Source organism: Dioscorea cayenensis, chromosome 3 (assembly GCF_009730915.1).
Source record: "Dioscorea cayenensis subsp. rotundata cultivar TDr96_F1 chromosome 3, TDr96_F1_v2_PseudoChromosome.rev07_lg8_w22 25.fasta, whole genome shotgun sequence".
In the NCBI taxonomy this organism is placed as follows: domain Eukaryota; kingdom Viridiplantae; phylum Streptophyta; class Magnoliopsida; order Dioscoreales; family Dioscoreaceae; genus Dioscorea; species Dioscorea cayenensis.
In genome coordinates this window covers 13,469,410-13,541,498 of record NC_052473.1, presented here as the reverse complement: position 1 = coordinate 13,541,498, position 72,089 = coordinate 13,469,410, and the positions used below count along the sequence as shown (strand labels likewise).

Sequence of the window (72,089 nt, the reverse complement as noted above, 5' to 3'; positions counted from 1 at the left end):
GACCATTGGTAGGCCCTCCTACAAGAGGCCTATACGTGAGAAGCCCAATCATGGGAGTGACCAAGTACAAGTATTCCACACATAGGTGCACCAAGAGCGTTATGCACGTCTCTCTCATCATCATTTTGGCAAATTAAGAGAGTTTGATTGAGAGGTTCTCCATGAGGTTGTCCTAGAGGAGGTCAGACAGATGCTCAGTACTGGGGCTTGGAGGTAGCTTTTCGTGATCATCGACAACACCTACGAGCAGTTGGCCCTCGAGGTGTTGGCAACATTCGAATTGTCCCTCGGTATTGTAGCTTTTCATCGAGCGGATACGATTAAGTTCCAGGTGCTTAGCATGCTACACCGGATGAGTCTGACCAACTTCTTTATTAGGCTGGAACTTTATGATGCGGAGTTCACTCGAACTCCTACATACCATTCTCATTTGATTTCCTGGCCGACCAGCGAGTCGTAGGAGGATGCTTGGAGGAGACTCAGTATGGGTCCTGCCTATGACCCATGGCAGTCTAAGGTTACATCTCTCCGTTCGCCAACTCTCAGATACTTGCATTTCCTCCTTATCCACACAGTCACAAGCTGAGGGAACAGTATATGTATCATTAGCTGATGAGATTTTGACTTTGTCCTATCTATGCTCAACGGCTTTCAGATGCACTTGGGGTACGAGGTAGCCGTCTCTATTCCCCATCAGGGATAGGCCCTCAGATCAGATCCTTCTTCGTTAGTCTGTACATAACTAGACTGATCTAAGCGATGGGCATTCTCGATGGGACCTACCATATGAGAGTTGTTGGCTATGTTACCCCTATTTTCTTAGAGACTATGAGCTCGATAGGGATGCTGGAGTGTGTGTACACTGCTAGGGGGATCAGTATTGGGTACAAAAACTTACTGATACCGCTGCTGCTGCTACCCCTGCCTCACTTCCTGCTGCTACTACCCCTGCATCCCCTCGTGCTACTACTACTTGTCAGAGATCCCCACCATCACCACGTGCCTCATCTAGCCACACTAACTAGGTTACTTGTTCTGCTTCATCATTCTGGTGGCTTCAAAGGAGTGTTACCAAGATCACAGAGCACTTGGGGATTCGTCTATCTCCTGGGCCATCTTTCCCTATCAGATAACCACATTAGGGGGTGATGGACACTACTGCTAGGGCCAAGGACTTTTCTTCCTCTTCCTTCAACACCGATGGTTCTTCTTCTTCTGAGTGCATTCCATTCTGATCGTCGCATAGCTACCTTTCTTTTCGTTTTTTTAGTATTTGGACTTGTATTTCTTTTCATCTTTTGTTGGACTTGTGTGAGTTTAGTTAGTAAGGGGAGTTTCCTACTAAATTGACATTTTGGTTTGTTTACTTTTATGCACTTTCTTTCTGCATTTTCAGTTCTTATTTTCTTTTATTGATGTTTAGAATGTGGAGCTTCACTTATGTGCCTCTTGTCTCACCTCAAGATTGTTTATGGTTGAATAACTGTTGGGATGCACGTTGAGAGTGGCAACATCACTCTTCGTGTTCAGGAAAGTTGTATGAACCCCCTCTTTATTTTGGTTCTCAATCTTTCAATTTTATTGCATATACTTGTACATTGAGTACAATGCACTATTCAAGTGTGGGGGAGGGTTCTTGTTTTACTTTTTTGGACGATTGCAAGACATAGGACAATCTAGGATTGTGTTGATAGAAACTCTTAAGTCTAGGGGAGATTGTGTTTGTTCAGGTCCTTATTATGAGCCAAATTGTTGACTCACTCTTGTTGTGAAAACCTAGATCAATTCACATACCTAGTTGTGTAGCAACTAGTTTTAGGGTTGAAGTTTTTATAGAGACTTGCATGTTTATTTTCAAAGACCTCTATAATAATAATAATATAGGAAAAAATGGAAATTCAAATTTCTCATGGAATGCTCTACTGGTTGCTTGTATATATTGTGTAAAAAGATGGTAGAAAGTGCTACTATCCAGTCAGTTTAGTAAGAAATGAAGTCTCTGTTCACTTTTTTAACACAGTGGCACACGGGGCACTTGACTTAGGGTTCGAACACACTCATAAGGTTTTTGTAATAAGAGTAAGATTTTAATTTGTGCATTCATGATCTTAACCTTAACTGTCTTTGATTCTTCTAGACTTTAGAGTTTTCTATATTAACAAGATCAAAGGTCATGCACTAATCCTTTTCTTTATATTGAATTGGTTGTGATTTATCGAGGACAAGAAATGATTCAAGTGTGGTGGTATTTGATGAGTGCATTTCATATCATATTTTTACATACCTCCAATGCACTCTTTTGCTCGTCTTTTAGCACTTTTTGTTTGTGAATGATGCTATTGTGGGTATGTTTGTATTTGGTGCAGGTTTTTAGGGTTCATAACATATGTGGAGTGAAATCAGAGACAAAATCAACTAAAGAAGAGAATTTCTCTAAGTGTCCAATGCAAGCAGAGCACGGGCATGCCATTTCCCCATGGTTTTCTCTGAATGGGACTCCTCTGCTTTTCAAAAGGAGCACGGGCGTACGGAAGTGCTTGTTCCTCATAATTATCTCTGGGTGGGAGTTGCTTGTGGTTATAAGTGATGCATGGTCTGCGTGCTCCTTTCAAGAGCATGCTCAAGCTGAGCGTTGGGGGGGAGGGAGCATAACCATACACTCCCCGTGATTATTTCTAAATGTCACTTAGTCCTTTTAACTTAGAAGCCCCAGGATTAGCATGGTCTTAGCATGACCATGCTTAGACTGTGTTGAGCTCGAAAAGTTCTTTTTATCTCTTAAATCTAGGGTTTTGAGCTATCTTTTTTTCAGGAGTCTTCTTCTCCAGTGAAGGAGCCTTCAAGAGGAATATGATCAGCCATCATCGCATGAGTTAAGAGGATCAAGGTTGAGCTAGAGATACCAGAGAAGTGGAGTTTGCCCATCCCATGGAGTTCTTGATGTACAAGTGAAGAGATCTTTGTAAAAGGGGAATGCCATGATTTCTCGCTTTTTTGCATTTATTTTTTACTCTCAATTATATGAATTCATGAGGGGCTAACCGTTCCATGGTGCCCAGCGATTATAAACTATGTTTCTTCTTGTACTTTAACTACATGTTTCTAATGCTTATGGAGTTCTAGAGTGTTCTTGTGTTTTTAATGTTTTGAATAACTTGGCTTGCTTGATTTGCATAGTTGCTTGTGTGAAACTCGGCCTGTGTGGATTATCGTAGTTGTGATTGCCTTTGGCAGTTTCAAAACATGGCGTGTATGAAGCCCATAGTTACCTTGCAGACAAAGATTAGTGGTCAAAATGATGAAAACCGAGCAGGCTAAGATGAGGAGAAAGAAATGAGTGGAGAAGCAAAAACCAGCTTTTGAATTCAAAAATCATTAGACGCTAAAGCCCAAGACGGCCGCAAATTCCCATAAACCTTACGATGGGACCAAATGCTAGAAGCTTTATGGTTGATCTACTGGTGGATAGAGGTACTTAGTCAAAGACAAGAAAATAAAAAAGAAAAGAGAAAGAAGAGTAGGAATGGCGTAGAAGGCCGGCAACGACTGGCCTTTAAATCGACGACCCGAGAAGATGAATCACCGGACCAATGTCTAAACACTCTCAAAGCACGGGCATGTTGAGTGACTCACCTCTTCCCAAGCTTTGATGAAGGGAGAAACATTGTAAAACCATGACCGTGCTAAGAGATTGTGCTATTCTAAAAGAATCTCAGAAAAATCAAAAAGAAAAGGAGCATGGGTGCTCTTTGCCTGTGCTACCAAGCCGTGCTTTTCTCGGGTTTTAAAGGCCAAGCAGAGGATAAAGAGTACGCCCGTATACTTCTAGGTGTGTTTTAGAAACTCAAAATTCAGAGAAATGTACGGCTTAAATGCTGACGTGTTCAGCCTGGAAACACCCCAGGACTCTGCTTCTTCTTCTAGTTTTATTAACTCAAAATGCAAAGGGAATTTGATAAAGAGAAATACAATCTGGCCAAAGAGACTGAGGCAAAAATCAACCAGAGAGGTACCCTTTCTGAAATAAATGAAACAAAACTAAACAAAGAAAATTTAACCATGAAAATCTAAATACAAAGCAAGATCTTGGGTTGCCTCCCAAGGAGCTCCTTTTTAATGTCACTAGCATGATGTACCAGCCTTGCTTATCAGGAAGGTTTATAGAATCAAGACCTCTCTTTGCCACCTAACAAATAGTTGTACAAGCAAGGGATTAAAGAATTAATCAAATGGATCTCACCAAAATTCCTAGAAGAGGATCGAGATGAGTTTGGTGGTGAGATAGGTCACTTCTTCTTCTTGGTGGTAACTTATTTCCACCATCTCTTCACATGAGAGGGTTTCTTCATTGATGGTTAATGCATTGGAGGTAAGTTGGTAGCAATAAGCTCTTGATAGTACACATCTTTCTCCTGTCCATCTATTCCATGATCATCAAGAGGTTCATTTTATAACAGCTCTTATAAATCATCTTTCCTCCACGTATCCTGCACAAAATCAGTGACAAGGTCATCTACAACATCCACAAAGTAACAAGCATCATCAAAATCCATTGAGTGTCGCATAGAATCCTTAACCTTGAAAACATGTTCTTCTTCCCCTACTCGTAAAACCATTCGACAATCTTTCACATCGATCAAGGCTTGAGATGTGGCCAGGAATGGTCTTCCAAGTATAAGAGGAACCTCAACCATGTCATCTAGGTGAAGGATGACAAAATCCACAAGAAAAATAAATTTGTCCACTTCACCAACACATCTTTGATAATACCCTTTGGCTAATAGATCTATCAGTAAGTTGAAGTGTCATTTTGGTGGATTTTGGTTTTCCCAATCCAAGCTTTTGAAATATTTTGTAGGGTATGAGGTTAATACTCAGCCCAACATTAGCAAGGGCTTTTTCATCCACAAAAACTCTGATTGTGCAAGCAATAAGCAATCCCTGGGGATCTTTCTATTTCTTTGGCAGCTTGTTGGAAATGATCGCCGAGCATTCTTTGCTAAGTATCACATTAGACACTTCTTTCAATTTTATTTTGTCCATGAGAAATTCTTTCAAAAATTTCGCATATCTTGGCATCTGAGCAAGAGCTTCAATGAAAGGGACATTTATGTGTAAAGTCTTGAACATATCAAGGAATTTTCCATATTGCTTCTCTTGTTGATCACTTTTGACCTTAGTGAGGTAAGGAAGTTTGGGTTGGTACTTGGTTAGATCCATCTTTTGCATACCTACTGCCCTTTCTTAATTCACGGCCTTAGTATTCAGATGGTCTAATCTTTCCTGTTCAGTTCTTTGTTGAGGATTAACATCTTTATGCCCGGTTTCTTTTACAGCATGCATTGAGAGTTCTTTTCCAATTCTTAGGGTAACAGACTTTAGTGATTCCTTAGGATTCACCTCAGTGTTGCTAGGAAGAGAACCTAGAAGTCTCTCAGCCAGTGTTTTTGCTATTTGTGCTACTTGGTTTTCCAAATTCTTCACTGACGCGTTGGTGTTCCTTAATATTTCTTCATGCCCTGAAAGTCAAACGTTATTATCCTTGATATATTGGGTAAGGAATACTGTGATAGATGGTGTCTTCATTTTAGATACGGGCATAAGCTGAAATTTAGACTGGGATAGTTGCTAATATTGCTATGGGGTTTGACCCTGTCTTATTGATTCCATGAGAAATTAGGGTGGTTCCTCCACCCTGGATTTTAGGTATTACAGTAGGGGTTGTCTGGTATCTACTATTTTGCCTCACGAAATCCACTTGCTCTAATGGTCAGCATCATAATTAGTAGGAGAATGACTTGGATGAGCATGTGGGGCCTAGCTATCAAGACTCATCATAGGTGCTTGTGACGGAGTCTGCCATGCATCCAATCTCTTAGTGATTGCTTTAACTTATACTACTAAAGTAGTGATGGCATTAACTTCATAGATACTAACTGCCTTGATCAGTTGTTTTGCTCAAAACTACATTGATATACATTGGTTGCCATCTCATTAATCAAATTGTATGATGCACTAGGTTGTTTATGACACAATGAACCCTCTACTACTGCATCTAATATCTGCATGGTTGCTATGTTCAGTCCATTATAGAAGACCTCGATTTGCATCCACTCCACTATACCATGTTATGGTAATTTCCTCAACATTTCCTTCTACCATTCCCAGGTGTCATACAAGAATTCAAACTTTATCTACCTGAAAAAGGAGATATCACTCCTTAATTTGGTAATATTTGCAGGTGGGAAGTATCTTGTCAAGAATTTCTCAGCTAATTGCTTCCAAGTAGTTGAGGGAAGGAACTTAGCCACTGTTTGGCCCTTCCTCACACATAGAACAGAAAGAGTCTTAGACGAACGGTGTCCTCAGACTCATTGCTCACCTTGAAACTATCACAAATCTATAAGAAATTCTTCAAATGTTCATATGGGTCTTCATCTTGGAACCCATCAAACTGGCACATTTATTGTACCATCTGTATGAAATTTGGATTCAATTCAAAGTTTTTCTCCATGTTAGGAGGGTGAACTATACTCGAACCGACTCTCTTCAAGTTTGGTTAGGCATAATCAGATATCCTTTGTTGTTGATTCCTGGCCATTTCTTTTTCCACTTCAACTCTGATCTTAACATACCTGGTATCTCTTAAGTTGACCTGCCTCAATCACCTTTGAAAACTTCATTCAATTTTAGGGTCAGGGCTTGCCAATGGAGATGAAGAGCTCCCTTGAGTCATACAAGTGTTCCTTCAATAAAATAAACAAAATGGGATCAACTAAAAAAAATAAAAATAAAATAAAAAGAAGAAAAGTAAGACAAAAAAGGAAAAAGAAAAGGAGGGAGAAAATTACAAGTATGAACAATATAAACAATGACTAGATCACTAGACTCCAAATTTTCCTAAAAGTTGCCAATCCCCGGCAACGGCACCAAAAATTGATGACTACTCTTTGCAAGTGCACTGATCATAACAAGTAATAAAGTGGTACCACATGAGGGGTAGGGTTGTCAAACCACAAGGACTGGGACTTGTAGTACTAGTTTTTCCTCAAATATCTAGTCGATCAATAAATGGACTTGTATTAACTCACTAGGTGAATTGGAAAAAGAAGGATGAACGTTAGGCGAAGATAGATAAGAATCATTGACAATGAGAAGTAATGCCTTGGACTAATTTCCAAGTGTATTAGTGTACTGACTTGCTTACAAAGATTATTAGGTACATTTCAAGGTTTTAATGTGTCCTCAAAATAAATGTTGTATCTATGGCTTTCCTAAATGTTAAGTTTTGTAATTGTGACTACGGGTCTCTTACACATCATGTTTTTCACTCACACAAGATGAATACAACTACAGCAATCAACAGACGTCAAGTTTCACAACTACAACTACACAAATCAAGCACATCAAGTTATACAACACAAGATTTACCATAAGAACACAATGAAACTCCATAATCATTTGAAACAAGTAGTCAAACAACAATAAGGAACAAGGTTCATAGCTCGGGACACAGTAGAATGGTTAGCCCCTCATGAGTTCATACAACTAAAAGCGAAGAAGAGGGACAATAACAAATGAAATCATGACTCCTTTTTTCTTACAAATTCTCCTCAATTGGACTCAAATAACTCTGTAGATTGGTTAGCTCCACTCCTCAAAGGTATCTGACACACTTCTTGCATGCATGTACCGCAAGTGCATGAATGTCAAAGTAATAAAGTACCCAATGTGTCTGACAGTCAAATCCACAGGGAACAGAAGTATTAGTAGTAACTACTTCTCAATTATCTACTCGAAATCAAGATTATGGTGAAATGAACTCAATTACAAGAATACGAATGTCTCAAGCAAGCAAGGAAAGGTAGAAATAAGGGAAGACTCAATCAATAAAGATGAGGTACCCGTGCAATGCACCCCCTAGGATCTAACATGAAGCGCAATATTTACCATGTGTTTCTAAACCGAGTTAAATGAGTTGAGAAAATCCAAGAATAATCGGTCCCTGCCTCCAGGCCACCGATACTAGTCCCCTACGAGGTCCTGGTGGATAAATCGCTCAATCTCAACACCTCACACCACATATGACCGCAATAGACTCTAGGGATTCCTAAGAGTACACCCGATTCCTAAGGATAGACCTAACACTACTTCTAGGTGAAAGATCACTAACCCCTACAATGTCTCGGTGGAGAAATCTCTTAATCTCATGCCTCACACCAAATATAGTTGCATAAAGCTTAGGGAATACGGAGATAGAGTGTACTAATCATAAGGGAAAGGGGACACTCCACTATCTCATGACTCACCCTCTCAACCCTCTTCAATCTTGGAGTTCTAGCCCTAATGGAGACCTGTCTCTCAATAAAACAAACAAATCATGCAAACAAATCAATCATAAGAATTAATATGGCATGTGAGCAATGTGAAAACAAGATTGACAATTAAACTTGGGTTTAATAAAAGATAAGATCGTAGGGTTCACATGCCTAAATATCTAATAGGGTTTAGCCCTCCATAGGGCAAATTACAAAATAATTAATGCAATGTAAATCAAAGAAAACCATGGAATAAAACCCCCTTGAATTCGTCATGATGGCCTTGATGGGTCACTCAACGTCTTTAAGGATCCCTCTCCATAGCTAGGTCACCAAAGGCTTTCTTAATGGTATGACAAAGAAGAGATCTATCAAAGTTGGTGAAGAATGCCCCCAAATTCGCCAAAGACCTCCGTTCAAAACCCTAGCTACTTTCCCTTTCAAATGATATCAAAAACTCTTCAAAGAATAGGATAAAAGGGCTATTTATAGTCAAAAACCATGTCTGTCACGTGCCTCCGACGCGACCGTGTGCGGTGGAAAACAGTATTTTGCTACATTGTTTTGCTACAGTGCTTTACAACAGCACTTTTCATAACAAAGCTCCAACAATCTTCTTGAGGCCACATGGATGGGTACATGTCTGTGTGGTTGGTTATGAGGCTTCTCATCATCTAACCATCATTAGGAAGGTCCTTGAATTCTTCACACAAGTCGGTAAATGGAAGGGTAACTGCCTTTGTGCCCTTCCAACTCATAATTTGGTTAAAATTCTCCTGGAAGTTGGCACACACCCCTGTGTACATGAGCTCCTCTTGTGTCTTGATCCTTATGTTGCACAAAAACTCCCCAAAAGGCACCTTCTTAACCTATCTTTGCTTCCTTTCCTTCTTTTAAGGCCTTCACAACCTATTTGCGCAAAGGAACACCAAATACACTTTATGAGATATAAACCATGGTAAAAATGATGCTCAACACATGTAAAACATATAGAGAAATATGTTTACTCAAGCACTTATCAGTACCTCCAATGCTATCTTAGTCTCCCAAGAAGGTATGGTGAAGTCTGTTGTTGACCTCCGACGAATATCCTAAAGTGGCCCTGGAAATCCCTATTAAGCTCACTCTAAGAAAGCCTAGATCTGGGAAATAAAAAGACCTTTTCAGGCTCAACAAGGCCTAAGCATGGGCATGCTTAAGCCTTGCTTCTCTTGGGGCTTTGGTGGAAATTGGCTAAGTGTCCAAGTAAAGAAGTTCATGGGAGGAAAGCATAGTTGGGCTCTGCCCGTTCTCAGCTAAACACACTTGAGAAAGGAACATTAAACCTGTGCTTTGCCTAGTTGTAGAAAACCCTAGAAATGCTGAGAAATGCATGGGGAGAGCATGGTCGTGCTCTGCCCGTGCTCAGCCCAAGTACGATCTTGAAAAGGATATTGTGACTTAGGCTGAAAGGACAGAACTTCCAAATCCATAGAAAAACATGAGGAAAGAACACACCCGTGCTTTACCCGTGCTTGCCTTGGAGCACACTCGTCTGAAGATTGCAATAAACACAGCAAAGGAGCACGACTATGCTCAAGCCATGCTTAGCTTGAACACTTAGAAAAATATTGTTCTTCTCCCGATTTTCATCCAATTCCACTCCAATTACTTTTAAGTCATAGAATTATGTATAATAAACAAACTATACCCAGAATATCATCAAATATAACAAAAGAATGCTTACGGACAAGATAAACTATAAATTGGAGGTAAATAAAACATGATGTGAAATACACTCATCAGACTTGCTCACCAACAAGAGAAAGTTAGAAGAGGTTGATACGGTGGCTTTTAACGGAAATTGTTCTGCCATTATAGACAGAAAGATACCAATCAAGTTGAGAGATCTTGGAAGTTTGTGATCCCATGCTTGTTAGGTGATGCCGTGGAAAAGATGCATTAGCCGATTCTAGGGCTAGTATCAACATCATGCCATTGTATTTACATGAAGCTCGGTTTAGGGAAGTTGAGGCTGATAAGAATAACCTTATAGTTGGCTGACAGATCAGTGAGAAAAACCATGGGAATTGTGGAAGATGTGGTTGTGACTATTGAAAAGCCTGCCTTTCCCTTGGACTTTGTGATTCTTGGCATAGAAAAGGATCTAGAGACCCCACTTATTATTCGAAGGCCCTTTCTAAACACATTCGGGCTCTCATCAATTGGAGAGATGGAAAGAAAATTAAAAATAAAAATTCATAGAAAAAAAAATAAAATAATGAAAGTGCTAAATTAACAAAATTAAACAATGCTAAAGATTTAATTTTTTTTAAATAACAATAAAAATAAATCAATTAACACTAAATACAAAATTAAAAATTTAGAATAACAAGCAAAAACAATTAGAATAATATTAAATACAAAGTAAAAATTTAAACAATGCTAGAGAGTAGAGTCTAAACCTAGGGAAATATTGTCAAAATTAAAATAACAAACAAATTAATTAAAAGTCATTAAATGCAAAACTTTTAAAAAATCAAACAATGACAAAGAATTAAAGTGTAAATGCAAAATTAAAATAGAGAAAAAAAATTATTGACTATACTTAATCATAAAACGACTAATAGAGTCAAATGAAAAAAAAATTAAATTTAACAAATACAACAATTATTAGCATAAATTTAAAAATTAATTAATATAAATTTAGTGCTCATAAGAAACTTTGAGATGCAAGAGAGCTTGTTTGTTTTCACTTATAAATATAAGTTCTTAGAAACAACTTAAGGGCTGGAGAAAATTGAGAAAATTGACAGAAATTAACTAGTGTATATGTAGTAGGGGATGAATAGGGGTATATATAGGCTTATGAAAAGTGAAAAGTATGCGGCATTGATGATCTGTCTTGTCTGGTAGTTCAGTCATTATATAGAATTTGCAGTCTCGTACACTTGAACACATGATAAGGGCATTGTCTAAGAAGATCCTTGAACCTCTCATGTGCCTTGAACAATGTCTCCGACTCTTCCTGCTTGAATGCTGAGATCTCCAGTTTGATCTTTGCTGCTTTACTCGGTGGAAAGTATCGCCCAAGAAATTTCTCCACCAAATCATTCCATGTCTTGATCAACCCTAGTGCTAGAGAAGTGAGCCACCGATATGCCAACCAATTCAAACTTAATGGAAAAAGTCACAATCTGATCACTCCATGCTAATCTTGAATGTTGAATAGATTACAGAAATTTCAAGAGATGGCCATTTGGGTCTTCATCTGCTAGGCCATCGAACCTACAAGAGTTATAAATCATCATCACATGGTGCTAGCTTTGATTTTGAAGTTTTTTGCTACTACTACCGAGGCTTAGGCACTAAACTCCTCTCCTCTAACTGTGGCCTCTTTTACTCAGAAAATATCCTTCTTTGTTTAGAGATCACAACAGACTCATTATTGTCAATATCAAGCTTTTTCTCAACTGCTGAATTCTCTCTGACCCTTCTCAACAACATTTTCTCAACTTTGCTATCTCCTTCTATTAGATCAATCCGGTTAGCTCTGGTCATGGACAATTACTTGCAAAAGGGAATAGTGAGAATGAATTAATAAAGTAACAAAATAATAGAATGAAGTAATACAACAAAAGAACAAATGGATAAAACACTAAGCTACAAGTTTTCATAGAATCTCTTGACTAGGCATGCCTAGGGAATGGTGCCAAAAACTTGACGCAGGCTTTATGTGTGTTTATACCGCAAGTGCACTGGTGGTCAAGTAATACCTCGTGGGTGAGCACGAGGGTCATATTCCTCAAGGGACAGTGAGAGACTCCTATTAGTTTCTTTTCACTTAATCAATAGCCTAACATCTATGTTAGTTCTTAAATCTATTCCTACAAACTAGTTACTAAGATACAATTGAGGATCCTGAAGTGCAATTGGAAGGAGTTGGTTAATCATATGATGATTCCCTCAATAATAACTTGTGAAATAACGTTAAGAGGTGACAATTTGATCTAGTATTGGACAGGGGGAGTTCAAGGGATTAGTAGTCCCAATCTCGTATCAACCAGGTCTAAAACACTGGGAATTTAAGATGGATCTCTTCCACCCTAGCCTTCTATGTCCACCTTAAGTTCAGGAGCTCCACTAGAAGGGCTAATCAAACCCTAAAATTGAAACCTAGTTATGCCTAATCTCTTAGCACATACATAGATCTAACAAGGCATGGGTGTTCTAAAGCGTGGGATTATTTTCCTCAAAACATTAACAAAATAACATCAAACTATCATGCAATGAATCCAAGACAACTAGAAAGAACATATTAATTCCAATAAAGAATTCACAAGCAAAAGCCAAGGTACATTGACATGCTATTTCCCTTGAATTGGTGTACTCTAATGGTATAAAAATACCAATCAATGAATATTGACAATCCCAAGGAAAAGAATAGCAAAAGAATTTCTAAGCTAACTCCCTCGAATAGGTCACGGATGGTTGAGGTTGAGAAGATCCCAAGATCATCAAGAGAAAGCCGAATCTCTTCGCACGCTCTCCATTATCAATGCATGATGAATCCTTCTATGGAAAATCACTAGAATCTGCTCAATTGATGATGAAATTGATTTCCAACCACTCAGGTCTCCCAAGGTCTGGTGGTCTCTCCCAAATTTGGCAAAAGAATCCCCTTGAATTGTTAAAACTAAGGGTTTTATAACCTTAGTCTGCCACAGACTCACCATGCTTGTTGTGAAGGCTGTGGTAAGTAAATTTTGTTGCTTGGGTCGTAAGTCATGCCCTAGCATGGTTTGGCTTACGGTTGTGTGAATTAACCATGAGCATTATGATCCATAATGGCTATTGTACGTGAAGGTTGTTGTGACTTCTGTGCTGTCTTCTATGTCTCCACACTAGCACGGCTTAGTCATTGTTGTGATGGAAGTGAACAACGGCTGTGGCTATATGCCACCAAGACTGTGGTGAGCCTTGATGGTGCTCTTGCTTAGCAAGTTGGTCTATTCTGCTTCAAAATGATTCTAGATTCACTTTTTTAGTACTAAAATGAAATAAAATCCCATGATGAACAAAAGAATGAAATTTTGTACTAGTTTGGTTCTAAACATGTAAAATCTCCTGCAAAATGTAGTATAAATGATATGTAAAATATGCATTTTTAAGCACTTATCAAATACACATGTCATGTTGAATAAAAAATCATTTTTTTAATGTAAATGGGATCAATTTAGAATAAATATAATTGACAACGCCCCTTGAGTGGGGTATCGTATCCACAGGGAGTAGGGAATAAAAATACTAAGATTGCTACTTAACCAAGTGAAGATGAACAATGATTATATTGATGAAATGTAATGTAAACAAAAATAAAAGAAACAAGAACGAGAGGCACAAATAAGTGAGAGTGAAGGTAATCGATAGAAGTGGGGTACTCGGACAATGCTCCCCTTGGACTAATGTTTCAAGTGCAAGACCAACTATTATGTCTCCTAATTGATGCTTAATGAGTCATGGACATCCTTGAATACACGGTCCCAAACCTAAGATCAACCGTGACTAACTCTACACTATGCCCCGGCGAAGAAGTCAAACATTCTCAACACCTCACACTGTGTAAAGTTGCAAGACGCTCTAGGGATTCCATCTGATAAACCCTATTTCTATGTGTAGATCTAACCCTTTGGTCCAGGAGAAAGATCCTTAGTCTCAATTAAGCCCCAGGTGCTAAAGTCACTTTAACACTTCACTCTGTTTCTCGCTCAACTAAGCCTCAGCGGAGTTTACCCCTTAGCTCTTCACTCTACTATGACCGCAAAAAACTCTTGGAATGTGGAGGTAGGATAAATCACATCGGAATGGAAAGGGGACGCTCCGCTACCTCTCGACCCTCTCCAACATTGCTTTGTCTAACCCTCATGGTGTGTCACTCATCCACAAAGGTTACCAAGATAGTCTCTCAACCCTAGTTTCACTCTAAGGGAGAAATCATTCAACAAGCATTCAAGATTAGAACTCACTTAGAGACATCAATTAAGGAAAGCATAATAAAAGGTCATTGAAGCAAATACATCGTAGGGTTTATAAAATCCAGCTACCCACTAGGGGGTTTAGCTCTCCATGGATCAAGATACAATCAATAATGAAATCAAAAGTAAAAACAAGTAATCTATAGGAAAACCACCTCGGTATTCATGTTGATGGTCTTGTGGAGTAGCCTCTTCTTCTCCAAAGGTCTCCTTGTCAGGCCTAGGGCACACTTCGCTGGATCGATGCCGATGAAAGCTCCCCCAATAACCTTCTTCCAAGAGAAGCGCGGTGTCGAATCCGTAGGACCACTATAAAGACTTGCCAAAAGCCTGTCTAAACCCTAGCTGACGGCCTCCCAAAAGATGAAGAAAGGTTGGAGAAAAGGATGAAAGATGGCCCTCAAAATCGGGCTGAATCGTGGTTTAAATAGGGCTAGAATCGGGCATCCACACGGGCCTATAGATTTTTCACACGCCCCTGTGGAATTTTCACACGAGCATGTGGAATTTCCACACGCCCTTATGGATTCTTTGGAATCCTGATTTTCGGCCGGCTGTGAACAGTAACTGCTATAGTGCATTGCTAAAGTACCCCCGCTAAAACACTCCCGATTCCACACTTTTTATCAAGGCAACATAAACGGGCACACGTTTATGCCGTAGATCGCGATGCTTCTTTAATAAAAAGCCTCATTGGTAAAGATCTTGCTATCAATACACAAGTCGGGATATGCAAATGCGGCTGTCTTCATGCCCCTCCAACTCATTGTAATTGGTTGAATACATGGAGGTTGGCACATATTCACGTATCTTCGAACCTAACTTGTGTCTTCGCATTTGCTCCTTCCAAGATTCCACCAAATAGTGCATTCACGATATACTTGGGCTTCTTTTCTTAATACTTAGCTTCACAAACCTACATGCACGAAAGAATCACAAATAAGCATGTATTAGAGCTAAAACCTGATAAAAGTAATGCTCATCGTAAGAAAAGAATACTTCGTATTACTAATACACAAGCACTTATCAATAATACGTAAGGGTTAGTTTGGTTTTCATATTGAATTGTTGGACATGAATTCACTTACGTGATTGTAAAACAAAAATAAATTAATTAAAAAAGGCATAAACAAAAAGAATCAAATTTTGATTTGCTAGGAAGCTAAGGACTGAGCTTTCCCTTCCCTATATCAGCCTTGGGGTGGTGGTGGCAAGGTTGAGAGGATTTCCTTTTATGCTGCGATGTGTGAAAACGGTTCCAAGTGAGTATGTTGATGTTGTTGTGAGTTTGAAGAAATGGTATTCTTCATCCATTCTAGCGATTATAGGGATCATGAAATCCTAGATATATTAAGTAATAGGGTGTATAATGTGTGGATTATTGTATGATTACTCAAAGAGTTGTAAGGATGATGAGTTCTAGAGTTTTGTCATTGAAATAGTTAAAATTCCTCTTCAATTTCAAAGGTCCTTAGAGGAAAAATTTGGAGGAGAGTAAAATAATAAAGTTGTAGAGTTTGATATCATATTTGATTTTTTTACTTTATTAGTATTCCGAGATATTGATTTTTTTTTTTTGTTATAACTATTTGTACTCTCCAAATAAACTATGCAACAATCTTGTCATTGGGAGTCAAACAACACTGATCTTGTCGACATGCACTTTTATAAAAATGAGGATATAGTTTTGCACTGTTCCATCGTTGAAATAATAACCACCTCTAATAATCTGGCTTGGGTCACCAAGGATAAATAAATGACCTATGAATTACTGTTTCGGTCTTCATAACTTATAAGTTTTAGATTTCATTCTTTGTTGATTTACTCCAGCATTAAGAATGGTACTTTTAATAATGATGTGCCGTGGCTTTAAATATATATTTATGAATCTAAATTTTCGGAAACTTGTATGATCTTAATTATTTTTAGTGGCTTACTTGCTAGACTGTCAAGTTCATAAACTTGTGCTCATATTTGTTTTTCCCAGATCGAGAGTAAGGTAGGCTCGCAAATAACTTAACGGTGAGCATTGAATACCTAGAGTTTTTTTTAAGTAAATCAAGTTGTTATTATTATTTTTGTTATAGGCCCATGATTGTAGGTCTTGAACTTTGTGTGAACTTTACTCTAAACTTGGTCAGCCTTTATATTTTGAAATTTTGTGGTTCTCTAGAGTTTTGTTGTTTCTTTGAGATTGGTTCTAAGAACTTGCATGCATAATGGGTTCTCGCCAAAGGATGTGGGTGACACCTGGCCAGCCTCGTGGGCCCATATCATAGCCCAATTGAACACGAATAGGTAGATCATTATAAACATTTCTGATTATGATTATCATATGTGTATAAACCCTTTGTTCTTGTATCCCAACCAAGTGAGAGCCATAGTAACTGTCAAACTCACTGAACTCGATCTTATGCAAATAACCATAGTAGAGTTAGATTACTAAACTATCATTCATATCCCACACGATTAGTTTGACTGCCTTGGCCAAGGTCTTCTAATCTCACATACTTATAATTGCATAGGATATTAACTTGTTTACTTCCACAAGAACAAATTCCTTCTTGGTGATCACTCACAATTGCTACTTGTCTGGTATAGCCTCACTTTGAGGTCGGCCCTACCAAAAGGCAAACTTAGTCTAACGACTCCAGTAATAGGCTAGACGTCACAAGCACATTGTGATCTTGATACCTTAGGTCTAAGGTCCACTCATATGATCATAACCAACAATCCCAATCATTGACTGTCAAAGAGTAAAACCCATGTGATTGGATTGTTGTGAGTCATGTTCGAATACACCAATCCCAGTGATGTATTTATGACATATGCTCTCACTATTACATAGTGTTCAACCAATATTTTTTGTCAAAGTATATGTCATACAAATCCTTACAAACCTTTAACGTCCAATTAAATATTCTTCGATTTATGAAATATTTAAATATATAAGTACCAAACCCTTTAGTGCCTTCCTTTTTACCCCACAAAGTGTAGAAGGTTTAACTAAATACACATAGACTATGATGCTCAAAACTAATTAAAAATGTCATCACAAGATTTATATGAACATAAAATAAATGGCTATTAATAATAATAATAATAATGTATAATATAAATGAAATGCCCTAATACAAGTATCCTAGATGGTATTCTAGGGCATAGTCCTAATAGTTATATCCTAGTTTATAAAAATTAGGGGGGCAAACAATAATTTTCTCAAATACTTTTTAAAAATATAATTTCTTTTATACCACATAATCAAACTTGTAAAATATCAACATGACAAATAATAAATATTTTTCTTAAAATTAATTTTTTAGACCATTGGTGTTTATGACATACTGTATACTAATAATTGCATAGGATATTAACTAACAAGATCGCCTTACGTATATCCCGCAAGTGCACGGGTTTGTCGAAGTAATAATCCCGGATGAGCGGGTATTGAATCCACAGGGAATAGGGAATAAAAATACTTAATTCGCTTCTTAGCTATATGAAAGATCAATGATGATAAGTGTGACAATGATTCAATTCTCAACAATAAAAACAACAAGTAAAAGAGCAAAAGTAAAGAAGGGGGTAAAGCAATCGATAAAGATGGGATACCCGAATAATGCTCCGCCTAGGATAATTGTTTCAAGTGCAATAACCCTCTATTATGCTTCCTAATCAATGCAATGGTGAGTCGTGGAAATCCTTAATTACATAGTCCCAAATCTAAGGTCAACTATGCCTAACTCTATACATGTCCCGGAGGAGAAATTAGATAACCTCTCAACCTCGCACTCACATAGAGTTGCCATGAGCTCTAGGGATTCCAGGTGATAAATCTCTTCCTAATTATAGACCTAACCCTTTGGTCCAGGTGGAAGGTCCCTAACCACGATTAAGCCCTAGATACTAAGATCACCTCAACGCTTCACTCCGTTGCACGCGCAACTAAGCCCTAGCGGAAGTTCATCCCTTAGACCATTCACTCTATTATGGCCGCTCGAGGAACGGAGGCAGAATCTATCACGTTGGAGGGGAAAGGGGACGCTCCTGTACCTCTCGACTCACCTTCTCAACCCTCTCCAACCTAGCTTTGTCTAACGCTCATGGTGTGTCACTCACTCACAAGGTTACCAACGAGAACTCTCAACCCTAGTGTCACTCTAGGGGAAATGTTCATATAATCAAGCATTCAAGGTTGGAACTCACAATAAACATCAATTAATTGAAAGCATAATAAAGAGATTCAATGAAACGATTACATCCTAGGGTTCACAAATACCCAAGTACCCACTAGGGGTTTAGCTCACCATGGAGCTAAGTACAATCAAAGAAATAGAATGTAAAATCAATGAATCCATAAAGAAACCTCCTCGATAGTCGTGTCGATGGTCTTGTGGAAAGTCCTCTACTCGTCTTCCAAGGATTCCCTCGTCCGGTATAGGATACGCCTCGACGGAAGCTCCCCTACCAACTTTCTTCCTAAGGAATGACGATGTCGGAGCCGTAGAACCTCTCCAAAACCTTGGCCAATACCCCTCAAAACCCTAGCCAAAGCCCTCTCTCAAGTTGGGGAAAAGATGGAGAAAAGAATACTAAAATCGGGGCTGATTCGGCTTTAAATAAGGCTGGAATCGGGCGACTACACGGGCATGGATGCTTCACGCGCCCGTACGGAATTTTCACACGGGCGTGGATAATTTCCATACGCCCGTGCGGATTCTTTGAACTTCTGTTTTCTCGGCCGGCTGTGAACATTGCTGCTACAGTACTTGCTTCCGTGTTTCTATAGTGCTCTTCTATAGTATCCGGCCTGAATAGCTTCCCGAATCCATACTTTCATCGGAGTAACGCAAACGGGCACACGTTCACATCGTGGATCACTTGCTTCTTTAATGATAGGCAAGTTGGTGGAGCTCTTGTTCTATGTGCATTAGTCAGAATGCTCGAGTGTGACTGCCTTTGTGCCCCTCCAAATGGATGTGCCAACTAGAATATGAGGAGGTTGGCACACACTCTAGCATCTCACACCCGACCTATGTCTTCGCATTTGAACCTTAGCAAGATTTCATCCAAAAATCAGTGCATTGTGCTCCACATTGGCTTCTTTCCTTCATACTCGACCTCACAACCCTACCTGCACGAAAGTAACATAAAAACACACATATTAGTGTAAAAACCCAAGAAAAGTCATGCTCAACATAAGGAATGAATGCTTCGCATTCATATCGCACAAGCACTTATCATTAACTCATTTACTTCCGCGAGAACAAATTTCTTCTTGGTGATCACTCACAATTACTACTACCTTGATATAGCCACACTTTGAGGTCGGTCCTACCAAAAGGTAAACAATAATAAATTGATATTTTTAAAAAATCAAAAATAAAAAACCAAAAGGAGAGAGAGAGAGAGAGAGAGAGTAGAAGAGGAGGGTTTCATAGAAGGAGGAGGGGTTTTGAAAATGTATTAATGTGTTGTTTTTTATTTTTATTTTTAAAAGTATGAGATTGTTGCCATAATTTTTGAAAACAAAAACAAGGCATTAAACATGTTTTTACAAATATTGTTTTTAAAACAAAAAAGCAGAAATTGACAAATGCCAAACGATCCCTTAATTTATGCTTTTGGTTTTTTCATGACACAATTAATATCTTCATAAATTGTTTGTAATGACTTACTATAAATTCATCTAAATCTGTAACTAACTTATTTAAATTATTTGCATCACCAACATATAGAATTGATGATTACATTTACACCATTGAAAAATTAACTTAAAATGCTAAAATAAAAGTTGAGAACAAGGAACTGTTTCCATGAAATCATGGTTTTCAGTAAGATTTTTCAACACCAATGGTGAGACACATATCTCTATAGCAATACTTCCATTTTGTGGTCCAAGGTAAACTATTACTATTCTGCCAAATCACATGGAGTGCTGCCACCAAAATTGCTTAATGATGGAGTTTTAGGCCATTTTTGAAGATAGTCTTGAACTTTATTGGCAATCATAGATGCTATAGAGTGGTTAAGCATTGACGCTGCCCATCATATTCCACCAACTCTCCTGCAGTCAATTTTGTCGAATCTGTTAGTTCTGTAGGTATGAGATAATTTTCACTCAAACTCACAAGTGAGGAAATCACACACAAACAATCAAGCAAGAGAAAAGAGACACACAAATTAGTTACCTACTTCAGCACAACCTTGCCAACGTCTCAGGGCAGATCCGGAAAAAATAATCCACTAAAAGAGGAAAAAGAATGAAGAGTACAACACACTTTCTCACTCACACAAAGACAAAGAAAACCCTCTCAAGATTACCCGATCCCCACTCTCATCAACCCACACACTAGGGTCTCTCATTCGTATCTCATCCTAAATCTTCCATCAAGGTATCTTATGTGGGCATCCCTATGCCCCAACAAAACTTCCGCTTTTAGATTCTCCGCGACTTCTGAACTTGGACACCTTCCAAAGTTAGATGTTACAACACCAGTTGCAATAGAACTTGCAACACTGTACACCTTGCTAAACCTGACTGAGGTCTAGCCCAGTTGCAACAAAACTTACGATACCTTCAATTTTCCCGATTCCTTCAGTTCATTTTGTAGCAGTTCACTCATCCTGAGCTCCTTTTAGTTACAACTGCTTCCTTTTTCATGTCATTTCAGTGAGTCCCTCTCCTGAGTGTCACACCCACCAAGGCGCCAAATCATCTCACCAAAGATGGCCTCGAAAGATCTTCCGATCTTCTTTCCAAATTTGGTCTAAGTTTTGTCTTCACATAATCCACAAACTTGATTTTTATTCATTCAAGTTTGTGTCTCCAATCTATTATTACTAAGCTTGATCTCCTCTTATCTAAGTTAGCCTTTAATATCTTCCAAGCATGATCTTCAATCATCCAAGCTTGGGTCTCTAATCTTCAATCAAATCTCACCAAATATGTCTTGTATCCTTGAATAGCTTAGCCCATAATTAGCCTTCATACCAACTTATGCTTTATGCAATCTTCATGATGATCTTTTCAAATCAAAAGATTATTTCTTTCTTTAGAAATAGATCTCTCATGAAAATAGTTTACCAAAGATATAATTTATCATCCTGGATCTTACCAAAGACAGATAAAATCATAGCTAAGATTAACTTGCTCTTCAAGAGAGATCCTTTTATCTTGATGCTCACGATAAAAATAGATTTTCTTTATATGGATTATTGAGAGAATTTCTCCAAACATATGATCCTACCAAGATCTAGGCTTGATATCTTCATGCGCCACCTCACTAAGAGTCTTTTCCATGTCACCATCCTTATCACTTTGATTGGCAAGATGACTAATTTGCCATATCACCATTGCTTGTGCCACGTCAGCTCTTTTCTTGTCATATAATGCCAATTTAAGCTTCTAGATCTAACAATCTCCCCCTTTGGTATTATTTGACACAATTTTCTCTTTTGGGCTTCTGCCAGAACGACACTGGTTACAACACACTATTACAACCTGTATTAGAACTTGGACATTACTCAACTGACTTTTATAATACTGATTTTACAGAAAATCATCTAGTTATTGCATTACAAGAAGACATGATATAATTAATAGCAACAAACAAAGATAGAACCAAAAACCATAAGGTAGTTAATGTAGCACTGGCAATAGTTCTTCCCCTTTTGGGTAAATGACGGTAAGAGATAGCACCATCATTTGTATTCAGAACCCAAAGTAGAACCAAAAGAACCCTCCCTCAAAGATAGACCTCCTCCATATCTTTGCAAATAACTCAAGAACACATCATAAGACACATAGTCATCTGTTGAGCCTTTCTAGCAGGGATTAAATTTGACAAAGACCTAGGGTACCCCTTAAGTGTTCATATCTTGAAACATCAAGAGGTTTTATGAAAATAACAGCCAGTTGTTCCTTAGTTGTAACATGATCTATGATGATAGTCTTGCTTTCAACCAAGTCTCATATGAAATGATGCTGACTATCAAAATGTTTGGTACAAAAATGTTGGACTGAATTCTTGGAGAAGCCAATCATACTTTTATTGTCACAGAATATAGTCATCTGCCCTTGCGATAGGCCACAGTCTTCAATTATTTTACTTCATCCAGATCAAATGAGTTCAATAACTTCCTACTACTATATACTCGGCTTCTGCAATAGAATATGAGATGGAACTTTGTTTCTTATTGTAGCAGGTGACAAGGTTGCCTAGATAAAAACATCCACCATAAGTGATCTTTCGATCATCAATATTGCTTGCTCAATCAACATCATTGTAACCTGCTAAATGTATATTTGAATCACCAGAATACCAAATCCTAAATTCTGCAGTCCCGCTGACGTACCAAATGATGCCTTTGATGACTGTTAAGTGAGATTCCTTTGGTGATGCTTGATATCTTGCACAAACTCTAACACTAAAGAAAATATCTGGTTTGCTACCTGTGAGATAAAGCAAGCTACCAATCATGCTTATATAAAGGCTTGGATCTACATCTTTCCCATGCTCATCTTTGGCCAACTTCTCATTAACACTCATTGGTGTCCTGACATGTGTTGCATTCTCCAATCCAAACCTTTACACTAGATTTCTTGCATACTTGCTTTGAGAGATGGAAATACCAATCTTACTTTGTTTAATCTAGAACCCCAAGAAGTAATTGAGTTCACCCACTATGCTCATTTCAAACACTTGCTGCATAAGTAACACGAACTCATCAACTTGTTTTTGAGATGTGGAACCAAATACAATATCATCAACATATATTTGTGCAACCATGATGTCTGATTTTATTTTTTTGATAAACAATTTCTTGTCTATCCCCCCCCCTCTCCCTCGCCCTTCTTTTTGGTAACCTTTTTCAAGTAGAAATTTTGTGAGTCTTTCATACCAAGCCCAAGGAGCTTGTTTGAATCCATATATAACTTTCTGCAACTTGAACACATGATCTAAAAATTGAGAATCTTCAAAGCCTTTTGGTTGTTCTACATAAACTTCTTCATTTAGAATCCCATTAAGAAATGCACTTTTGACATCCATTTGATATAGCTTGAAACCCATGCTGCATGCAATAGCCAATAATAGTTTGATGGATTCGAGATGGGAAACTAGAGCAAATGTTTCATCAAAATCAATTCCTTCTATTTAAATGAAACTTTGGGTAAATAATCTTGCTTTGTTCCTAATAACATTGCTTTTATCATCAGTTTTATTCTTGAAGATCCACTTATCCCAATAACATTCATACCTTCTAGTCTTGGAACTAAAGCCCATACATTATATCATGCAAACTAATTTAATTCTTCCCACATAGCAACAATCTAATGTTCATCATTCAAGGCTTCTTTCACATTCTTTGGCTTAATAAGAGAGGTGTAACACATGTATCCTGCTAATTCCGGATAGTCTATCTTTTTACTATTTCTGGTGCGTCTTCCTTCATTAATGCTACCAATCACATCTTGTATTGGATGATTCTTCCTTAGTATTGAAGATGGTTCATAAGTGTAGTCCTACTGATTGTTTTCAATAGATTTTTAAATAATGTCTTCTGTTCTATCTTGTGTTGCAACAACAGTGGCGTCTAGCCGTCTGACTTGTCTTGTGTAGTTTTAGGTGTTCCAGTAGGTGTTATAACATGTTGTTTTTCATAATCATCATCATCATCATCATCATCATCATCATCATCATCATCATCATCATCATCATCAACTGAAGCATTGCTTTGGCTATCATTTGATTCTCTTACAAGACTTTGAGGCTCCATATTTATTGTTTGATCATAAAGGTCATCAATGATGATGTTGGTGGTCTACATTATCTTCCTAGTTCTTGTATTGAACACCCGATAAGCATGACTATTTGTGGAATAACCCAAGAATACACCTTCATCACTCTTCTTGTCAAACATTCCAAGCTACTCTCTGTCATTTGGAATGTAAAATTTGCTTCCAAAAACATGAAAGTAATGGAGATTTGGCTTTCTTCCTTTCCATATTTTATATGGTGTCATTGTGGTAGAAGGACAAAGATATTCTCTATTGATGATATAGCATGCTGTATTTACTGCTTCTGCCTAGAATTTTGTAGTGAAGTTCTTTGAATTTATTATGACCCTAGCCATTTCTTGAAGAGTACGATTCTTGTGTGCAACTTCTCCATTCTGCTAAGGAGTTTTTGGTGCTGAAAATTCTTGATGAATCCCATGTTCTTTATTGAATTCAGTAAACTGAGTGTTTTCAAATTCCCTTCCAAGATTACTTCTGATTCTTACAATTTTGCCAATCTTATAGTCCTTCTCATTTTGGAGTTGCATGGATAGCTTTTTGAAAGCTCCAAATGTTTCTAATTTTTCCTTGAGAAACTCCACCGAGGTAAATCTGGAATAATCATTAACACATACAAATATATATCTGTGTCCTGTCCAGCTTTCTACTTATGTTGGGCCAGTAAGATTCATGTACAATAGTTCCAGAACTTGTGAGGTAACTATGTACTGCTATACTTTGTGAGATGCTTGCTTTTGCTTTCTAATTTGATAGGAAGCACACACATCATCTTTTTTTTTTAAGTCAGCTCTGGTAATCCTTTTATAGCACTAATTTATGCAATTTTCATCAAATTCTTATAATTCACATGCCCAAGTTCCTGATGCCAAGTTTCTGTCATGTTGCATGATGTGTTGTAACATATTTGCAATTTTTGAAGTAGATAATAATAGTCTAAAGATCTTGCTCTAGTTAAAACACATTTAACAGTATTGTTATAGACCATACACTTGTCCTTGGTGAATTTTACTATTATATTCTGATCACACAGCTAACTTATTCTCATCAAATTCACTTTTAGACCATCCATATGTAGAACATTCTTCAATTTTGGTAAGCCTGGTAGCATTAAGGTTCCCTTTCCTATTACCTCACTCTTTTGTCCATCACCAAATGTGACTTCCCCAACTGAGCAATTTTTGTAGTCCTTTAGAAAACTTTTATTGCCAGTCATGTGTCTAGAGCAACCATTATCAAAATACCAATCTTCCTTTGAGGGTTTCATTGCAGATGTATATGCTACTCCACATTTTAAGTTTGTCTTCTTGATCCACATCTTCTCATTCCTTTGAGGATTCTTTCAAAGTATCTTGATATCCCCACTTGTCTTCCTTTATTCATGTCTCTTTTTAGTCTCAAACATTTTGGTTGAATATGACCATTGATTCTGCAATAGTGACAGATAGGAGCATGTCACATAATTCTTATAATTTCTATAGGTGTTGCAACTGATGTTGTAATATGGTCTGCTGTGTGACTAGGATATTGATTATTTTTGAAGACAATATGATTGACAGTTACTTTTTAATCAAGTTTGTCATTATTCTGCTTGGTGAAGGGTTCTGACTTGTTCTTTTTAGTGTTGGCACACTCATACTAAAAAGACCAGCTTTCCGCACTCCCAACATTACATTCTTTTAGATTTCATCTGAAAAATCTTTTGATCATTGTTGTGGTTTCTTATGCTCAAGATTTGTTGCAGCAGTTTGTTGAGATTTTTTACAGCATCATCTTGGTTTCAACTGAATCACCTTGTGGCAACTTGTTTTGCTTTCTGGCCTCTACTTTCAGTGCTCTATCTTCATTTTTCCTTTTTGGTTTCATGTTCATCTCGTAGGCTTGAAGTGAACCCATCAACTCATCGACTCTCGTGGTTGTAATGTCTCATGTTTCTTCTATAGCTGCCACTTTTGCTTCAAATCTCCTAGGTAAGGTTCTCAGAGTCTTCCGGACAAGTTTCTCATTGGAGTATCTATTACCTAGTTGGAAAGTTTGATTTGCTATGTCCAATAATTTTATGTTGAATATGGCAATAGTCTCATCTTTATCCATCTTAAGGTTCTCAAACCTGATAGTTAACATTTGAAGTTTTGAGATTCTGACAAGATTTGTACCTTCATGTGAAAGATATCTAAAGCTTCCTTTGCCGATTCACAAGTTGCAACATATTTGAAGTGATTTTATTCAACTCCTCCAAAGATAGCATTGAAAATCTTCTCGTTTGCATTAGCTTTGCTTATGTTATTTACACTCCATCTGCTCTTCTTCTTCATGATTTTAGTCTTTTCGTCATCTACCTCAATCAAAGAAGACCAACCTTCTTCCACCATGGTCCATTCATTCTCATCAAGGGACGTGGTGAAAGCCTTCATACGCGCCTTACAATAAGGATAATTGGAACCATTGAGTAGCTATGATACTACTTGTTAGTTATAGAGGGGTAGGTATGTGATAATTTTTGCTTAAACTCACAAGTAATGAAATCAAGCACAAAAAATCATGCAAGAGAAAATAGACACACAAATTAGTTATCCAGTTAAGGATAACCTTCATACGTCTGGGGCCAAGCCCGGAGAAAACAGTCCACTAAAAGAGGAAAAAAATGAAGAGTACAACACACTCTCTCACTCACACAAAGGCTTAGAATAGCTTCTCAAAATCACCCGATGCACACTCTTATCAACCCACATACTAGGGTCTCTTACTCGAGGCTTATCATTAATCTTCAAGCAGGGTATCTTATATGGATATCCCTATGTCACAACAAAATTTCCTATTTTTGATTTTTTGCGGCTTCCTAACTTGGACACCTTCCAATGTTAGATGTTGCAACTCCAGTTGTGATAGAACTTGTAACACGGGCCACCTTACTAAACTTGACTGAGTTCTAGCCTAGTTGCAACCGAACTTGCGACACCTTCAACTTTCCTGGTTCCTTTAGTTCACTTCATAGCAGTTGACTCATCCTGAGCTCCTCCTACCTGCAATTGTTTTCTTCCTCACATCATTTCAGCAAGTTCCTCTCCCTAGGGTTGTAGCCACCAAGGTGCCAAACCATCTCACCAAAGATGGCCTCCAAAGATCATCTAATCTTCTTTCCAAACTTGGTCCAAAATTTGTCTTCATACAATCCTCAAACTTGATCTTTATTCATACAAGATTGGGTCTCTAATCTATTGTTACTTAACTTGATCTCCTCTTATCCAAGTTTAGCCTTCAATATTTTCCATGTGATCTTTATTCATCTAAGCTTAAGTCTCTAATCTTCAATCAAATCTCACAAAATATGTCTTGTATCCTTGAATAACTTCGTCCATAATTAGCCTTTATACCAACTTATGCTTTATGCAATCTTCATGATGATCTTTGCATATTATTCCTCTATTTAGAAATAGACCTCCCATGAATATAATTTAAAAAAGATATAATTCATCATCCTGGATCTTACCAAAGATAGATAAAATCATACCTAAGATAAACTTGCTCTTCAAGAGAGATCCTTTTATCTTAATGCTCATGCTAAAAATAGATTTTATCCATATGGATTATTGAGAGAATTTCTCCAAACATATGCTCCTACCAAGATCTTCTAGCCTTCATATCTTTGTGTGCTACCTCATATCAAAAGTCTTTTCCATGTCACCATCCTTCTCACCTTGATTGCCGAGATAACTCATTTGCCATATCACCATTGCTTGTGGCACGTCAGCTCTTTGCTTGTCATATAATACCAATTTATGCTTCTAGACCTAACAAGATCCACTCCAAATACTGCATTTCCCAAATATGTTGTAGGCAGAGGATTATTCTATCTTGATTAGTAGCCAACAGCTATAAAATACCTTGTGACCTGATGTGGTTCAAGGGTTCTACCTACTATGACACTCCACCATATATGTGCTAACATGGCTTGTAGTGATGATATATTGTTGGTATTTATCCCTGTGTTATCTTTTGCCTTGAGCTTTACAACGGTTTTAGCAGAAAAATGGAAGATGCCTTCCTCTAGTAAGGGAAGACTAAAACTATTTCTAATTTCAATGATATCCTCGACATCCTCCAAAGGTAAGTGAATTGGTTCAAGTGAATTGATGGTGTGAGATGTCCAAAGAAGTAGCGATTAAGAACTGGTGGATCAAGGATATTAAGAATACCTATTGTTGAAATCTGAGACTAGTAGTTCATGAAGTGCCAAAATAAGAACCCATCTCCAACAACATGGTTGAGGGAACATCCAATGGAGATGGCATCCGCTAGTTCTGTGACTTGAACTTCTAGTAGCGGTTGAGAATCACCCTCATGATTTTTCAATCTATTAAGAGGAAAAAAGAACTGGACTAAAGCAGGTACCATAAATGAGTCAATGATCTTCGAGGTGGTGACCTTCGTGGTAATAACAACATGGATGAATTCAGCTCTTTCATTGATGCAAGTTAAGGAAATAGTGACAAATGGTAGTATGGCCTCGTGATGTCTAACGATATTGAGATGGCTAGCTAAAGGATAGAAATGCTTTAGAGCTATGGACAAAAAAGTCTTGAGGTGGTTGATGAAAGACATAATCCCATCATTTGTAGTGTTAGGAGGTTTGGAGCAAAGAATGCATTTTTGGATGTAATCTTGAGGGATTAACCTTAGATCCCATGGTGTGAGAGCGAATACCTCATGTTGATTCTTTTGCCTCTCTTTGGTTTGTGAAGGCTTGACCACACATCTAGAGAGATTGTGCACTTTGGCCATTTTCTTTGCTTATTCTCTTGTTGTTTCTAAGGCAAAAGAATGCTTCATAGTGATCATAGGGTTTGTTACGGCATCATGATGAAAATAAGACCATGAATATATTAACAGATAGTAGGCTCAGCAAATTTTCATAATAACAGACGATAGTGTGTACTTCACCTTCACTGAGTTTTTATATATACCGCCCAATTGAATAAGTTTTTTTTACATAATTGTGGGACTTATTAAATCTTTATTAAAATGCAAATGGCACTAAAATTATTGAACCAAATTTTTAAGAAATATAGGTGTTAGTGGACCTTAATGCACTTGTTCAATTTTTAATCCAAAAAGATGAAGCAAGGGTGCTAACAATGTCATTGTCTCAAAAATTGAATGAAGATTCATGGGCTTGGAGGTTAGATAACAAAGGAAAATTCTTAGTTAAAACAGAACACAAGTTTCTCAATCCAGAAATAGAGGATAGATTGGGCAACAACTCTTGGAGCAAGCTATGGTGAATCAACGCCCCCTTCAAGTTAAAGCACCTACTCTAGCATTCACTAAGAAATTACCTGCCTACAAAAGTAAATCTTCTTAGCAAATGTGTAGAAGTTAATCTACATTACCCAGTGTGTAATGAGCATGAAGAGACTTCAGAACATGCTTTGTTAACATGTCTATTTACACAATAGACCTTGGCTTCATGTGGGATGAGCAATTTTGGAAATACACAAGGATCCCTCAAAAAATGACTGGGGAACAAGCTTGTTGTGTGTTCAGTAGAAGAGATACAAAAGTTAATGTTCACAATATGGTCTATATGGAAATGAAAGAATGAGGTTGTATAGAAGAATGCGAAGCCTTCGTTATCACAAACATTGCATATTTGCACCATGGTGGAATCTAACTGGTTGATAGCTAGCTCTACCAAGATGAAAAAAGATGCAAACACATCAAGATCCCAAGGCTCCGCAATTGAGTGGTCTTCTCCACCAATGGGTCTACTAAAACTAAATTGTGATGCAGCTTGCTTTGCCTACAAAGGGTGCACTAGCATAGCTTGGGTGGCCAGAGATTGTACAGGTAGACTCATTGGTGATTGGTCTCAATTAATATCAGGAAACTAGCTCTTAGATTGGCAGAAGCTCTATGTATACGGAAAGCATTGATTTGGGTTGTAAATAGAAATATTAATGATGTCCAAACTTAATTAGATGCCTTAATAGTGATCCAAGCGATCAACTCCCGAAGCTTGGACAACTCAGCACTTGGCTCTATTATAGGAGACTGAACAACTATACTCAACCAAAGGCCAGGGATGACCCTCTCCCACATCTACCAAACAGCGAATCACCTTGCTACTACTTAGCTCAAGAGTCCATTACTAGGCCAGGACTCTATGAATGGGGTTGTGCCCTTCCACAAGCTATTTCTATCTTGTTAGCCCAAAACTATTGTATCCAATTTTAGTAATGAATTTTCCCTTCAAAAGAAAAATAATTAATTATATATATAATTGTGAGAAAGCCACAAAAACATCAACCATTAATTACTTCATGTTCGCAAATTCATGGTTAGTACATATATATATATATAGATATTATATCCATTGTTACTAAGATATATATATTACATAAAATTATATTATATTATATATCTCTATAAATCATTAATATTTATTTGTAATTAAATTTTAAAATAATAATAAACAATGATGATAGGGTTGATTTTAGTCTCAAAAGAAGATTACTACATAACTTTAAACACTAACTTTATATATATATATATAGAGATATATATAGTTTGCATTGCTTGCAACTCAAGTTAGTTGATTGAAGTGGTCAAGAGTCGACCGAATCAAAACATTGATCCAAGGATAGTTAAGGTGTACGTTAACAAATCACTGGTCAATAGTTGATCAAGCCATGATAGAAACTTGATCTAGAAAATACTTAATGCACTTTGACAAAGCTCTACAAGGTACACAAGACAGGAGCATATGAGATGTTGGACTAGTCAAGCTTAGTCATACTTCAATTTGCTTTATTGATATGCATACATTTTGTAAGGCATGCACCAGACTTCTTTGAGACTAAGCTAGCCCAAGACTTGGCTTATTGCAATTATTTTGGGTTTTATTAAAAGCGAAAGGCTTGCGTTATGACTTACCATGGATTATTTTTAGGAAAAAAATAAGATCAAAATATCAAATTGGTCCTTATATTTTGTGATTTCTGTCCTTTTAGTCCCTTTATTATAAAATCCGCCTTTTTAGTCCCAATATTTGCACATTTTTGACCTTTTGGTCCCTCTGTCTGATGGACGTTGGTTCGGCTATTTGCAAGCGCTGATGTGGCAACATTAACCTTAAATTATTCATTAAAAGACCCTGAAATGTAAAAAAAACATTAATAAAGAATAGAATGAGGATTTGGATGCCTTTGAAGGTTAAATGTTACCACTATCAACCCTTCTATCTTTGCCCAAATCTCTCAAAATCCCCTATATCTGAGCCCACTGGCCTAACAATCTCCCCTGCCGATCTCCACCCTCGTGACACATTGGCTCAATGATCTCCACCCTCACGACACATTGGCTCGATGATTTCCCCGATGATCTCCACCCTCATGACCCAATGCCCCTAGGATCTCCCTCGATGATCTCCACAATCGTGCCTCCAGCGATAGTAAAACCATCTGGGTCTCCACCTTGCGTTGTCTTCATCTTCTCTGGCTCAGTACCTTTGTTCTATGTTTCCTTTATGTGTATGGTCTGTCATTTAGGCCTAATCTACCTAATTTATTCTGTTACTTTGGATGGATGTGGACGTGTGATACATATATGTATATAGTTATGAATGTGGTATGGTAAGACCCTCATCCTTTTTTAGAGAGTTCTTCTTATGAATTCATGCTTGATGTAGTGTCATGTTGTAGTTTTTTGTACATGTGAAAATCATATGCAGGGTCGCCTTGTACATGTGTAAGCAAAGTATAATTATAATCTTGCAATCCAGAAGTTGTGAGGACCATAATAGATCATGTGGTGAAACTTAGGAATCTTTGCAAAGCATCTACACCTTTCAAGTTCTAGTTCAATTGTATTCATTAATGATGAAAAGACAAAATTGGTCCCTTTAATGTTGTTACTGTCTCCATTCTTCCCTTAGATTGCTTCTTGTTTGTTACATCATGCAAGTATAAATTTACACTCTTAGTTGAAAGATAATTATTCCCTTCAGCAATTTAGGGTATTACTGGGCAAGTATGATATTTTCCCTAAGTTAGTATTTTCTTGAATTGACAGTAACTTGTTCCTTTCTATTATGTGTACTTTATTACTTTCCTGACTTAGGTTTGCTTAAGTTGACAATATGAATATGCTTATAAGTTTATATGTTATGTATGTATGTCGCATACTTAAAAATATTGAAAGACAATAATTTATTCCATTTCTTGAATTGTTGTTCTTAACTATAGTTTTTGTTGTTCTTTTGCATGGAAGTTTGATTGTTTTGCATTTTTTTCTATTGCAAATAGTATAGCCGCTTGAGATGCCTATCTTATTAACTATAATTATGGAGGAAAATTGGTTAGAGATGGAGGTTTTAGATATGACAATAGAACAATGTGGGAATTTGTTGTGGACCCAAATAAGCTTTGTTATTGGGACTTAATAGGAGGTCTTAAGGAGCTAGGTTATGATATTAAAAAGGCAGTGAATTTATTATTCATAGATAGGGAGGTTGAATTGAAGGAGATTTTTGATGATGAGGGGATGATGGCCTTAGTTAAACAATTGAGGAGTACTTGCAAAGTCGACATCTATGTGGAGTTTATAGATGTTGACCATGAAAAACAATGCCAAATGTCCTATGATGAGAATATGCTGGAAGATGAGCAGATTATTAACTGTAGTTCATATGTTGATGAAGAAAGGGAAAATGATAGGCATCAAGTCACAAAACATATTAAATTGAGGGAAACAATAACTGAGAATGCTGGTCATGTGATAATGAGGATGAAGGAAGGACCTTTGAAGGCTGAAAATTTTCTAAGATTGAAGATACAACACAGACAATTGATAGTGGAAACATTAGTGGCTATGAATCTGATTACATTGATTACTCGGATCCAAGAAGTTATGTGGACACTAGCGAGGGTTCTAAAGTAGATGATGCATTAGGCACAAGTCTAGTAACAGCCTTTTTGACCCTCGTAAGCAGGCAATCAAAAATGTTAGAATTGATCTTAGGTTTAAAGAACTGAAGATGTTCAAGAATCAACTTGTTGACTTCTCAACAAAAAAGGGATTTCAGTTCAAGTATGTAAAAAAGGATGTAAAGAGGGTAAGAGCCAGATGTATTGCAAAAGGTTGTGTTAGGATAATTCTGCAAAGGGTTGTGTTCATGGTGTAGTACAAAAAAATGTATGTTGTTAAACATTATGTCTCTGAACATTCATGCATTCTTGGAACCAGTAAGAACAGAAGGGTTATAGCTTTCATAGTTGCTAGGAGATTTGGAGATATTATATCTTCTATGCCTTTTATTAAGCCCAGACATTTAAAGACAATGGTGAGGAAGGAGCTAGGAGTGTTCATTACTGACAAGGTTTGCAGGAATGATAAGGGGTTGGCAATTAGGAGGATTGAACAATAGTTTGTTGAAGATTTTGGGGTGTTGAATAATTATGTAAAAGAGCTAAAAGAAACAAATCCTTGTAGCAATGTGGTGGTTGTATCTAAGAAGAAAAACTGCAATGGATTACCCATATTTTAGAGGATAATCATATGCCTGAATGCTGTTAAAGAAGATTTTTTAGTTGGTTAAAGGATGCTTATAAGTGTTGATGGATGCTTCTTAAAAGGAATAATGAAAGGACACTTGTTGGTTGCAGTTGGGAGAGATGGGAACAATCACATATTCCCCATTGTATGGGTAATTGTGGATAAGGAGACCACTGAGACATGGACATGGTTTTTTCAACACTTGAGTACAGATCTTTGCATAGGAGAAGGACTTGGATGGCCACTTGTTAGTGACATGCAAAAGGTATGCAAATTCAATAAAATCCATGTAATTGCTTACCTATATCAAATTTGTTTGTTTAACTTTATTATTATGTTGTAGGGATTGATCCATGCAGTTACATCACTTATGCCATTTATCGAGCATAGAGTGTGTGCAAGACACATCTATACATGATGGGGTAAGTAGCACCCAGGTAAAAAATTGCATATTTAGTTCTTGACAATTGCTAGATGCACTTCCCAGCCAGAGACGCAGAAGTAGTTGGAGAGAATGAAAGCTATGAAAGAAGGAAAAATAACATTTCAGGATTTAGTAAAGAAGTGACCTGTAAATGGGTGGTGCCAAGCATTTTTCAATAATCTTGTCAAGTATGATACTATTGACAACAACATGTGCAAGACTTTCAATGGAAATATGGCTGAAGTCAGGAGCATGCCTGTGATTGCCATGCTGGATAAAATCAGGAGATATGTCATGAACAGATTACTTACAAAAAGAGAACAAGTTGCCAAGTTGAAATCAGATTGTAGACCTAACATAATTGCAAAGATAGAGAAAAAAAGGAGAAAATGTGGAAAATGGGAGGTTGAATGGAATGGTACTTGCAAGGCATGAGGTGTCATGGTATGATCCATAGCAACATGTCAAAAAAGCTATGATGCCAAGTTGAGGTAAGAGTTATACTTGTCACAAATGGGATAAATCAGGTATCCCTTGTCAGTATGCCCTATCTACAATAGCATACCATGGGGAAGATCTTCTTAATTGTCTCTGACTAGTTCAAGAGAGAAGCTTATATAAAGTCATATCAATTCAATATTAATCTAGTTAGAAGTAGAATGCTCTTACCAAGTAGTGATAAAGGACCATGACTACTCCTTGCAAGTGCCTACTGCAAGTGCACGGGTTGTTGAAGTAATAAATTACCCTGGTGAGTGGGTAGTGGTATCCACAAGGAATAGTGATCAGAAACACGAGAATTTCTATTTAACTATAGTGAAAATGATCCAAAGTGGTGTGAATAATATCGATGCAAATAGAAATAAAAAAAATAAGAAGGAGATGCAATAAGATGATAGGAGAGGCAATTAATAGAAAGTGGGGCACCCGGACATTGCTCACCCTAGGACTATTGCTTCAAGTGCATGATTGATCATTATATATCCTAATTGATATTTAATGAGTCGTGGAAACCCTTAAACACATGGTCCCAAACCTAAGGTCAACCGTGACAAACCCTATACTATGCCCCGGCGGAAAGGAATACTCTCAATGCCTCACACTATGCAAGGTTGCATAAAGCTCTAGGGACTGCAAGTGATAAACCCTATTCCCTAATCTTGATCTAACCCTTTGGTCATAATTAAGCCCTAGAACTAATGATTACTTCAATGCTTCACTCTGTTGCTTGTGCAACTAAGCCCCAGTGGAGTTCCTCTCTTAGCACTTCAGTCTATTGTGACCACAAAGAACTCTTGGAACACGGAAGTAGGATAAATCACACCGGAAGGGAAAAAGGACGTTCCGCTACCTCTCGACTCATCCTCTCGACCCTCTCCAATCTATTTTTGTCTAACCATCATGGTGTGTCACTCATCTACAAGGATTACCACGATGGATTCTCAACCCTAGTGTCACTCTAAGGGAAAATTACTTCAACAAGCATTCAAGATTGGAACTCACTTAGAACATCAATTAAATAAAACATAATGAAAGATTAATGAAATAAAATCATCCTAGGGTTTACAAGTCCAAGCACCCACTAGGGGTTTAGCTCTCCATGGAGCAAGTTACAATCAATAATGAAATCGAAAGTAAAAACATGCAATCCATAAGTAAATCCCCTTTGTAGTCTGTATTGATGCTCTTATGGAGTAGCCACGTTTTCTCCAAAGATTCTCTTGTCAAGCCTAGGGCACACCTTACCAAATCGATGCCGTGAAAGCTCCCCCAATAACTATCTTCTGAAGGAACACGGTGTTGAAGGCCATAGAACTACTCCAAAAACCATGCCAAAGTCTCTCCAAACTCTAGCCGCGAGTGTCTCCAAAGTTGGGGAGAAGATGGGAAAAAGATTGGAAAAAGATTCCTCAAAATGCCTCAAGATGCGACTTAAATAGGGCCGGAATCAGGCCCACACGGTAAGATGGAATTTCCACACACCCGTGTGAATCTCCAGGAATCAAATTTTTAGCGCGCTGTGAATAGTAATAGCTATAGTGATTTACTACATTACTTTACTACAGTAACTGCTGTAGTACTTTACAAAAATACTCTCGAATCCATACTTTTCATTGAGGCCACATGAATGGGCACACATGCATGCGGTAGATCGCGTTGCGTCTCCCATAAAATGACATTCGACAAAAATCTTGCTAGTGTTGCACAAGTTGGAACACATGAGCGTGACTGCTTTTGTTCCCCTCAAATTTTCATGTTCACTCGAGCACGACGGAGGTTGGCAAACACTCACCTGTCTTTGAGCACAACCTGTGTCTTCACGTTTATTCACTCTAAGATTTCATCAACAAATTGCATCCACGATCTACTTTTGGTTTCTTTCTTTCATAATTGTCTCCACAACCCTACATGCGCAAAAGAACACAAATACACATGTATAAGCGATAAAATATGAGAAAAGTAATACTCAATGTAAAAAAAGAATACTTCGTATTACTAATACACAAGCACTATCAATCTCCCCCACACTTAAGCTTTTGCTTATTCTCAAGCAAAAATAAAACATTGATGCAAAGAAAAAGGAAATATTGAAAGTGCTTAGCCTTAGGTTCACCAAAAGCATGCAAAGGAAGCATTCTGCAAGTAAGGAAAAATTTTAACACCGAATACGAAAAATCAATGCTCTAGCTAAAAACTTGAATAAAAAAGGACAACAACCCGATATCATGTAAGTGTGTGTAAACTCACCCAAGTCAACCCAACGTATACTTCTTAAAGTTCTAAGTACAAGGGACTTATTTATGTACAAAAGGAATAAAAAAGACGGTAGTAGCTTCACACATCCTCTAAGGTAGCCCTCTCCTAAGCGGTAGCTAAGGTGGCTTTCACACTATCGTGGTGATAGCTCTTTCTACTGGGGTAGTAGCTTTCACTCATCCCATGAGATAGCTGTTTCTCTCATTAGGGCATAACTAGTATCCGACTTATGAGAGTAGCTTCATACTTCATAGGTGGTAGCCCTTTCCACCCATAATGCACAAACAAAACCAACATAACTATTTTTTGTTCTTTTCATTCAAAAATTTTTATTTTTTAGACATCAAAGGAATTAAAACAAGAAACGACTAACAAGTCCTTTAAATGTCGAACTTGAGTTTCCACAAGGTTTAATGAGTGAGTGGTGCAACAAGTGTCAATCGGGCAAAAATTCCTATAAATTCAACTAAAAACTAGAGCATGAGAACATTCAATTTTAAAAATTCCCCTAAACTTAAGAATACAACCATTGCAACTAAGGTGAACTGCCATCGGCTACATGAGCATATATAATGAAAGCATAAGTATAGAACATGTGTAATGTGAACTCCCCCACCCCCGCCCCTCCCCCTCCACTTAATATGTACATTACCCTCAATGTACACATGCAAGCACAATAAAATATAAAGCAATCAAAAGAAACATATGTGGAGATGGACAATTGAAACAATACTCCCCTGAACTCCTAATGGTACATTTGATGGAGCTATATTCATTGAGAGTTGAGTTCCAATGGGTTGTGGAGCACACACGGCCATGTGAATATCACATTGACCGTGTCCATGACTAATCCTCAATTTCCATACTCAGAAGACCATCTGCACGTATACACAATGGGATTCAGTGAAGCTCAATCAAAAACAAAATAAACTCGAGTCTATAAAGATAAAGCAATGAAATACAACTCGAAAGACTAAAAATAAAAGGTAAACTCAGAAGGAAGATTTTTTCTGAGTAATACAAGTCCAAAATGAAATGTAAAATAAAATACTAAAGACATAAAAACAAATAAAATAAAGGCGCATCAAGCGTCGATGTCATCTGCTGGCTCTACTACTGCTATTGCCGGTGCTGCTGGATTTGGTGATGGTGCTGGTGGTGCTGGGGATGCCAGTGGAGTCCTCGGTCTCATCACAAAAGGTGAGGATGCATCATCACCTCTATGTGGTTTGCAGCTTGAGTCGCACGAACCTCAGCAATCTCGGCCCGTAGCACCCCTACAGCACTCTCGAGTCTATCAAAGCAATCATAGGCTCAAGATGGAGAAAACATACGCACTGGAGGTGGCTCCTATGCTGTAGGTGGTGCCTCGGTCTCCTTCTGCTCAGGCTGGGACTAGAGCGCAGGCTGTGAACCTTCGGTTGCATCTCCCTCGGCTCTGACTGGCTCTGGTGGGGGTATGTTCATCACATACACCCCGTCTCTATACCTCATGATCATACCCATTAGTCGCATAGTCTCCAAGCTGAGAGGTGTTAGGACAATCATCTTCTGGGCCCCCCTAATCACGTCCAGCAGAACCATTCCAGTGATGAGCCTAGTGATGTGCAGGCATGAGAAGATCACCCCCACTCTCGCATATTGTCCCTGATGTCTCAGATACTCTGTCAGGATATGTCCCAAGTGGAGTGGCACACTCTGAACCATCGAATAAAGATACAGCAGCTCCTGCCGATTAAGTACACTAGTGTTATCACTACGGCCGTTCACCGACCTACTCAAAACAGTGTGAAGATAATGATATGTAGGTCGAGAAAGACACATGGCCTTGGACACCCCAGGCTCATACTGTCCCGGCCATATAAAGTTCTATATGCACGCGGAGGAGTCAGACTTCCTAGATAATCGGTTGGTAACTGCTCATACTCCTCAGTTCCAATGTAGGCCTCGTCATATAAACCCAGTCAAACTAAAAACTGCGTGATGTTCATGATGTGGTATTGACAGAATGCACAGAACTGGATAGTGTCTATAGTGTCGAAGCTGCTGTATGATTAGTCGAACTCAAATGATGATAAGACCTCAAGCGTCAACATGCGGATAACAAGATCTCTGATTGACAATAAGCGCCTCCAGCTACCCACAGACAACAACTCCTCGACCTCATCTGCCATGTCATCGGTTAACTAAACCTCCTTGAGCGCACTCAAGTCTGGAAATCGTGTCTGACCGAACTTAAGCTTTGACAGTCTCTCAAACCGAGCATGGTGCTCAGGAATCGCAAACTCCATATGCTCTTGCTCAGGGAAGTCCTCTCTAGGACGTTTGCTTGCCCCTTTCTTTGTTCTGGGAGTCATATCTATAATAATTGAAAAGAAAATTGATCAACTAAACTCAAGATTCAATACTGCATAAATCCACACGGCTGTGTGGAAATTCTACACGCCCGTGTGGATCCACGAGGCGTGAAAGCCGCACGGCCACTATGCCAAAATCATAAAAATACATGAAAATATCACTTTAAAACCACTCTAATGCATGCACCAACCATTTAAAAATGGAAACAAAGCAACATTCACCAATTTAACTGAATTAAATCAAGACTGGCAAAAGAATAAGAGAATGAGGGCTTATATACAAAATAGAGATGAAAAGCTTCGAATGCGACCGGAAAACAACCCTAGAACTCTATAAATAGACGGCGAGGGATCGGGGAAGCAAGGAGAGGCATCGTTTGAGTGTTTGGGAATTAAAGAACGAAGGGGCAGGAGTGGGTTATAAAGAGAAGTCGCGGCCTTTGAAGTTCTGTACATCCACACGGGCGTGTGGAAATGACCCACGCCTGTGTGACTCCTACAGGACCGCTCACAGTGGTAGACACACACCCCTGTGTGCTCTCGGGATAGCCTCTAACTGTCTCTGAATGCATCCACTCGGGCATGTGGAAATTTTCCACGCCCGTGTGCCCGACCCATAGGGGCACCCACACGCCCCTGTGGCTTCTCTGTCCACCTGAAAAATTTGGCTAAGTGATCGACACACCCCTATAGAAATTCCACATTGGCATGTGGATACTCACAGGGGTACTCACAGGGGCACTCACACGCCCTTGTGTCTTCTCGGGATGGAGGAGAACTCTTTGAAGAGATTCACATGGGCATGTGGAAATTACCCACCTCCATATGTAGTTCACAAGGCCAGCCACATGGGCATTCACATCCCCCTACAGAGAAACACACACCCGTGTGGAAATTTTCCACGGGCGTATGACCGCCACAAGGTCATTCACAGGTACAGACACACGCCCTTATGTCCTCTTAGGATGAGCTCTGAATGAAAACACACGGCCGTGTGTCTTCTCTGGATGACTTTGGAAAAATCACACTCTGCAGAAAATTTTTGCACACTTACATACACTTAGAGCATGCCTAAACTATAAAAAACTAACCAGAGAAACATGGAAAACATGCTCAAATGACCAAGAAACTTTGCCAACCACATTAAAACACACAAAAACACCAATAATCCAATCTTTAACCTTGAAGGGTAAGGGATTCTTGGCTTGTAATGTTAGGGTGCCACCTTTTTCTCTTTGTTGGCTCTCTTCTCAATCTCCACGAACTCGGGTGCTTCTACATTGGTCTTCTCACTCGTGAGCTTACCCTTTACTTCAAGACCACTTCTCAAAGTGATTGCCTTCACATGTTCTCTTGGGTTTGTCTCCGTGTTGCTAGACAAACTCCCTTGAGGTCTCTCTGATAATGACTTCACAATTTGCCCCACTTGATTCTCTAAGTTGTGTAATGATGTAGTGTGGTTGTGAAGTATGGCTTCAACCGATTGAAATCTTATATCCGATGATGAAATAAACTTGGTCAAAGCTTTTTCTCAGTTGATCATCCGGTTTTCCAACCCTCAAACTCTATTCTCCATGCTCGGGGCTTGTTGTTGTTGGAAAACAAGTGTTGACATCGTCTTTTGTTGCCTTTGATTACTCCAAGAAAGGTTCTGGCAGCTCCTCCAACCCGGATTGTAGGTGTTGCTATATAAATTCCATTGGCCTCTCATTGCATTCCCTACAAAATCCACTTGTTCTACTGAGGATGTACCACCAATAGAAATCGGGTAATCTGATGGAGCAGGTCTTCCCCACACCCAGTGGAACTCGTCACGGCTGCCACTCTAGGAGAAGTTGGAGTGTCTAACTTCTTGCTCAATGACTCAACTTGGGCCACCAATGAGGTAACTGCATCAATCTCATGAAGTTCGTGCATTTTTTCTTTCTGTCCCTTGTGTTCCACTGATAATAGTTCATAGCCATTCCTACGATGAGATGTTGGGCTTTTGCAGGGGTTTCGCTCCCTAAGATACCTCCTGCTACAGCATCAACTAGCTGCTTTCTGCTTGTGTTCAACCCACTATAGAAAGTTTGAATAATCATCCACTTGGGGAACCTATGTTGAGGATATTTCCGCAGGAGCTCCTTGAACTTATCCCATGTCTAAAAAAGAGACTCTAATTCCATTTGCATAAAAGAGGATATTTCATTCCTAAGCTTTGCTAATTTTCCAGGAGGGAAATATCGGGCAAGAAAAGCTTCTACCATCTCCTCCTATGTAGTGATTGATGCCCTAGGTAATGATGTAGCCATTCCTTTGCTCTCCCTTTCAAGGAAAATGGGAAGACCCTCAACTTGATAGCATCATCCGTAACACCATTAATCTTGAGCATGTCGCACACTTCCAAGAAATTCTTTATGTAATTGTTTGGATCCTCATCGGCCAAATTATTAAATTATGCCGACTGCTGTAACAACTAGATGAAGCCTGGCTTGAGCTCAAAATTTTGAGCTGTAATCAGTGGTCGAACAATACTAGATTGCGTGGCAAGAACTGCGGGTTTGGCATAATCTGAGAGTGTCCTCTGCTGCTTATTCTGTTCTGCCATATTATCAAACCCTTCAACTTTTATTTCAGCTTGATTAGACTGTTCTTGCACAGGTTCTTTTCCCTTTCTATGAATTCTTCGTCCAATGTCCGGGTCTCCTTCAACAAGTGTCGAAGGGTTTCCTCGGGTCATAACCTAGAGCTGCAACAGCTGCAACCATAAAAAGGAAAACAAATCAGAATGATGCAAGAATAAGTAAGTGTGAAATAGAACAATTGATGAATAGCTAAATTCAAAGTGTAAAGTGTTTCCAAAACAACTATTCCCTAGCAACAGCGCCAAAAAAAATAGCACACCCCTTGCGAGTGTGTACCGCAACTGCACGGGTTATCGAAGTATTAAAGTACTCTAGTGAGTGGGTAGTCGTATCCACAGGGAATAGTGATCAGAAACACAAGAATTGCAATTTAAATATGGTGAAGATGTTCCAAAGTGCTGTGAATAAAATCAATGCAAATAAAAATAAAAAAAAATAAGAAGGAGACGCAATAAGATGATAGGAGAGGCAATCAATATAAAGTGGGGCACCCAGACATTGCTCACACTAGGACTATTGCTTCAAGTGCAAGACCAATCATTATATCTCCTAATTGATGTTTAATGAGTTATGAAAGGAATACTCTTGATGCCTCACACTGTGCAAGGTTGCATAAAGCTCTAGGGACTCCAAGTTATAAATTCTATTCCCTAATCTAGATCTAAAACTATGGTCCAGGCGAAAGACGCCTAGTCACAATTAAGCCCAAGAACTAAGGATTACTTCAATGCTTCACTATGTTGCTTGCGCATCTAAGCCCTAGCGGAGTTCCTCTCTTAGCACTTCACTCTATTGTGACCACAAAGAACTCTTGGAACATGGAGGTAGGATAAATCACACCGGAAGGGGAAGGGAACGTTCGGCTACCTCTCGACTCACCCACTCAACCCTCTCGAATCTAGTTTTGTCTAACCATCATGGTGTGTCACTCATCCACAAGGATTACCACCATGGATTCTCAACCCTAGTGTCACTCTAAGGGAAAATCACTTCTACAAGCATTCAAGATTGGAACTCACTTAGAACATTAATTAAAGAAAACATAATGAAAGATCAATGAAACAAAATCATCTCAAGGTTTACAAGTCCAAGCACTAGGGGTTTAGCTCTCCATGGAGCAAGTTACAATCAATAATGAAACCGAAAGTAAAAACATGCAATCCATAAGTAAAACATACTTGTAGTACATATCGATGGTCTAATAGAGTAGCCTCGTCTTCTCCAAAGGTTCCCTCATTAAGCCTAGGGCACACCTCGCCAAATCGATGCTGATGAAAGCTCCCCCAATAGCTATCTTCCAAAGGAACACAGTGTTGAAGGCTGTAGAACTACTCTTAAAACCTAGCAAATGCCTTTCCAAACCCTAGCCATGAGCGCCTCCAAAGTTGGGGAGGATATGGGAAAAAGATTAGAAAATGAATCCTCAAAACGTCTCAAGTCACGACTTAAATAGGGCTAGAATTGGGCATCCACACGGGCGTGTGGAATTTCCGCATGCCAGTGTGAATCTCTAGGAATCGAATTTTCAGCGCGCTGTGAATAGCAACTGCTACAGTACTTTCCTACAGTTAAGTGCTACAATACTTCACCAAAATGCTCCCGAATCCACACTTTTCATCGAGGCCACATGAATGGGCACTCATCCATGTCGTAGATTGTATTGTATCTTCAATAAAATCACATTCGACGAAGATCTTGTTAGTGTTGCACAAGTTGGAACACATGATCATGTCTGCCTTTGTACCCCTCCAATTTGCATGTTCACTCAAGCACGATGGAGGTTGGCACACACTCACATGTCTTTGAGCAGAACTTATGTCTTCACGTTTGTTCAATCCAAGATTTCATCAACAAATTGCATCCATGATCTACTTTTGGTTTCTTTCTTTTATACTTGTCTCCATAGCCCTACATGCGCAAAAGAACACAAATACACATGTATAAGTAATAAAATTTGAGAATAGTAATGCTCAATGTAAGAAAAGAATACTTTGTATTACTAATACACTAGCACTTATCAGACCACTATTACCATCTATACCTAAGAGGATGCCTGGTAGACCACAAAAGAAGAGGAGGAGAGAACTTATGGAAATAAAAGGCAAGACTACAAAATTGTCTAGGAAAGGCAGAGTCTTTAATTGTGGAGTTTGTCATACTGAAGTGCACAACATGAGAGTCTGTTCAAAAACCAATTATGTTGTGAGTTCTTGTTAAATTAGTATCAATTATTTAATCCTTACTTCATGTTATCTTCTTTATTTCATTCGATTTGTGCACGCCACATCTACTGCCATTATTGCAAATGGTCAGACAGTACAGTAAGGGAAGAATAAAAAAGACCAAAGGAAAGGAAAAGATAGCTGCTACTTCACAAGGAAAGAGGAAATCTGATGCTAGCTATTTCAGTGTTTTGAGAGTAAGTGTTACTTGTTAATTTTTTTCTTCTTTTCATTTTAGTGAAGAACTGAAATTATTTTTCCTATTGTTTAGGAATTTGCACTTGTCCTATAATTTATGCTAAATGTCCTGTTACTTTACACTTGGATTACTATTACATTTGTATTTGAATACCAATTATGTTTTAGAATTCATGATTTATGCTAAATGTCCTGTATTTGAATGCCAAAAGAGTTCATTAGGCTGGATGATTGAAATGTTCTACGTGATTGACGTGATTGAAATTGCGTAGGTGTTGTTCTTATACTAAATTTAACTATGTCTATGGGTTACAATGAAATCAAATATAAAACTCTCTTAATGTTGTAGGGTACTGGAGAATTAATTGTTCGAAGAGAAGCTCCACATGGTCCAAGCTTCATTACTACTGCAGAATTGGCTGTAAAATTTCTTCTAATTTTGTACTAAAATTAATTTGTAATGAGTACTATGTCTACATTTATGTATATATATATACTTTCTTATGATGTCAAACTAGAAGGAATTCAAGGATTACAGCAACTAACAAAACTAGAGAAAACTTGATGAGCTCCACAATATAAGAAGTTGACTTACCAACACAACAGAGCATGACAAGTGATGGGCTTACAGAAGACCATCAGCCTTGAAAGTAGGAACTAGGCAGACTATAGGATGTTTTTCTTTTTTTGGAGAATGTATATGTTTATCTGAGATAGAACTATCTAATACTTGATGACTTCAAATGTTTGGTTCATTAACTGTGATATTGGAAGATATTCACTCTTAATAAAACTTTAATTGTTGTTGTTATTTTGGCTTCACTTTCTTATAAGTTTAATATAAGTTTAATTGTTGTTGTTTATTTACTCTTATTAACTCAATGTAAACATGCTTATAGCTTAATAGAATAACCTTTACATTAACATAATTTTCATTATCCTTTATGCTTACAACATTGTTGAAAATAAAAACAGTACACAAGGCTTGGATTTGATATGTGATGAATTTTGTCTCCACTTGTTCCAAAGCTCAGCAATAAACTTTCTCAAGTCCTGGATCCACTGCATAGAAAAAATAATGTCAGATAAATATTAGGATATCATCTAAATGGCATACCATACAAAGAAAAGGGGGTGATGTAAGAGAAACAAATACCTGGCCAGTGAAACTATGGGTAACGCCATGCAATGGCGGGCAAGGAGAGTTTCTCTATCATCAGTCTCACCAGGGTGAAGATCAGCTGGGAGATCTGGCATTTGTTTGCTTGAGAATTTGGGTTGCAAGACAAAGGCTGAAGACAAGGGAATGGATGATAGTCGATTCGGATCCCTCAAAGGATCCGAATCCTCATTCTATTTTTTTATTAATACTTTTTACATTTTTGGGGGTTTTTAATGAATAATTTAATGTTATTGTTGCCACATCAGCGCTAGCAAATGGCCGAACCAACGTCCATTAGAATGAGGGACCAAAAGGTTGAAAATGTGCAAATATAGGACCAAAAGGGCAGATTTTATATTAGAGGGACTAAAAAGGTGAAAAACACAAAATACACGGACCAATTTGATATTTTAAGCAATATATATATTTAATAATGTTGTAAGCGACCCAACAACTATGTAGCTATTGGGTTGGATGCATTTAGGGCATCTCCAACCATGGCCCTAAATCCCAAGTTTGGGGTCATGGTTAGCTCCAACCCACACCCAAATATTACCTTAAATTTGGGGTTTGGGGGTGGATGACCCCAAATTTGGTATTAACTATTTGAGACCCCAAATTTGCTATCCCACACATATATTCTTTTTTAATCAATATTTTTATTTTTACTATTGCAGTGAAAATTATAAAGTTAATAATTCATGAATATAATTATAAGTAGTCAATTTATACTTACAAAATTAATAAATTCATAATTAATTATCCAAATAAATTAAATCATAAATTTAAAATATCTTAATTGTTAAATATTTTAAATTAGTTTTTTAGTAAAATATTAAATTGTAATAATATTTAATTAAATCATTGTTAAAAATAATTAATTTCATGTATTTTTTATTCAATAGTAATAATAAGAAAAAAATGGGATGTGTAAGGAATATTAAGAGAATATACTTTTTTAGGGTAAATTTGGGATTTGTGGTTGGAGTATAATTTATTGTAGCATAACCAAATTTGGGATTTGGGGTAAAGTTTTGGGGTTGTGGGTTGGAGATGGCCTAACATACTGCCTAACAGCTATATATAGGCTTTCTATTTATTTTTATTCCTTTAAGTATTATAACAACAAAAACTTTGGCTTGATTGATTTGATGGTTGTCTAAATGAGGGGATCGCATGTTTGAATCTTGTGAAGGCTAGCGTCTTAGAATTTTTTTCAAAATTTTTTGTTTTTAAATTCAACTCAATGGGCAACACTACAAGTTGGTCAACTAAATCACTAGTTGATAAAACCTTAACCCATAACTAGCCCATCTACATTGTGGACAAATTATAGATTGGTGGCCAGGCTGACCTAATATGACACACCTATCACACCAACAATTGAAGTTTTCATAACTTGTGTTTGAGGGTAGTGGTGGAACCAGAATCAAAACTAAGGGGATGCTGGTTTAACAAAAAAACAACACTCTCAATGCGAGTTCTCTGTTATGCACTAGTGCTAGTTTCGAAAGAAACATTTATTCCCAATTCACAACTTTTTGGTTTAGGTATTAAAATTCTCTCCATGTTTATTTAATTAACAATTATTTCAATAACAATTAAAACTCAAATTAACAAATAATGAAATTGAAAATCACTTAACTTAAATTCATAACCTAATTTTTTTTAGTTTCATGTAATAATTATTCAATAAATATTCAACAATTATTCGATGCAAAAATTCTATATAAAAATTACAATTTTTCTGAAAAATCATAATTTTCTATTGATACACAAATTAATGTGGATTTACTTACCAATCAAACACTTAAAATAACTTCCAAACTCAAAACTAGTGCAAGGATTCAAGATCTCTAGGTTGGGGACCCTATAAACATAGATATTTCACTATGCCTAAGTCCAAACCACTCCAATTAATTGATTAATTGATAATTTCATAAATAAAGTCACACCATCAAATAAATAAATAATGCACTACTCTTTCAATCCTAAATTAAAATAAATAAAATCAAACATCAAAATATCATCTTTTAATTGAACAACATGTCAACATATAATTTAAATTATGATAATTATCTAATTCCAAACAACTCCACCGGTCCACCCCACATATTCTAACATTTTTAGTAGTTATTAATTGACACACCCTTTGCGTATGTACTACAAGTGCATGGGTTATTGAAGTAATAAAAGTACCCAGGTGAGTGGGTAGTCGTATCCACAGGGAATAATGATCAGAAACACTAGAATTGGTATTTAAGTATGATGAAAATGGATCAATATTGTGTGAACAAAATTAATGCAAATAAAAACAAGAAGAGTAAGAAAGAGGCACAATAAAATGATAGGAGAGGCAATCGACAAAAAAGAAGGGCACCCAGACATTGCTCACCCTAGGACTATTGCTTCAAGTGCAATACCAATCATTATGGCTCCTAACTGATGTTTAATGAGTTGTGGAAATCCTAAAATACACGGTCCTAAACCTAAGGTTAACCGTGACTAACCCTACACTATGCCTCGGTGGAGAAATCGCTCAGTCTCAAAATCTCATACAGTGTAAAGTTGCATAAAGCTCTAGGGACTCCAAGTGATAAACCCTATTCCCTAATATAGATCCAACCGTTTTGTCTAGGCAGAAGAACCTTAGTCACAATTAAGCCCAGCACTAAAGATTACTTCAACGCTTAACTCTGTTGTTTGCGCAACTAAGCCCCAGCGGAGTTCCTCTCTTAGCATTTCACTCTATTATGACCGCAACGAACTCTTGGAATAGGGAGGTAGGATAAATTACACCGGAAGGGGAAGGGGACGTTCCGCTATCTCTCGACTCACCCTCTCGACCCTCTCCAATCTTGCTTTGTCTAACTCTCATGGTGTGTCACTCACTCATAAGGATTACCAATGTAGATTCTCACTCCTAGTGTCACTCTAAGTGAAAATCAATTCAACAAGCATTCAAGATTGGAACTCAATTAAAAGATCAATTAGAGAAAACATAATAAAAGGTCAATTAAACAAAATCATCTTAGGGTTTACAAGTCCAAGCACCCACTAGGGGTTTATCTCTCCATGGAGCAAGATACAATCAATAATGAAATCGAAAGTAAAAACAATCAATGAGTAAAACCCCTTGTAGTCCGTATCGATGGTCTTGTGGAGTAGATTCGTCTTCTCCAAGGATTCTCTCATCAAGACTAGGGCACACATCGCCGAATCGATGACAATGAAAGCTCCCCCAATAACTATCTTGCTAAGGAACGCGGTATTGAAAGCCGTAGAACCACTCTAAAAGCCTTGCGAAAGCCTCTCCATACCCTAGCCACAAGCACCCCTAAAGATGAGAAAAAGATGAGCCAAAAGATATGGAAAAGATCCTCCAAAACTGCTAAAATCATGACTTAAAAATGTTTGGAATTGGGCACCCACACGGGCGTGTGGAAATTCTACACGCCCGTGTGAATCTCTAGGAAACTGATTTTTTGCTATCTGTGAATAGTAACTTCTATAGTAATTTGCTACAATGATTTGCTAAAGTAGACTGCTACAGTACTTCACCAAAATGCTCCCGAATCCACACTCTTCATCAAGGCTACATTAATAGGCACACATTAATGTGATAGATCTCATTGCATCTTCAATAAACGTCACATTGACAAAGATCTTGCTAGCATTGCACAAGTTGGAACACACGAATATGTTTGCATTTGTGCCCCTCCAAAACATGTATTAGTTTGATAATAATGGATGTTGGCACACACTCCCATATCTTAGATCACAACTTATGTTTTCACTTTTGTTCACTCTAAGATTCCATCAACAAAGTGCATCCACGATCTACTTTGGCTCCTTTCTTCCACTATTATCTTCCCAACCCTATATGCACAAAAGTGACACAAATACACATGTATGAGCGATAAAATCTCGGAAAAGTAATGCTTAATATAAGAAAAGAATACTTCGTATTACTAGTACACAAGCACTTATAAATCTCCCCCACACTTAAGCTTTTGCTTATCCTCAAACAAAAATAAAACATTGAAGTATAGAAGAAGGAAACATTGAAAGTGCTTGGCCTTAGGTTCACCAAAAGCAGGCGAGGGAAGCATTCAATAAGTAAGGAAAAATTTTAACACCGAATAAGAAAAATCAATGCTCTAGCTAAAAATTCAGATCAAAAAGGACAACAAACCTGATATTGTGTAAGTGCGTCTAAACTCACTCAAGTCAACCCAATGTATACTCCTCAAAGCTCTAAGTTAGAGGGACTTATTTATGTACAAAAAGAAAGAAAGCGGTGGTAGTAGCTTCATGCATACTCTAAATAAGCCCTTTCTGAAGCAGCCGCTAAGGTGGCTTTCACACTTTCGAGGTGGTAGCTCTTTCTACCAGAGTAGTAGCTTTCACTCATCCCATGAGATAGCTCTTTCTCTCATTAAGGCATAACTAGTATCCAACTTATGAGAGTAGCTTAATACTTCATAGGTGGTAGCTCTTTCCACCCCTAATGCACAAACAAAGCAAGCATATTTTATTTTATTTTATTCCCATTATTTGAAGAAACTAAAAATAAGGAACAACTAAACTAGTCCCTTAAACATCGAACTTAAGTTTCTACAAGGTTTAATGAGTGAGTAGTGCAACAAGTGTCAATCGGGTAAAACTTCCTAAAACTTTAAGCAGAAACTAGAGCATGAGAACATTCAATGTCAAATTTTTTCTTAAACCTAAGAATACAACCATTGCAACTATGGTGAACCGCCATTGGATACATGAGCATATACAATGAAAGTATAAGTATGGAACATGTGTACTGTGAACTTCCCCCCACACTTAAGATGTACATTGCCCTCAATGTACGCATGCAAGCACAATAGAATATAAATCAATCAAAAATATATGTGGAAGTGGGGAATTGAAACAATACTCTCCTGAACTCCAAATGGTACGTTTGATAGAGTTATGTTCCTTGAGAGTTGAGTTTAATGGGTTGTGGAGCAAACATGGCCATGCTAATATCACATTGACCGTGTCCATGACTAGTCCTCAAATTCCATACTCACAAGACCATTTGCACGTATACACAAGGGAGTTCAGTGAAGCTCAACAAAAACAAAATAAACTTGTGTATATAAAGATAAAGCAATGAAATACAACTCGACACAACTGAAAATAAAAGATAAACTCAGAAGAAAGATCCTATCTGAGATGTACAAGTCAAAAATGAAATACAGAAATAAAATACAAAAACAAATGAAGAAACTAAGGAGAGACGCCTCAAGCGTCAATGTCTACTGATGTCTTCTCTGCTGTTACCATCGGGGGAGATATTGATGCTAGTGGATCAGTCAGTACTGCTGGAATTGGTGATGGTGGTGCTGGTGATGGTGGTACTAGTGATTCCCGAAGAGTGCGGGGTCTCATAACAAAGGGTGATGTTATGTCTCGCTCGAATAATTGCTGTAAAGTATCAAGACGTGCCATCACCTCAGCATGGTTTGCGGCCTGTGTCATGCGAACCTCAGTGATCTCAGTCTGTAGTACCTCCACCGCACTCTCGAGCCTATCAAAATGATCATAGGCTCGATAAGGAGATAGAATATGTACTGGAAATGGCTCATGTGCGGTGGGAGGTGCCTCAGTCTCCATCTGCTCCTCATGTGGCTCGGGAAAAGGCTGAGACCCCTCAGCAGCATCATCACGCCCCTCATCTATCTCGGGAGTGGCCGTGACCAATATATACACTCCCGGCCTGTGTTGCGCACTATCCCCATCAGTCTCATCATGTCTAAGCCCAAAGGGGAGGGAATGATCGTCTTCTCAGTCCCACGAATAGCGTCCAACAGAACCATACCCATGATTAGTCTGGTAATGTACGAAGCTGAGAAAATCATCCCCATCCTGATATAATGACCCTGGTGGCGCAGATACTCAGCCAATATATGCCCCAGGTGAATCGACTGACGATGTACCATCGAATATAGATACAAAAGCTCCTGTCGGCTCAAGACTTCGGTATTGTTACCACGGCCATTCACCGACCTGCTCAAAATGGCATGAAGATAACAATATGCAGGTCGTGAAAGACACATGGCTGATAAGTGCGTGTGTATTAGTAGTACGAAGTATTCTTTTCTTGTGTTGAGCATTACTTTTATCAGTTACTGTTCACAGCTTGCAGAAAATCAGAATTCCAGAGAATCCACAAGCCCGTGTGGAATTTCCACAAGAGCGTGTGGATATTCCACAGGGCCGTGTGGATGCCCGATTCCAGCCTATTTAAAGCCTCTTGAGAGGCTTGCGGCTAGGGTTTAGAGAGGCATTAGAAAGGCTTTTGGAGTGGTTCTACGGCTTTGATACCATATTTCTCTTGGAAGATAGCTATTGGGGGAGCTTTCGTCAGCACCGATCAGGCGAGGTGTGCCCTAGGCTTGACGAGGAGACCTTTGGAGAGGATGAGGCTACTCCACATGACCATCGACATGACTACCAAGGGGGTTTTCCTATAAATTACTTGCTTTTACTTTGATTTTACTATTGATTGTATATTGCTCCATGGAGAGCTAAACCCCTAGTGGGTACTTGGATTTGTGAACCCTAGGATGTATTTGTTTCATTAACCTTTTATTATGCTTTTGTTAATTGATGTTTTAATTGAGTTCCAATCTTGAATTCTTGTTGAATGATTTCTCCCTTAGAGTGACATTAGGGTTGAGAGTTCACATTGGTAATCATTGTGAATGAGTGACACACCACGAGGGTTAGATAAAGCTCGATTGGAGAGGGTCGAGAGGGTGAGTCGAGAGGTAGCAGAATGTTCCCTTTCCCCCTTGGTGTGATTTATCCTACCTCCATTTCCTAGAGTTCTTTGCGGTCACAATAGAGTAAAGTACTAAGAGAGGAACTCTGCTGGGGTTTAGTTGCACGAGCAACAAAGTGAAGCGTTGAAGTAATCCTTAGTTTCTGGGGCTTAATTGTGACTAGGGCCTTTCGCCTGGACCAAAGGTTAGGTCTACATATAGGAATAGGGTTTATCACTTGAAATCCCTAGAGCGTCTTGCAAGTTTGCACAGTGTGAGATGTTAAGACTGATCTATTTCTCCGTCAAGGCATAGTGTAGAGTTAGTCATGGTTGACCTTAGGTTTGGAACCATGTATCTTAGGACATCCATGACTCATTGAGCATTAGTTAGGAAACATAATAGTTGGTTTTGCACTTGAAGCGATAATCCTAGGCGCAACAATATCCGAGTACCCCACTTCATATCGATTGCCTTTCCTCTCACTTATTTGTGCCTCTCTTTCTTATTTCTTTTCTTTTTGTCTACATTACATCTTATCAACACAATCACTGTTTCATCTTCGCTTGGTTAAGTAGCAATCTTCGTGTTTTTATTCGCTACTCCCTGTGAATAAGATACACACTCACCTGGGATTTATTACTTCGACAAACCCGTGCACTTACGGGTCACACACAAGGGGTGTATCAGTGGCCTTAGACACCCCTGGCTCATACTGTCCCTAGTAGCATAATGTGTTGTATGCTCTCTCAGGAGTCAAGCTACCTGGATAATTGGTCAGTATTCGATCATACTCCTCAGTGTCTGTAAAAGCCTCATCATATAGTCCTAGCCGAATTAAAAACTATGTGACGCTCATACTGTAGTGATGTCCAAATGCTCTAAACTGTATGGCGTCGATACTGTCAAAGCTAGGATACGACCGATCGAACTCGAACGATGCCAATACCTTTAGCGTCAACAAACGGATGGCTGGCTCCCTAATCAACAATAACTGCCGCCAACTACCTACTAACAGCAATCCCTCAACCTCATCAGCCAAATCATCTCCCTGGTGTATCTCTCTAAGTATACTCAAGTCTGGGAACCGAGTCTACCCAAACTTTAGCTTCGACAACCGCTCAAATTGGACTCGGTGCTCAGGAATAACAAATTTCATACTCTTCAGCTTAGGGGATGGATCACGAGGATGCTTGCAGGCCTACTTCTTCGACCCTGGAGCCATATCTGTAAGAATTGAACCATAATCGATCAAATTAACTTGAAAACCTAATTCTAAAGAAATCCACACGGTCGTGTGGAAATTCCACACACCCGTATGGATTCACGGGGTGTGAAATCCGCACGCCCATTATGTAAAACTCCCAAAAAATACATTAAAAGTTTACTAATAATCACTCTAAAAGCAACCACCTACCATTTAAATATAAAATCGAAGCGCATTCACTAGTTTTAATAGAAATAAATCAAGGTTGGCGAAGAAAACAGGAAAGAGGGCTTACCGACGAAATGAGAATGAAAACCTTGAACACGGACCGAAAATTCGAATGAAATCCATCTAAATCAACGATGGGAGGTCGGGAGAGTGAATGGATGCATTCACTAAGTGTTTGGGAGTGTGAAATTAAAAAGGCACAATAGATTTATAAAGAAAAATCGGGGCCTTTTGTGTTCTGTACATCCACACGTCCGTGTCAAAATTACCCACACCCGTATGACTCCATAGGGGAGCCCCACAAGGAAAGTTACACGCCCCTGTGTGCTCTGGGATGGCACAGCTCCACACGGGCGTGTGGAAATCACCCACACCGGTGTGCCCGACCCATAGGGGCATCCACACGCCCCTGTGGCTTCTCTTCACACCGAAGAAATTTTTCGAATTGTTTCACACGCCCGTGTGAAAATTCCACACGGCCGTGGATCTTCCCAAAGGTACCCCATGGGCACTCGCACGCCCCTGTGTTTTCTCGAGATGGACGAGAACTCTCTGCAGAGTTTCACATGGGTGAGTGGAAATTACCCACTCCCGTGTGTAATTCATAGGGTCATCCACAGGGGCAGATTCACGCCCTTGTGTTTTCTCGGGATAGAGATCTGAACTTTGCAGAGAAACACAAGCCTGTATGGAAATTACCCACAGGCGTGTGACCTTCACAAAGTTGTTCACAGGGGCATTCACACATCCCTGTGTCCTGTCAGGATGAGCTCTGAACCAAAACACAACCCATATGGAAATTACATATGGCCGTGTGTCTTCTCTGGATGACTTGGGAAAAAATTTATAGACTCTGCAGCAAATTTTTGCACACTCATACAAACACAGAGCCTGCTTATGCTTTGAAAAACTGACCAGAGAATCATGAAAAACACACAAACGACCAAGAAACTTCGCCAATCACAATTAAGCACATGAAAACACCAATAATCCATGAGAAAAATAGAGCAATAGCATGTAAAAGATTTAGACACCAACACTAAAGCTCCTATTCATGCAAGTGTTAAACTAAAACCTAGAAAAATAGTAAAGACTTGGGTTGCCTCCCAAGAAGTGCTTGTTTAACATCACTAAGCTTGACGTACCCGACCTTACCTCACGGGGGCTCACGGAGAAAGAATACTTACTTGTCATCATTACAAACCTCTACACCAATGTATGGTTTCAGCTGGTGTCCGTTCACCTTAAATGTACCCGTCTCCGGATGAGTAATTTCAACAGCACCATCGGGTGATACTTCGGTTAAAGTATAGGGCCTAAACCACCTAGACTTAAGCTTCCCCGAAAATAGCCGCATGTGAGAATTGAACAATAATACTTAATCGCCTACTTTGAACTCTTTCGGATTCTTGATCTGCTTGTCATGTCACTTCCGAATTCTTTCTTTATAAATCCTTACATTTTCATATGCCTTCAACCTCCATTCATCCAACTTATTAAGAAGAAGCATTCTTTGATGCCTCTCTTTGATCAAGTCAAAGTTCATAGAGCTCTGAACTTTGCAGAGAAACACAAGCCTGTATGGAAATTACCCACAGGCGTGCAACCATCACAAGGTTGTTCACAGGGGCATTCACACACCCCTGTGTCCTCTCAGGATGAGCTCTGAACCAAAACACAACCCATATGGAAATTACATATGGCCGTGTGTCTTCTCTGGATGACTTGGGAAAAAATTTATAGACTCTGCAGCAAATTTTTGCACACTCATACAAACACAGAGCCTGCTTATGCTTTGAAAAACTGACCAGAGAATCATGAAAAACACACAAACGACCAAGAAACTTCGCCAATCACAATTAAGCACATGAAAACACCAATAATCCATGAGAAAAATAGAGCAATAGCATGTAAAAGATTTAGACACCAACACTAAAGCTCCTATTCATGCAAGTGTTAAACTAAAACCTAGAAAAATAGTAAAGACTTGGGTTGCCTCCCAAGAAGTGCTTGTTTAACATCACTAAGCTTGACGTACCCGACCTTACCTCACGGGGGCTCACGGAGAAAGAATACTTACTTGTCATCATTACAAACCTCTACACCAATGTATGGTTTCAGCTAGTGTCCGTTCACCTTAAATGTACCCGTCTCCGGATGAGTAATTTCAACAGTACCATCGGGTGATACTTCGGTTAAAGTATAAGGCCTAAACCACCTAGACTTAAGCTTCCCCGGAAATAGCCGCATGTGAGAATTGAACAATAACACTTAATCGCTTACTTTGAACTCTTTCGGATTCTTGATCTGCTTGTCATGTCACTTCCGAATTCTTTCTTTATAAATCCTTACATTTTCATATGCCTTCAACCTCCATTCATCCAACTTATTAAGAAGAAGCATTCTTTGATGCCTCTCTTTGATCAAGTCAAAGTTCATAGAGCTCTGAACTTTGCAGAGAAACACAAGCCTGTATGGAAATTACCCACAGGCGTGCAACCATCACAAGGTTGTTCACAGGGGCATTCACACACCCCTGTGTCCTCTCAGGATGAGCTCTGAACCAAAACACAACCCATATGGAAATTACACATGGCCGTGTGTCTTCTCTGGATGACTTGGGAAAAAATTTATAGACTTTGCAGCAAATTTCTGCACACTCATACAAACACAGAGCCTGCTTATGCTTTGAAAAACTGACCAGAGAATCATGAAAAACACACAAATGACAAAGAAACTTCACCAATCACAATTAAGCACATGAAAACACCAATAATCCATGAGAAAAATACAGCAATAGCATGTAAAAGATTTAGACTCCAACACTAAAGCTTCTATTCATGCAAGTGTTAAACTAAAACCTAGAAAAATAGTAAAGACTTGGGTTGCCTCCCAAGAAGTGCTTGTTTAACATCACTAAGCTTGACGTACCCGACCTTACCTCACGGGGGCTCACGGAGAAAGAATACTTACTTGTCATCATTACTAACCTCTACACCAATGTATGGTTTCAGCTGGTGTCCGTTCACCTTAAATGTACCCGTCTCCGGATGAGTAATTTCAACAGCACCATCGGGTGATACTTCGGTTAAAGTATAGGGCCTAAACCACCTAGACTTAAGCTTCCCCGAAAATAGCCGCATGTGAGAATTGAACAATAATACTTAATCGCCTACTTTGAACTCTTTCGGATTCTTGATCTGCTTGTCATGTCACTTCCGAATTCTTTCTTTATAAATCCTTACATTTTCATATGCCTTCAACCTCCATTCATCCAACTTATTAAGAAGAAGCATTTTTTGATGCCTCTCTTTGATCAAGTCAAAGTTCATTGCCTTGATGGCCCAATAGGCTTTATGCTTAAGCTCCACAGGTAAATGACACAACTTACCATACACCAAGTTATAGGAGTTTTATATGTCATTCGGTGAGCCCAAATGTATCATCTAAGTGTTTTGACCAATCCCTCTTTCCTTCTTCAACTGACTTTGTCAATATTCTATTAAGCTCTTTATTTATAACTTTCACTTGTAAACTTGTCTGCAAGTGATAAGGGGTGGCAAGGCGATGGTGCACTCCATAATGCTTCAACACTATTTCAAGTTGAGTGTTGCAGAAATAACTTCCTCGATCACTAATGATAATTTGTGGGGTTCCAAAACGAGTGAACAACCTTTTCAGAAATTTAACCATGGTTCGTGCATCATTAGTAGGTAGAGCTTGAGCCTCCACCCATTTAGAAACATAATTGGCAGCACCAGAATATATTGATTACCATTGGATTTGGGAAATGGTCCCATGAAATCAATACCCCATACATTAAATGCCTCACAAAATTGCATCAGATTTTGAGGCATTTCATCCCACCGTGATAGATTTCCAGTCCTCTGACAACTGCCGCATCGAAGAACAAACTGATGTGCATCCTGAAACAAAGTCGGCAAATAAAATCCAACGGCAAGGCTTTTTCAGCATTTCTGCTTGAAGCATAATGCCCTCCATCAGTCCAGAGTGACAATGTGCAAGGATGTCCCAGCCTTCCTCCCTTGATACACATCTTCAGACCACGTGATCTGCACAAATGCGAAACAAGAATGGATCATCCCAAAAGTAATTCTTTAAATCGCTGAAGAACTTCTTCTTTTGTTGGAAGGTGAGGCCATGCTTAAGTACTTTCCCTGATAAATAGTTTGCAAAATCCGCGAACCATGGGGTGCCCTCTGATTCTGAACACTGGATTACATACAAGTGCTCCTCAGGAAAGAAATCATTAATTTTCTTTCTTGATGGCTCTTGGCCTTCACAACGCTCCAATCGAGACAAATGATCGGCGACCATATTTTCGGTGTCTCTCTTATCTTTTATCTCCATATTGAATTCTTGTAGTAGTAGGATCCAACGAATCAACCTCGGCTTCGCATCAGCCTCGTTCATGAGATAATGGCATGCCGAGTGATCAGTAAACACTATGACCCTAGATAAGATGAGGTACAACCTGAACTTGTCAAAAGCAAACACCACTGCTAACAACTCTTTTTCTGTAGTTGTATAATCTTCTTGAGCACTCGTGAGAGTCTTCTTAGCATAATAGATTGGTTGAAACTACTTGCCTTTCCTCTAACCCAAAACTGCACCAATAGCATAATCACTTGCATCGCATATTAGCTGTAAGGGTTTGTTCCAATCTGGTGTGATCAGAATTAGTGCTTGCACTAAAAATCAAAGGGGGCATCCTTTTCGAGGAGTTTTGCCAACGGTTGAGTGATCTTTGAGAAATCCTTGATAAACCTTTTGTAGAAGCCCACGTGCCCCAAAAAACTATGAACAACTTTCACATTTGTGGATGGAGGGAGTTTTTCTATGACCTCAATCTTTGCCTTGTCTATCTCCATTCCCACTTGGGAAATCTTACGTCCAAGGACAATACCTTCTTGGACCATAAAGTAACACTTCTCCCAATTAAGAACAAGTTTTGTCTCTTCACATCTTACTAGCACTCTCTCCAAATTCCTTAGACAAATGTCAAAAAAATCTCCAAACACCGAAAAGTCATCCATGAACACCTCCATGATGTCCTCTAGGAGGTCATCAATGATAGCAGTCATGCAACGTTGGAATATCGCCAGTGCATTACACAACCCAAAAGGCATTCTTCTGTGAACAAAAGTACCATAAGGATAAATAAACATTGTCTTCTCTTGATCTTCCGGAATTATGGGGATTTGAAAGTATCCTAACATATCGTTAATAAGTGCTTGTGTATTAGAAATATGAAGTATTCATTTCTAACAATAAGCATTAAATTTCTCAGATTTTATCGCTTATATATATGTATTTGTGTTACTTTTGTGCATGTAGGGTTGTGGAAACAAGTATGGAAGAAAGAAGTCAAAGTAGATTGTGAATGCACGTTGTTGATTAAATTCTGGAGTGGACAAATGTGAAGACACAAATTGTGCTCAAAGACACATGAGTGTGTGCCAACCTCCGTTGTGCTCGAGTGAATATACGAATTGGAGGGGCACAAAGGCAAACACACTCATGTGTTCTGACTTGTGCAATGCTAGCAAGATTGTCGTCAAATGTGATTTTTATTGAATAAGCAACACCATCTACCGCATAAATGTGTGCCCATTCAAGTGGCCTTGATGAAAAGTGTGAAATCGGAAGTATTTTGGCGGAGACTGTAGCGGTGATGTAGCAAATCACTGTAGAAAATTACTGTGGCCATTACTGCTCACATGCCATTGAGAAATTGATTCCTACAGATTCACACAGGCGTGTGGAAATTCCACTCACCCATGTGAATGCCCGAGTCTAGCCCTATTTAAGATGCGATTTCAGCCTATTTTGAGAATCTTTTCCCATCTTTTGCCCATCTCTTCACCATTTTTGGAGGCGCTTGCGGCTAGGGTTTAAAGGGGCTTTGACAAGGCTTTTGGATGGGTTCTACGGCTTTCAACACCTCGTTCCTTCAGAAGAGAGTTATTATGGGAGCTCTCATCGGCAACGATGCGGCGAGGTGTGCCCTAAGCTTGACAAGGGAACCTTTGGAGAAGACGCGGCCACTCCACAAGACCATCAACATGAATACCAAGGGGTTTTACTTATGGATTGCATGTTCTTACTTTCAATTTCATTATCGATTGTATCTTGCTCCATGGAGAGCTAAACCCCTAGTGGGTACTTGGACTTATAAACCCTAGGATGATGTTGTTTCTTTGACCTTTCTATTATGTTTCTTTAAATAATGTCTTTACTTGAGTTCTAATCTTGAATGCTTATTGATTGGGTTTCCCCTTAGAATAACACTAGGGTTGAGAACCTACATTGGTAATCCTTGTTAGTGAGTGACACACCATGAGGGCTAGACAAAGCAAGATTGGAGAGGGTCGAGAGGGTGAGTTGAGAGGTAGCTGAACGTCCTCTTTCCCCTCCAGTGGGATTTATCCTACCTCCACGTTGCAAGAGTTATTTACAGTCACAATAGAGTGAAGTGCTAAGAAAGGAACTCCACCGGGGCTTAGTTGCACAAGCAACAGAGTGAAGCATTCAAGTAATCCTTAGTATCTGGGCCTTAATTGTAACTAGGGGTCTTTCGCTTGAACCAAAGGGTTAGATCTATATTAGGGAATAGGGTTTATCACTTGAAATCCCTAGACCTTTAATCAACTTTGCACTGTGTGAAGTGTTGAGACTGAGTGATTTCTCCACCGAGGCATAGTATGGGGTTAGTCATGATTGACCTTAGGTTTAGGACCGTGTATTTTAGGATTTCTATAACTCATTAAGCATCAGTTAGGAGACATAATAGTTGGTTTTGCACTTGAAGCAATAGTCCTAGGGGAGCAATGTCCGGGTGCCCCACTTTCTATCGATTGTCTTTCCTCTCATTTTTTATAGTGTCTTTCTTTCTTGTTCTTTTTATTTCTTTTTATATTTATATTGTTCACACTACTATCAGTCCATCTTCACATTAGTAAAATAGCAATCATTGTGTTTCTGATCACTATTCCCTGTGGATACGACTACCCACTCACCAAGGTATTATTGCTTCGACAAACCCTTGCACTTGCGATACATATGCAAAAGGCATTTGTAAAGTTTTTGGTACCATTGCTGGGTTATAGGTATTATAGAAACACGTTGCACTTTGCTATTTTAGCTATTCACCATTTATTCTATTTCACACTTTCTTATTCTTCCATTGTTCTGATTTGTTTTTCTTTTTTTGGTTGTAGCTCCAGGTTATAACCCAACGGAACCCTTCAACATTGGTTGAAGGAGATCCTGAACTTGAACGACACTTCATAGAAGGGGAAAAGAACCTTTGCAAGAACATTCAAATCAAGCTAAGGTACAAGGTGAATGGTCAAATAATATGGCAGAACAGAATGAGCAGCAGAGGACACTCTCATATTATGCCAGACCCGCAGTTCTAGGCACACAGTGTAGTATTGTGCGGCCACCGATTACAGCTCAGAATTTTGAGCTAAAGCCAGCATTCATCCAGATAATACAGCAGTCGTCACAGTTTAATGGTTTGGCCGATGAGGATGCAAACAACCACATCGAGAACTTCTTGGAAGTATGCGACATGCTTCTGATCAATAGAGTTATGGATGATGCTATCAGATTGAGGGCCTTCCCATTTTCCTTAAAGAAAAGAGCAAAGCAGTGGCTACGTTCATTACCTTGAGCATCAATTACTACTTAGGAGGAGATGGTAAAAGCTTTATTTTCCCGATATTTCCCTCCTGGAAAATCTGCAAAGCTCACGAATGAAATATCCTCCTTTATGAAAACGGAATTGGAGTCTCTTTTTGAGACATAGAATAGGTTCAAGGAACTCTTGCGGAAATGTCCTCAACATGGGTTCCCTGAGTGGATGATCATTCAGAATTTTTACAATGGTTTGAACCCAAGCACAAGGCAATTACTTGATGCAACAGTAGGAGGTACCTTAGGAAGAAAGACCCCTAAAGAAGCCCAACATCTCATTGAAGAAATGGCTATGAATAGTTATCAGTGGAACACAAGAGACAAAAAGATGGTAGCCGAACTCCATGAGATGAATGCAGTTACTTCATTGTGGCCCATGTTGAGTCATTGAGTTAGAAGTTAGATACTTTAACTTCTCCTAGAGTGGCGGCCTTGACTAGTTGCGTTGGGTGTGTGGGAGGACATGCTTCGTTCGATTTCCCGATTTCTATTGGTGGTACATTCTCGGTAGAACAAGTGGATTTTGTGGGTAATGTAATGAGAGGCCAAGGCAATCCATTTAGCAACACCTACAATCCGGGTTGTGGAGCCACCCGAATCTTTCATGGAGTAATCAAGGGCAACAAAAGACCATGGCACCGCTGGGTTTCCAACAACAACAACAACAAGCCCCAAACATAGAGAATCAAGTTTCAGGCTTGGAGACCCGGATAACCGATCTAGAGAAAGCTTTAACCAAGTTCATCCAATCGTTCGATACTTTCAGTCAGTGGAAGCTACACTTCATAACCACACCGCGTTATTGCACAATTTAGAGAATCAAGTGGAGAAAATTATGAATTCGTTATTGGAGACCTTAAGGAAGCTTGCCTAGTAACACCGAAACTAATCTTAGAGAACATGTGAAGGCGATCACTTTGAAATGTGGTCATGAGGTTGAGGGTAGGCTTCCGAGTGAGAAGACTAATGTTGAAGTACTCGAGGTTGTGGAGGTTGAGGAGAGAGCCAATAGAGAGAAAGAGGTGGCACCCCTACCCTATAAGCCAAGAATCCCTTATCCTTCGAGATTGAAGAACAGCCAAAATGATGAGCAATACAAGAAGTTCTTGGGTCTATTCAAGAAGTTGCATATCAATATCCCATTTATGATGGCGTTGTCTCAAATGCCTCGCTATGCAAAGTTTTTGAAGGACTTTTTGAACAAGAAGAGGAAGTCAGAGGAGAGTGCATCTGTGATTTTAGATGCTTCATGTTTGGCGGTGTTGCAAAAAAATATGCCGAACAAGAAGAAGGACCCTGGAAGCTTCATCATCACATGCAACATTGACAATTTAGGTGAAGAAAAGACATTGGCGGATTTCAGGGTTAGCATTAATGTCATGCCTTATACATTCTTTCAAAAGCTATGCTTGGGAGAGCCTAGGCCCATTCAGATGACACTTCAATTGGCGGACCGAACGGTTAGACATCCGAGGGGCATCATCGAAAACATACTTGTGAAAGTTGACAAGTACATATTTCTTATGGATTTTGTAGTATTGGATGTTGATGAGGATGTCGATGTCCCATTGATGCTTGGGAGGCCGTTCTTGCACACTTCCAAGGCTCTTATCGACATGGACGGCGGGGAGTTGACTTTAAGAGTTGGGGATGACACGCTTACATATTGCCTCAACGAAGCCATGAGATATTATCTAGACTTTGATGATACTCTTTACTTTCTTGACACTAATAATGTACTAATAGATGAATATGTGCAGGAAATGATGTGTTCAGACCCATATGAGGGGTAACTAGACCAAGAGGTGGAGAATGATGAAGTTATGATGTTTGGTCTAAAGGATGAAGTGCAACCTACCCTGTGGATCATGAAGAGGATGGTCCAAAAGATGAAAAGATCAAGGAGACATTATAAGAAGCGTCCCAAGGCCACTGGGGATGTGCAAGAACGGAGTAAGGGTAACGAACCCTTGTGTGGTAACATGCAAGATAACTCTCCCTCTACTTTGAAAAGATTATATTCATCATGCTTTCAGGTTATGGGTAAGAGGGAAACGTTCATCTATGAGCCCCCGTGAGGTAAGAAGAGATACATCAACTTAGTGACGTTAAACAAGTGCTTCTTGGGATGCAACCCAAGTCTTTACAATTTTTCTAGGTTGTAGTTTAGTATTTGCATGAATAAGGATTTGAGTGTTGGTGTCTTGATTTTGACATGCTATTACTGTGCTTTTCTCATGGATCATTGGTGTTTTCATGTGCTTAAGTGTGATTGGCGAAGTTTATTGGTCATTTGAGCGTGTTTTTCATTAATTCTCTGGTCAGTTTTTCATAGTAAATGTAGCCTTTGTATGTGTATAAGTGTGCAGAAATTTTCTACAGAGTATATAATTTTTTCTGAGCCATCCAGAGAAGACACACGGCCATGTGGAATTTCCACATGGGTGTGTGTTTCTGTTCAGAGCTCAACTTCTCCATCCCGAGAAGACACAGAGGCGTGTGAATACCCCTGTGAATGACCTTGTGGCGGTGACACATCCGTGGGTAATTTCCACACGGGCATGTGTATCTCTACAGAGTTTATAGCTCTATCCTGAGAAGACAAAGGGGCGTGTGTCTGCCCTTGTGGATGACCCTGTGAATTACACACGGGCGTGGGTAATTTCCACACGCCGGTGTGAAACTCTGTAGAGAGTTCTCATCCATCGCGAGAAGACACAGGGGCGTGTGAGTGCCCCTATGGGTGGCCCATATGAAGTCCCACAGCCGTGTGGAATTTTTACACGGGCGTGTGAAACACTTAGAGAAAAATCTCGAATGGACAGAGAAGCTAAAGGAGTGTGTTGGTGTCCCTGTAGGTCGGGCACACGGGTGTGGGGAATTTCCACACGCCCGTGTGGATGCATTCAGAGGTAAGGTATGCTATTATGAGAGCATATAGGGGCGTGTGAGTGCCCCTATGAAGCTCCCCCGTGGAGTCACACTGGCGTGGGTAATTTCCACACGCCCGTGTGGATGTACAGAACTCAAAAAGCCGTGAATTCCTTTATAAATCTACTGAGCCTTTTCATTTTCATACTCCCAAACACTCAAAGAACACATCCTTGCACTCTCCCGACCTCTCACTGTTGTTTTAGAGGAATTTCACTCGAGTTTTCCTGCCATTTCTAAGCTTTTCATCTTCATCTTGTCGGTAAACCCTCATTTCCCTCTTTTCTTCGCCAATCTTGATTTATTTTGATTAAACTAGTGAATGTTGCTTCATTTCTATGTTGAATGGTTGGTGCATGCTTTAGAATTATCTTAGCAATGAATTGTAGATGTATTTTTAAATTTTTTTTGCATAGTGGCCGTGCGGCTCTCACGCTCTGTTGATTCACACGGGCGTGTGGAATTTTCAGGCGGCCGTGTGTATGTCTACAATAATGTTTTTACGAATTTATTTGATTGATTCTTCTTGAATTCTTGCAGATATAGCACCCAGATCAATGAAGCAAGCCGGAAGCATCCTAGGGAGGATTCCCCAGGGCTTGAGCACTTAGAGTTCGCAATTCCTGAGCATTAGACTCTTTTCGAGCGATTAGCAAAACTCATGTTTGGACAGTCGAGATTCCCAAACTTGAGTGTATTGAGAGAGGTTCAGCAAGGAGACAAGATCGCTGATGAGATTGAGGAGTTGTTAGATGTCGGCAGTTGGCGCCGTCTCTTACTTATTCATGAGCCGGTCATTCGTATGCTGACACTCGAGGTGTTCTCTTCATTCGAGTTTAACTGATCATAGTTTGGATTTGACAGTATTGACACCATACAGTTCAGAGCGTTTGGACACCACTACAGTATGAGCGTCACACAGTTCTCGATCCGTTTGGGATTGTACGACCAGGCTTTTACCAACACTGAGGAGTACGAGCGACTATCTACCAACTATCTTGGCAGCTTGACTCCTCATAAAGCTTACAAGGCCTTATGTGGCCATGGTTAGTATGAGCCAGGAGTGTCTAAGGCCACGTGCCTATCCTGGCCAAGCTTCAGATACATACACGCTATTCTCAATAGATCAGTTAGTAGCCGAGGCGACAGCACATGTGTTTTGAGTCGGCAATAACTACTTTATCTATATTCAATGGTGCAAAGCGAGCCGATTCATCTGGGGCATATTGTAACCGATCACCTTCGTCACCAAGTTCTATATGCCAGAGTCGGCATTCTATTCTCAGGTCCCTACATGACTAGACTCATCATGGTGATAGGTTGGTTAGATACTATCAAGGGGGCCGAGAAGGCTATTGTACAGTCTCCTCTCGACATAGAGACAATGAGATTGATGGGGATCGTCTAGAAATACAAACCAGGAGTTTATGTGATGATCATGCCCCCATCTGAGACAACTGAGGATGACGCGACAGAGGGTTCTCAGCCTGTTCCCAAGCTACAGGAGGAGCCGATAGAGACAAAGACACCTTCCACAGCACAGGAGCCATCTCTGGTGCGCATTTTCTCACCACCTCAAGCCCATGATCATTTTGAGAGGCTCAAGAGTGCTGTAGGGGTGCTACATAGTGACCTGGCCGAGGTTCGTGCGCTACAGGCCGCGAACCACATGGAGGTTATGGCGCATCTCGACATCTTATAGCAGATTCTCGAGCAAGGCGCGACATCACCCTTTGTTTTAAGACCCTGCACTCCTCAAGCATCACCGGCAGCACCATCACCACCAGAGGTACCATCGACTTCAACAATAGTAATAGCGGAGCCCGAGATAGCACCAAACATCGACGCTTAATGCGTCTTTTATTTTCTTTGCATTTATGTTTTGTGTTTTATTTCTGCATTCAGTTTGGATTTGTATTTCTCAGAAAGGATCCTCCTTCTCAGGTTATATTTTATTTTCATTATCTCAAGTTGTATTTCGTTGCTTTATCTTTATATACTCGAGTTTATTTTGTTTTTGTTGAGCTTCACTGAATCCCCCTTGTGTATACGTGCAGATGGTCTTGTGAGTATGGAAATTGAGGACTAGTCATAGACACGGTCAATGTGATATTCACATGGCCGTGTGTGCTTCACAACCCATTGGAACTCAACTCTCAAGGAATAGAGCTCCATCAAATATACCATTAGGAGTTCAGGGGAGTATTGTTTTAATTGCCCACCTTTACATATGCTTTTGAGTGTTATACTTTTTATTGTGCTTGCCTTCGTACATTGAGGGCAAAGTACATCTTAAGTGTGGGGACAATTCGCATTACACATGTTCTTTACATAAGTTTTGACTGAAAATGCTCACGTAGCCAATGGTTGTTCACCTTAGTTGTAATGGTTGTATTCTTAAGTTAGGAGAATTTTTAACATTGAATGTTCTTATGGTCTAGTTTTTACTTGAATTTTTAGGAATTTTTTGCCTGAATGACACTTGTTGCACTACTCGCTCATTAAACCTGTTTGGAAACTCAAACTCGATGTTTAAAGGACTAGTTAGTTTTGTTTCTTGTGTTAATATTTTTGTTGAAAAATGGGAAAATATATACTTGTTTTGGTTGTGCATTTGGGGTGGAAAGAGCTGCTGCCTATGAAGTTTTAAGCTACTCTCATAAGTTGGATACTAGTTATACCATAATAAGAGAAAGAGCTATCTCATAGGATGGATGAAAGCTACAACCCTAGTAGAAAGAGCTACCACCTCAAAAATGTGAAAGCCACCTTAGCGGCCCTTCGGAAAGGGCTACCTTAGAGGATGTGTGAAGTTACTACCACCTCTTTGCTTTGTTTTGTAAATAAATAAGTCCCTTATACTTAGAACTTTAAGTAGTATATGTTGGGTTGACTTGAGTGAGTTTACACACACTTACACTATCAGACCCACCCCTTCTACCGAGGTAAATGTAGCACCCATCAGTTAAAAATCCATTTTAACTGGAAACGTGACACCCCTCAGAAACCAAATTAGACTTACAAACCACAATTTACAATTTTACACTAACTACAGGTTCAAATACATAAATACAACAAATATAATTGCTCTAATTTGCGGGTACAACCGCTACAAGATCATGACATCAATAAATAGGAAGAAAAAGGGACCCACTGTAGTCCTGGACTCAACCCTGACTAGCTCTAAACTCTATCAAGCAATCTAGGGTCCTGCTCCTGCAGCCACATCACATTCTGTTGGTCAGTAGTGGCTTAATAATTTCAAATACTTAAATACAGTGTATATAAAGCATATAGACATCAATCTCTCAAATAATTTTCCCAACTTTCACAAATACCCGAATTCTAGCTAAATACAAGTTTTAAAGAGCTTTTTGAAAACATGAATTCATCACAAATCAACATCAAACCAATTTTCCAAGAAAATCCAAATTGTTGTGAGAGACTGCCCTCCTAAGAGCGGCAGCTGGGCTTCACCCCCTCATCACAACCCAAAATAGAAAATGATGTAAAAACCGTCGTCAAATCCATAGCCTGAAAACTCTCCCCGACTTAGCCGCCGTCGCAACTAGGTTGGAAGATGCCAAGGTCTTCGCACCCTTGACGTTGGCCCATCGGTCCCGTGTGGTGGCTCCGGGATTCCGATGTATAATCCAATCAGGGCTCTACGCTCCCACCTGTTCTGGACAAATCAACACTCAGGTCCACCACACCACCTCTAAAGGCTGGCCGTGGGGACCCACTACTACAGTAGTCGGGCATTAGCCCGCCGTCACCATCCAAACCAACATGTAGATGTAGTAATAATACAAACTGTATAAATCATATCACAGGATTTTTATCCAAGACAAGCATTCACAGTACAATACATGCATAATACCAGGAAAAGCCCAAATCCAGGATACTATTCCTATACTAGGAATGAAAACCAGTTCCACAAATATTGTTGATAAAACATTTTAATACATGCACATGATTTCACAAATCATTCCAAATCAAAGCATATCTAACCATCCAAAAATAAATACATTAACCGAACAATTAAATCACATATACATGTATTTTTACTATTTGCAAATACATATAATTATACAAAACTAATGTATCAATACGATTGTCATGAACATCAACGTCAAATAAATATATGTATATTTCAACATTATACGCAATTAGACATAATAAGATGAAATAGTTAAACCATTATTTCCAAAATACTAGCTTTTAAATAATTATTTCAAAGTAATAATAATTAATCAATTATTTAAAATAATAGCCACTACCAACTCACTTGGTCTCTCTTGGGTTCCTTGCTAGACCTGGAACTCCCTCCCAAGACTGTACAACATCTAAAAATATAACATAATAAAAATAAATATAAATATCACACTTAAACCCAAAAAAAAAAATACAATAAACCAATATCTGACTCTCTAATTGGCCCACTCACTCCAATCGGTTAAAACCCGACCTTCCATAATTAAACCGGTCTCCAATTGCACTTAAACTAACTTAATTTGGGCTAAACACTGCTGAACCAATCTCAATTCCACTGAACCAAGCTCAATTACACTGAACCAAACTCAATTTCACTGAACCAAGTTTAATTAAACCAACCATCCTTGAACCAACTCAATTTTTATAAAAAATCTGTTGAACCAGCTTGGTTCAACCGAACTCAAATTTTCCTTGAATTGGTTTAGCCCAAATCCATAACCCAACATCCAAACCAAACCCAAATCAGTCTTAACCCACTCAATTTAACCAAACAATTCAAGTCCAACCACACTCAACTTGATTTGATCAAACTTAGACCAAAATCAATTCAATTGGACCCCAACCACTCCAATTCTCATACAAACGCTACTCCAATCCATTTAATGAACTTGACTAAACCAAATCAAATTCTCTTCACTTGATTTGATCAAGCCCACTCAACCAAATTAAACCCAACTCAATCAATTCAATTCCAATTTGGTTTGATCCAATCAAATCAATTTGGCTAAACCCAACCAATCACAATCCAACCATCATCATTAACATCTTAATCATCATAATCATCAACTTAATTAACCAAATTAAATCCTAATCTCTGTGCTACAGTAAAACCGAAAATCTCATCCTCCATTTCAAGCAATTTCATTATGTTTATAAGGGTTTTCTCAAAACAATTTCAAACACTCATCATCTACAATAATTAAACATGCTTTTATACTCAAATCCATCATTTTTCTTCATCAAATCCACCAAATACACATTTATACATGCATACATACATTCATTCATGAAAAATACACCAAGAAAAACTCTTACCAAGCAAGGTCATCTCTCCAGCAAGCCTCCTCCGGCGATCTTTAATCCTCCGCCTCAAATCTCCCATTTTTCTTCTTATTTCTTCTCTCTCTCTCTCTCTCTCTCTCTCTCTCGGGTTACTGTAGCATATGAAGGAGAAGGAGAATATGAACAAACCATCAAAATCTAGATATTTCTAACTTATGTTTTCAGCCGAATTTCTCTTTTAGTCCCTAGAAATATGATTTCTTAAAAAACAGTCCCTGGAGAATTCACCAATGGTCCCTTAATTATGAAATAGTATTCTCGAAATGTCCTTTCAAACTATCCAATGGTCCCTGAAGTATAACACAGTATTTTAAAAAGGTCCGTACAGCCTTACCTTTCAGTCCTTAGTTTTCAGAAACATTTCATATCAATCTTTTTTTTTCTATTACTCTTTAACCCAAAATCTTTTCTTTTACATTTAGGTCCTTATTTTTCCACTTGGGGTTTCTCAACAAGATTACTCTGTAGAAAAGTCTTACTGCAACTGTAGTAATACCCTGAATATATTTTTCCAACAGTTATACAAAGGTTCAGGGTATTACAATCCTTCCTCCTTAAGAAAATTTCATTCTCGAAATTTCCTTAGCATCTATAAATCTCATATCACTGAATTTCACTTGTTCCAACACCTGTTCTCTTGTTCTAAATCTACTCAAAAGTAAATAACAATACTGTGTCAGGATGTCCAAGTATCTGCTGATGATCAAAGTGAAGCTGATTCCTCTTATACGATGTTGTACACGGTATACAACACTATTCTGTTGTGTTACTCTAACTTCCTCACTTCTAACACTCATACAATAAAATAATCTTGTATATCCCACAATCCAGAAGAAAAGCAACTTCTTATTCACAAGTAGAAATACATCATACTGGAGATACACAGGTAGAGTACAAACATCTCAAGCACACAAACGATAATACAAACAGATTATTCCACTATTCACAAGTCCTCATACGACTACTGAACCTCATCCTTGTATACGGTTTCTGCGGTTCAACCTTTCCCAGTTCCATTGCTCAACTACTGCACCGTAGTTAAGGACTGCATGGGCATCATCATATGTTGTTGCAAACTCCTCAGGAACTCCATACCTCCTTCTCAATTCTGGCATGTGACTCTCGTCTAGGTGAAAACGTTCCATGTAAATATTCCTCAGCTCTAAAGCAACTATAGAGCTAAAATCTCTGGTATTCATGGTTACCACATAACGAGCTCATGGGACATAAACATCAGTCATTTCTTGTTCTTGATTACCACGCGCAATAACAGAACTAGAAGATGTTGAGGCAATAAGAATAGAGCTATAGGGTACTTGAGCAGCAGTATTGGTTTCCATCTCTTCTTCCCTCTTTCGTTCCTCCTCTTCTCTTCTCTGTTCTTCTTCCACTCTTTGCTGCTCTTCCATGAAATATCTCTCTACTCTTTCTCTATTATACCTTGGAGGAGGTCCTCGTCTCAGTCGTCTCAAACGCCTTGGTTCCATTACTCAAAAATCCATAAGACACTCAAAATTCCACAGATGAAAAATGTAGGTCTGATCTTCTCCTATATTTAAACACAATTAAACCACACTCATAGGAACTGGCTATAATATATCCAAAGTCTGACAAATCAAGCTCGAATCAATGTCACATCGTGACACACCTTTTAAGAATCAACAGAAAGGTGATAAAGAAGACTTGTTACTCATGAGCTAAACCCCATATCTTAAGCATAGGTATGTCCAAAGCATCTTTCAATTTACACTGCAAATCATTGTGTGCCAATCAACAAAGAGAATGCCAAATACACTTCTTTGGCAACTTTAAGTAAACTTATTTTGGATAAAACCAATTCCAATAAATATCTCAACCCGTGATCCTGATCACAGTGCACTACTCTGCTCTCTTCCTCAAATGTCAAAACCTACTATTAGCCTTATTCACAATATGTAACTTAGTTTTTAACCCGATTGTAGACTCTTAATACTTTCTATTGGGCCTTTAACTTTTTGTCTAATCACTACTAGCCCTCGAAGTCTAGATATGACTTCTAAACTTAGGCTCAGATCACAACCCGTGATCTCTACCAACCAGGGATATCTCAATCTACAGCTCTGATACCAAAAGATGTCACACTCACCCCTTCTACCAAGGTAAATGTGGTACCCATCACTTAAAAATCCATTTTAACTGGAAACCTGACACCCCTCAGAAACCAAATTAGACTTACAAATCACAAATTACAATTTTACACTAACTACAGGTTCAACAAAGAACCCATTTCTGTACTAAGGGTGGGTTGATAACCCACTTCTCCCCAATAAGGCGGATACTTCTTATCCTGCTTGGACGAAATGAAAAAAAGTCCCCTCCTCTAAAAGAGCCCCTTTAGAGCATAAGTGTGATCACTTATACTTGAGTCTGTCTCTAGTTTTTACTAGAGGGT

At 38.8% G+C, this 72,089-nt stretch overlaps 3 non-coding genes and 1 pseudogene across 3 annotated transcripts; 2 read left to right on the top strand and 2 right to left on the bottom strand.

The window, feature by feature from the left end:
* Positions 1–11,251: 11,251 nt before the first annotated feature.
* Positions 11,252–11,358, top strand: LOC120257712. Its single transcript, XR_005535801.1, has one exon. It is a non-coding gene; the product is annotated as a small nucleolar RNA R71 (small nucleolar RNA).
* A 16,820-nt stretch (positions 11,359–28,178) lies between these two features.
* LOC120250455 lies at positions 28,179–28,913 on the bottom strand (annotated as a pseudogene).
* A 12,402-nt stretch (positions 28,914–41,315) lies between these two features.
* On the top strand, positions 41,316–41,422 carry LOC120257689. The gene has a single exon (XR_005535780.1). It is a non-coding gene; the product is annotated as a small nucleolar RNA R71 (small nucleolar RNA).
* Positions 41,423–61,439: 20,017 nt separating this feature from the next.
* LOC120257696 lies at positions 61,440–61,546 on the bottom strand. Its single transcript, XR_005535786.1, has one exon. It is a non-coding gene; the product is annotated as a small nucleolar RNA R71 (small nucleolar RNA).
* Positions 61,547–72,089: the final 10,543 nt, after the last annotated feature.